Source organism: Bombina bombina, chromosome 9 (assembly GCF_027579735.1).
Source record: "Bombina bombina isolate aBomBom1 chromosome 9, aBomBom1.pri, whole genome shotgun sequence".
NCBI classification, from domain to species: domain Eukaryota; kingdom Metazoa; phylum Chordata; class Amphibia; order Anura; family Bombinatoridae; genus Bombina; species Bombina bombina.
In genome coordinates, this window is record NC_069507.1 from 114055697 (window position 1) to 114127785 (window position 72089).

Here is a 72089-nt window from a genome sequence, read left to right on the forward strand (position 1 = left end):
GTACAGTAGATCAAAACAGATATTTCAGAGACTTTGCAATAAATATATAGTTCAGCTAGATTCTTCCTTCAGAAAGTCACAGTTTAAGTTTATTCATATATTTGGTCTGTCAAACTATTTTGTTTATTTTTAAAGAACTCCCGTTTGATGCATTTGATTTATGGCTTGTTTTAGTTAGAGATAATCTATCTTTGGTTACATTTAATCTTTTATAATACAGTCAACCGAATAATATCAGAACACTGAATACAAAGGGCACACATATGGAGTTTAAGTTTTAAAAGTGAATTTCAAAGCAGACTTGTTTCTTTTGAATGAATATACAGAAGGCACATTAATATTTGAAATATAAATGCTGTTGTAAATCATAATATTATGTAAATAACTGGTTGCCATGGGAAATTTAAATATATACAACTCTCCCTCTAAATTCACTCTGCATTCACTTACTTTTTTTTAAATGTAAAAGGAATTTTAACAAATGTTTAAAGGGACACTGAACCCAAATTTTGTTCTCCCATGATTCAGATAGAGCATGCAATTTTAAGCAACATTCTAATTTACTCCTATTATACATTTTTCGTCATTCTCTTAATATCTTTGTTTGAAAAAGCAGGAATGTAAGCTTATGAGCCGGCCCATCTTTGATTCAGCACCTGGGTACAGCTTGCTGATTAGTGGCTGTATTTATCCACCAATCAGCAAGCGCTACCCAGGTGCCAAAACAAATATGGGCCGGCTCATAAACTTATACATTCCTGCTTTTTCAAATAAAGATACCAAGAGAACAAAGAAAAAATAATAATAGGAGTAAATTAGGGAAAAAAATTGGGTTTAGTATCCCTTTAATGTATAATATTAGAAATACTAATGCATCTAGTGTTTTTTAGAGGCCTTTATAATGGTAGAACATCATGTGATTAAATAGGTTACTTTATTACTTATGCACTAATCTGGTAAACCTGTTTTGACAAAATTTGTCAAATTGATTTATTGCTATAATCCATATAGTCATTTCATGATCTTATGGCTGATTGAGCAATATATTAGACTTATAAAATGAACATGGATGAATAAATATTTCATGAAAACAATGTAAGTTGCTAAATATCAGTCAATGCTACACAGCTCAATTATATGTTTGTCAAATTGTGGGTTGGCTCCGCTGCATCAATGGGGGAAATCAAAAAAATACAGTCATGAAGATAAATTATTGGTCTGATTATACAATGAAACAGTTTAAGCTATTGTTTCTATGTAAATAAAATATGATCACTGTTTTCAAAAAGTTAAAGGAACCTAATAGATCTGATATAGGAGACAAGACTACATGTATCTATGCCTACAACAATAAATACAGTATGTAAGGGCAATTTTATCCTTTGCTTGAATACTCAAAGAGTTAAAATAGTGGTTACAAAACAACTGATGACACCAAGAAGGTCAAATAATATGAAGTACAAGTTGGTCTTTGGCGAGTTTTGTGAAAAATAATACACAGCCTACTTGGCAGAGTATATTAACAAAAAATAGATGGGAACATTCCTTGTGGAAGATGCAATGTAAAGGGATTATATTGCGATAGATACAAGCTGTATTCAGCATAGAGTTAACGGGACAGTCTAGTCAAAATTAAACTTTCAGGATTCAGATAGAGCAATTTTAAACAACTTTCAAATTTGCTTTGTTTTCTTAGTATTCTTTGTTGAAAGCTAAACCCAGATAGGCTCATATGCTAATTTCTAAGCCCTTGAAGGCCGTTTCTTATCTCAGTGCATTTTGACAGTTTTTCACAGCTGTACAGCGCTAGTTCATGTGTGCCATATATATGTTAGCAATCACACTCCTATCAATCTGAGGCAGCCTGTACATGCTGGAATGTGTGACATCTCAGCATGTACTGGTGTCTGGGCATGATTAGAGTGTGATTGTTGTTAGCAATCACACACCTATCACTCTGAGGCAGCCTGTACATGCTGGGATGTGTGACATCTCAGCATGTACTGGTGTCTGGGCATGATTAGAGTGTGATTGTTGTTAGCAATCACACTCCTATCACTCTGAGGCAGCCTGTACATGCTGGGATGTGTGACATCTCAGCATGTACTGGTGTCTGGGCATGATTAGAGTGTGATTGTTGTTAGCAATCACACTCCTATCACTCTGAGGCAGCCTGTACATGCTAGGACGTGTGGCATCTCAGCATGTACTGGTGTCTGGACATGATTAGAGTGTGATTGTTGTTAGCAATCACACTCCTATCACTCTGAGGCAGCCTGTACATGCTGGGATGTGTGACATCTCAGCATGTACTGGTGTCTGGGCATGATTAGAGTGTGATTGTTGTTAGCAATCACACTCCTATCACTCTGAGGCAGCCTGTACATGCTGGGACGTGTGACATCCCAGCATGTGCAGGGCTTTTACTAAAAATGGGAAGGTGGACAGGATGGGGTGGGGTTATGTGGGTTAACTGGTGGCGAGTAACTTTTAAGGCCTGGCCAGAGGCAGACTGACATCTCATGAGGCTCCCTTGTGCCTCATGCATACACTGGCTGCCAGGCATGATAGGCGTGTGATTCTAACAGCAATCACAGCAGGCAGTCTGTGAGACTACTTGCAATGCACTTTAGCCTTAGTAAATAGCAAGCAGTCCCACAGTCTGCCTGCTAGGTGCACATTGGCTGAATAGCCATTAGAAGGGATGCAAATCTCCTCCGAGATGCACTCCCCTTTGTAACTAAATAAGCAGCGCTTGTCTTAGTTAGGAGTTCTGCGGGCCAGGTTCAGCAGCATTGCACAGGCTGACAAACACCCATGGTAACATGGTGCCTGGGATTTGTGGAGCCCTGTTATAGGAAAAGAGAATGTCTCTTTTCTTAGGCCTAGATTTGGAGTTTTGTCGGTAACGACCCGCATAGCTAACGCCGGCTTTTTTCTGGCCGCACCATAAAAATAACTCTGGCATTGAGAGTCCACATAAAGGCTGCGTTAGGCTCCAAAAAAGGAGCGTAGAGCATATTTAACGCAGCTTCAACTCTCGATACCAGAGTTGCTTACGCAAGCGGCCAGCCTCAAAAACGTGCTCGTGCACGATTCTCCCATAGAAAACAATGGGGCTGTTTGAGCTGAAAAAAAACCTAACACCTGGAAAAAAGCCGCGTTCAGCTCCTAACACAGCCCCATTGTTTGCTATGGGGAAACACTTCCTACGTCTGCACCTAACACCCTAACATGTACCCCGAGTCTAAACACCCCTAACCTTACACTTATTAACCCCTAATCTTCCGCCCCCGCTATCGCTGACCCCTGCATATTATTATTAACCCCTAATCTGCCGCTCCGTAAACCGCCGCTACTTACAATATCCCTATGTACCCCTAATCTGCTGCCCCTAACATCGCCAACCCCTATATTATATTTATTAACCCCTAATCTGCCCCCCACAACGTCGCCTCCACCTGCCTACACTTATTAACCCCTAATCTGCCGAGCGGACCTGAGCGCTACTATAATAAAATTATTAACCCCTAATCCGCCTCACTAACCCTATAATAAATAGTATTAACCCCTAATCTGCCCTCCCTAACATCGCCGACACCTAACTTCAATTATTAACCCCTAATCTGCCGACCGGAGCTCACCGCTATTCTAATAAATGTATTAACCCCTAAAGCTAAGTCTAACCCTAACACTAACACCCCCCTAAGTTAAATATAATTTACATCTAACGAAATTAATTAACTCTTATTAAATAAATTATTCCTATTTAAAGCTAAATACTTACCTGTAAAATAAATCCTAATATAGCTGCAATATAAATTATAATTACATTGTAGCTATTTTAGGATTAATATTTATTTTACAGGCAACTTTGTAATTGTTTTAACCAGGTACAATAGCTATTAAATAGTTAAGAACTATTTAATAGTTACCTAGTTAAAATAATTACAAAATTACCTGTCAAATAAATCCTAACCTAAGTTACAATTAAACCTAACACTATACTATCATTAAATTAATTAAATAAAATACCTACAATTACCTACAATTAAACCTAACACTACACTATCAATACATTAATTAAATACAATACCTACAAATAACTACAATGAAATAAACTAACTAAAGTACAAAAAATAAAAAAGAACTAAGTTACAAAAAATAAAAAAATATCTACAAACATAAGAAAAATATTACAACAATTTTAAACTAATTACACCTACTCTAAGCCCCCTAATAAAACAACAAAGCCCCCCAAAATAAAAAATGCCCTACCCTATTCTAAATTACTAAAGTTAAAAGCTCTTTTACCTTACCAGCCCTGAACAGGGCCCTTTGCGGGGCATGCCCCAAGAAGTTCAGCTCTTTTGCCTGTAAAAAAAGCATACAATACCCCCCCCAACATTACAACCCACCACCCACATACCCCTAATCTAACCCAAACCCCCCTTAAATAAACCTAACACTAAGCCCCTGAAGATCTTCCTACCTTGTCATCACCATACCAGGTTCACCGATCGGTCCTGAAGAGCTCCTCCGATGTCCTGATCCAAGCCCAAGCGGGGGGCTGAAGATGTCCATGATCCGGTAGAAGTCTTCATCCAAGCGGGGCAGAAGAAGTCTTCCATCTGATTGAAGTCTTCATCCAGGCGGCATCTTCTATCGACATCCATCTGGAACGGAGCGGCAGCATCCTGAAGACCTCCGACGCGGAACATCCATCCTGGCCGACGACTGAACGACGAATGACAGTTCCTTTAAATGACGTCATCCAAGATGGCGTCCCTCGAATTCCGATTGGCTGATAGGATTCTATCAGCCAATCGGAATTAAGGTAGGAATATTCTGATTGGCTGATGGAATCAGCCAATCAGAATCAAGTTCAATCCGATTGGCTGATCAAATCAGCCAATCAGATTGAGCTTGCATTCTATTTGCTGTTCCGATCAGCCAATAGAATGCGAGCTAAATCTGATTGGCTGATTCCATCAGCCAATCAGAATATTCCTACCTTAATTCCGATTGGCTGATAGAATCCTATCAGCCAATCAGAATTCGAGGGACGCCATCTTGGATGACGTCATTTAAAGGAACCGTCATTCGTCGTTCAGTCGTCGGCCAGGATGGATGTTCCGCGTCGGAGGTCTTCAGGATGCTGCCGCTCCGTTCCAGATGGATGTCGATAGAAGATGCCGCCTGGATGAAGACTTCAATCGGATGGAAGACCTCTTCTGCCCCGCTTGGATGAAGACTTCTACCGGATCATGGACATCTTCAGCCCCCCGCTTTGGGCTTGGATCAGGACATCGGAGGAGCTCTTCAGGACCGATCGGTGAACCTGGTATGGTGAAGACAAGGTAGGAAGATCTTCAGGGGCTTAGTGTTAGGTTTATTTAAGGGGGGTTTGGGTTAGATTAGGGGTATGTGGGTGGTGGGTTGTAATGTTGGGGGGGGGGTATTGTATGTTTTTTTTTCCAGGCAAAAGAGCTGAACTTCTTGGGGCATGCCCCGCAAAGGGCCCTGTTCAGGGCTGGTAAGGTAAAAGAGCTTTTAACTTTAGTAATTTAGAATAGGGTAGGGCATTTTTTATTTTGGGGGGCTTTGTTGTTTTATTAGGGGGCTTAGAGTAGGTGTAATTAGTTTAAAATTGTTGTAATATTTTTCTTATGTTTGTAGATATTTTTTTATTTTTTGTAACTTAGTTCTTTTTTATTTTTTGTACTTTAGTTAGTTTATTTCATTGTAGTTATTTGTAGGTATTGTATTTAATTAATGTATTGATAGTGTAGTGTTAGGTTTAATTGTAGGTAATTGTAGGTATTTTATTTAATTAATTTAATGATAGTATAGTGTTAGGTTTAATTGTAACTTAGGTTAGGATTTATTTGACAGGTAATTTTGTAATTATTTTAACTAGGTAACTATTAAATAGTTCTTAACTATTTAATAGCTATTGTACCTGGTTAAAATAATTACAAAGTTGCCTGTAAAATAAATATTAATCCTAAAATAGCTACAATGTAATTATAATTTATATTGTAGCTATATTAGGATTTATTTTACAGGTAAGTATTTAGCTTTAAATAGGAATAATTTATTTAATAAGAGTTAATTAATTTCGTTAGATGTAAATTATATTTAACTTAGGGGGGTGTTAGTGTTAGTGTTAGACTTAGCTTTAGGGGTTAATACATTTATTAGAATAGCAGTGAGCTCCGGTCGGCAGATTAGGGGTTAATAATTGAAGTTAGGTGTCGGCGATGTTAGGGAGGGCAGATTAGGGGTTAATACTATTTATTATAGGGTTAGTGAGGCGGATTAGGGGTTAATAACTTTATTATAGTAGCGCTCAGGTCCGCTCGGCAGATTAGAGGTTAATAAGTGTAGGCAGGTGGAGGCGACGTTGTGGGGGGCAGATTAGGGGTTAATAAATATAATATAGGGGTCGGCGGTGTTAGGGGCAGCAGATTAGGGGTACATAAGGATAACGTAGGTGGCGGTGCTTTGCGGTCGGCAGATTAGGGGTTAATAAGTGTAGGTAGCTGGCGGCGACGTTGTGGGGGGCAGGTTAGGGGTTACTAAATATAATATAGGGGTCGGCGGTGTTAGGGGCAGCAGATTCGGGGTACATAAGGATAACGTAGGTGGCGGTCGGCAGATTAGGGGTTAAAAAAATGTAATCGAGTGGCGGCGATGTGGGGGGACCTCGGTTTAGGGGTACATAGGTAGTTATGGGTATGGGTGTTAGTGTACTTTAGAGCACAGTAGTTAAGAGCTTTATAAACCGGCGTTAGCCCAGAAAGCTCTTAACTACTGACTTTTTTCCTGCGGCTGGAGTTTTGTCGTTAGATGTCTAACGCTCACTTCAGACACGACTCTAAATACCGGAGTTAGAAAGATCCCATTGAAAAGATAGGATACGCAATTTACGTAAGGGGATCTGCGGTATGGAAAAGTCGCGGCTGAAAAGTGAGCGATAGACCCTATTTTGAGTGACTCCAAATACCGGAGGTAGCCTAAAACCAGCGTTAGGAGCCTCTAACGCTGGTTTTCACGGCTAACGCCAAATTCCAAATCTAGGCCTTAGTTAGGTGATCATAGCGGTAACAATGGTTACAACCGGGGTGTATAGGCAGTTTTAATTTATCTTTATTTATGTGCCTTTAGAGACCCCTTAATAATTGTTTTCATTTTTTTTTTTAAATAAATTATTTTATAACTTTTATGTTTATTCTCTTCACCTTTTTATGCTCTTGGAAATGTTATAAAATTACCTTTTCAATGGTGGGTCTTGGGGGTCCATAGCTGCTTAGATGTCTGAGATACAGGCATGTAAGCAGCGGCCCATATCTTTCTATCACTGACAATTAGACAGTGTTAAATAAAGTTGTGCGTTTGCCTGATTTCACAGCACTGTGCATGAAGTCCTATGACCAAATGACCAAATGTCCTATGACCAAATCTTCTATGACCATATGTCCTTATGACTAAATGTCCTTATGACTATAAGTCATTATGTCCTTATGACCAAAAGTACTTATGACCATATGGCTATGACCATATGTGCTATGACCAAATGTCTTAGGACCAAATGTACTTTGACCAAATGTCCTATGACCAAATGTACTTTGACCAAATGTCCTATGACCATATGTTGTATAATCAAATGTCTTATGACCAAATCTCCTATGACCATATGTCCTTATGACCATATGTCCTTATGACCAAGTGTCCTTATGACCATAAGTCTTTATGACCAAAAGTCCTGATGACCATATGACTATGTTAATTCCATAAAGTACACCCCCTTATAAAAATGTAGCTCTCCTGCCACCTTTGATTTACTTTCTGGCACAATTGAGATCCCGTGCAGTAAATCAATCATTGTTGCAGGACTCTACTGCCCTCCTAGCTCCCCTGCGCATTACCTTTCTGACATAGCCCATCTCCTTAGTGAAACTATAGCTCAAAACCCAAAAAGTGAAATTTTTGGTCTTTGGAGAATTTAATATTGATTGGCTGAATCCTAAAAACAATAGTTCTTGCTCACCATTTAAGACTTTGCAGCTAACACAATTAATCTTCTCCCCAACTCGCATAAACATTAAAAGCCATAACCACACCCTGCTCGATTGGATTCTCTCCACTTTTCCTGACCGAATCCAGGAGGCAGATGTTCTCCCAGTTTCAGTGACCACTGCTTAGTGTCCTGCGTGCGCAAAATAAAGGCTACTAAATTCTCTCCCAAAGTTAAAATCACCAGGTCCTTCAAAAAATGTAATCTTCAATCATTTCTAAATGACATCAAGAACCTCCCCTGGCACAGATTAAACCAAATTCCAGATATATACTCTGCAGCTGAATTCTTTATGTCCGAACTCCTACAAGTTTGGAATTTGCATGCCCCGCTGCGTAAGGTGAGAGTAAAAGGAGCACATATGAATTGGATCACAGGTGACCTCATTCAAATGTACCAGTTTCGGGATTCTTTTTGGTCAAAGTACAAGCATACTGGCTCTATGAACGATCACTGTGTATATAGACAATGGCGAAAAATATGCACTAAACAAACAAAATTGGCCAAGGCCCAATATTTCTGTGAAAATCTGAACAATAACATATCAAACCCTAGAAAGTTTTGGAAAGTCATAAATAACTTACACACTCCCCCAATCCACTCCCAACCCTCCACTGTCAAAGTGGATAACCAAACCCTGCAACTTCCCTTAGAAGTAGCAAATGCCTTTAACAATTATTTTGTCGGATGCTCCACCACCCTGATTGACAAACTAATAAATGACACGCATCCTGAAACTACAAATGTGGATCTGGCCCCGGTAAATCTGCAAAGACCCAATATAGAGAAGTTTATATTAGAGACCTGTACCCATCAATGTTATTAAGAAACACCTTAATAATCTAAAAATGAAAAACCAGTCTGGACCTGATCAAATCCCAGCAATGCTGTTGAAACTCAGTGCACCTGCAATTGCTAAACCTGTCACAACCCTAATTAATGAATCCTTGGTGTCTGGTTACATACCCAAACTTTGGAAGACTGTACAAGTTGTGCCTATCCATAAAAGTGGTGAGTTAACCTTGGTTACTAACTATCACCCAATTTCATTGCTCCCAGTATTTTCAAAAATCTTAGAAAAATGCGTCCATACGCAACTATGTGAGTATTACCAACAATCTAACTATCTGACCCATGTTCAATCAGGTTTTCTCCCAAATCACTCCACTACAACTGCCCTCCTAAAAATTTGCAATGACATCCAAACTGGCATGGAACAAGGAGACCTAACTGGAGCAATTTTCCTTGATTTTGCAAAGGCCTTTGACACAGTAGACCACGACATACTACTGCTCAAACTAAAAAACTCAAGTATTGGTGATCGTCCGCTAACCTGGTTTCGATCATATGTATCGGATCGATCACAGTATGTCTCCATTTCTGACAGCGACTCCCTCCCTCTCCCAGTCACGTGTGGTGTTCCCCAAGGTTCCATTCTCGGCCCCCTACTATTCACATTATTCATAAATGATCTGCCAAATGTCTGCAAATCCTCAACTGTACACATGTACGCAGATGACACGGTAATCTATGCAGTGCTCCAAGACCAGTTCACAGAGGTAGAAAAGTGGATCTCAAAAAACAAACTCTTCCTAAACACTGACAAAACTGTCACAATGATCTTTGGAACAAGACCTAAATTATACAAACTACAAAATTCCCATCTACCCATCAAAACAAAATCAAATTGCAGTCAACTCTTTCAAATACTTGGGTATGTTGTTAGACCCCAATCTATCTTTTGGCCTCCACATAGAAAAAATTGCATCTAAACTCTATCCAAAACTAGGTGCCCTGTACAGAAACAAATCCTGCCTCAGCCCTACAGTAAAGGAAAAGATTGTACAGCAAATGCTGATGCCAATTATGGATTATGGGGATGTAGTATATGCACCTGCACCACAAACTCACCTTTATAAACTTAATACACTGTATAACTCGTTCTGCCGCTTTGTGTTACAATGTAACTACAGGACCCACCATTGTGAGATGCTAAAATAACTAAACTGGCTGTCGCTGGAATCCAGACGCACCCTCCATCTTTCCAGCCTTGTGTTTAAGAGCTTTTCTGGGAAGCTCCCACCCTACCTGAGCAGATTGCACAAAATACATCATTAATACTTTACAAAGTACAGTTACAGTCATATTAACACCATCTAATAATAATTATTTTTTTTAAAAATATTGCACAAAAAAGTTATAAGGACTCAAAGATATGAGGTCTCAGGTGTTAGGAAAAAACATAATTTATGTAAGAATTTACCTGATAAATTCATTTCTTTCATATTGGCAAGAGTCCATGAGCTAGTGACGTATGGGATATACAATCCTACCAGGAGGGGCAAAGTTTCCCAAACCTCAAAATGCCTATAAATACACCCCTCACCACACCCATAATTCAGTTTAACGAATAGCCAAGTAGTGGGGTGATAAAGAAAGGAGTAAAAAGCTTAAACAAAGCTTAAATTTGGAAATAATTGTGCTTTATACAAATATCAGAACCACCATAAAAAGGGTGGGCCTCATGGACTCTTGCCAATATGAAAGAAATTAATTTATCAGGTAAATTCTTACATAAATTATGTTTTCTTTCATGTAATTGACAAGAGTCCATGAGCTAGTGACGTATGGGATATCAATACCCAAGATGTGGAACTCCACTCAAGAGTCACTAGAGAGGGAGGGATCAAAATAAACAACAGCCATTTTCCACTGAAAAAAATAATCCACAACCCATAATATGTTATTCTCATAATGAAAAGAAAAACTTAAAACATCAGCAGAAGAATCAAACTGAAACAGCTTCCTGAAGAACTTTTCTACCAAAAACTGCTTCTGAAGAAGCAAATACATCAAAACGGTAGAATTTAGTAAATGTATGCAAAGAGGACCAAGTTGCCGCTTTGCAAATCTGATCAACTGAAGCTTCATTCTTAAAAGCCCACGAAGTGGAGACTGATCTAGTAGAATGAGCTGTAATTCTCTGAGGCTGACCCAACTCCAAATAAGCTTGAAGAATCAAAAGCTTTCAACGAGAATCCAAGGAAATAGCAGAGGCCTTCTGACCTTTCCTAGGACCAGAAAATATAACAAATAGACTAGAAGTCTTCCTGAAATCTTTAGTAGCTTTAACATAATATTTCAAAGCTCTCACCACATCCAAAGAATGTAAGGATCTTTCCAAAGAATTCTTAGGATTAGGACACAAGGAAGGGACAACAATTTCTCTACTAATGTTGTTAGAATTCACAACCTTAGGTAAAAATTTAAATGAAGTACGCAAAACCGCCTTATCCTGATGAAAGATTCACAAGAAAGAGCAGATAGCTCAGAAACTCTTCTAGCAGAAGAGATGGCCAAAAGGAACAACACTTTCCAAGAAAGTAGTTTAATGTCCAAAGAGTGCATAGGCTCAAATGGAGGAGCCTGTAACACCTTCAAAACCAAATTAAGACTCCAAGGAGGAAAATTAATTTAAAGGGACAGTCTACACCAAAAATGTTCTTATTTAAAAAGATAGATAATCCCTTTATTACCCATTCCCCATTTTTGCATAACCGACACAGTTATATTAATATACTTTTTACCTCTGTGATTACCTTGTATCTAAGCCTTTGCAGACAGCCTCCTTATCTAAGTGCCTTTGACAGACATGCAGTGTAGTCAATCATTGCAGACTCCTAAATAACTTCACGGGAGTGAGCACAATGTTATCTATATGACACATGTGAACTAGCACAGTCTAACTGTGAAAAACTTTCAAAATGCTCTGAGCTAGGAGGCGGTTTTCAACTGTTTAGAAATCAGTTTGAGCCTAGCTAGGTTTAGCTTTTCAAAAATACCACCAAGGGAACAAAGCAAATTTGATGATAAAAGTAAATTGGAAAGTTGTTTAAAATTGCATGCCCTATCTAAATCATGACAGTTTAGTTTTGACTTTACTGTCCCTTTAATGACAGGCTTAATACGAACTAAAGCCGGAACAAAACAGTGAATATCAGGAAGATTAGCAATCTTTCTGTGAAATAAAACAGAAAGAGCAGAGATTTGTAGACTTGTGTCGAAAAATTTGTTTCATTTCAGTTCGGATCGATTCGGATGTTTTCGAATTTCGGTTCCGATCGATTCAAATTCGGAGAAATTTTAATGAATTTGTTTCGGATTCGTTTTGGATTCATTCGGATTCGAATAAATTCGGCTGGATTCGGAAATTCGGTATGTGTTAGGTGGGATGTGCTGTGTATTAGACTAGTATTATGTACTGTATATTAGGTGCAACCCATAGCAGAGTGATATAACCTAATATACTGTACAATACTAGTGTAATCCATGGCCATCCGAATGTAATGAATAAATCCAAACTAATTCGGATTTATTCGATAGATTCGATACTACCGTAATTCGGAAATTCGAATCGATCCGAATCTTCGAATTTAACAAATTTGTCCGAATTTCGATTCGGAACAAATCGAAACGCACATGTCTAGAGATTTGTCCCTTCAAGGAACTTGCAGACAAACCCCTATCCAAACCATCCTGAAGAAACTGTAAAATTCTAGGAATTTTAAAAGAATGCCAAGAGAATTTATGAGAACATCATGAAATGTAAGCCTTCCAAACTCGATAATAAATCTTTCTAGAAACAGATTTACGAGCTTGTAACATAGTATTAATCACTGAGTCAGAGAAACCTCTATGACTTAGCACTAAGCGTTCAATTTCCATACCTTCAAATTTAATGATTTGAGATCCTGATGGAAAAATGGACCTTGAGACAGAAGGTCTGGCCGTAACGGAAGTGGCCAAGGTTGGCAACTGGACATCTGAACAAGATCTGCATTCCAAAATCTGTGGGGCCATGCTGGAGCCACCAGCAACACAAACGATTGTTCTATGATGATTTTGGAGATCACTCTTGGAAGAAGAACTAGAGGCGGGAAAATATAAGCAGGTTGATAACACCAAATAAGTGTCAGCACATCCACTGCTTCCGCCAGAAAATCCCTGGACCTGGACAGGTATCTGGGAAGTTTCTTGTTTAGATGAGAGGCCATCAGATCTATCTCTGGAAGACCCCACATCTGAACAATCTGAGAAAACACATCTGGATGGAGGGACCACTCCCCCGGATGTAAAGTCTGATGGCTGAGATAATTCGCCTCCCAATTGTCTACACCTGGGATATGAACCGCAGAAATTAGACATGAGCTGGATTCCGCCCACGCAAGTATCAGAGATACTTCTTTCATAGCTTGGGGACTGCGAGTCCCACCCTGATGATTGACATATGCCATTGTTGTGATATTATCTGTCTGCAAACAGATGAACGGTTCTCTCTTCAACAGAGGCCAAAACTCGACTAATCTCGCCTCTTGAGATTTCCAAACCCCTTGTGCTGTCAGAGATCCCCAGACAGCTCCCCAACCTCAAAGACTTGCATCTGTTGTGATCACAGTCCAGGTTGGCCGAACAAAAGAGGCCCCTTGAACTAAACGGTGGTGATTTAACCACGTCAGAGAGTGTCGAACATTGGGATTTAAGGATATTAATTGTGATATCTTTGTATAATCCCGGCACCATTGATTCAGCATACAAAGCTAGAGAGGTTGCATGTGAAAACGAGCAAAGGGAATCGCGTCCGATGCTGCAGTCATGAGACCTAAAACTTTCATGCACATAGCCACTGAAGGGAATGACTGAGACTGAAGGTGCCGACAGGCTGCAACCAATTTTAAACGTCTCTTGTCTGTTAGAGTCAGAGTCATGGACACTGAATCTATCTGGAAACCTAAAAAGGTAACCCTTGCCTGAGGAATCAAGGAACTTTTTGGTAAATTGATCCTCCAACCATGTTTTTGAAGAAACAACACTAGTTGATTCGTGTGAGATTCTGCAGAACGTAAAGACTGAGCTAGTACCAATATATCATCCAAATAAGGAAACACTGCAATACCCTGTTCTCTGATTACAGAGAGTAGGGCACCGAGAACCTTTGAAAAGATTCTTGGAGCTGTTGCTAGGCCAAATGGAAGAGCAACAAATTGGTAATGCTTGTCTAGAAAAGAGAATCTCAGGAACTGATAATGTTCTGGATTAATCGGAATGTGAAGGTATGCATCCTGCAAGTCTATTGTGGACATATAATGTCCTTGCTGAACAAAAGGCAGAAAAGTCCTTATAGTCACCATCTTGAAAGTTGGTACTCTTACATAACGATTCACCATTTTCAGATCCAGAACTGGTCTGAATGAATTTACTTTCTTTGGCACAATGAATAGATTTGAATAAAACCCCAGACCTTGTTCCTGAAAAGGAACTGCCATGATTACCCCTGAAACCTCCAGGTCTGAAACATACTTCAGGAAAACCTGAGCTTTTACTGGATTTACTGGGATGCGTGAGAGAAAATATCTTCTCATGGGAGGTCTTACTCTGAATCCTATTCGGTACCCGTGAGAGACATTGCTCTGAATCCATTGATTTTGGACAGAATTTATCCAAACATCCTTGAAAAACCTTAATCTGCCCCCTACCAGCTGTGCTGGAATGAGGGCCGCACCTTCATGCGGACTTAGGGGCTGACTTTGGTTTCTTAAAAGGCTTGGATTTATTCCAATTTGAGGAAGGCTTCCCATTGGAAGCAGATTCCTTGGGGGAAGGATTAGGTTTTTGTTCCTTATTTTGACGAAAGGAACGAAAACGATTAGAAGCCCTAGATTTACCCTTAGGTTTTTTTATCCTGAGGCAAAAAAACTCCCTTTCCCCCAGTAACAGTTGAAAAAAATAGAATCCAACTGAGAACCAAATAAATTATTACCTTGGAAAGAAAGAGATAGTAATCTAGACTTAGATGTCATATCAGCATTCCAAAATTTAAGCCACAAAGCTCTTCTAGCTCAAATAGCTAAAGACATGGATCTAACATCAATTTTGATAATATCAAAAATAGCATCACAAATAAAATGATTAGCATGTTGCAGTAAGCGAACAATGCTAGATAAGTCAGAATCCAATTCTTGTTGCGCTAAATTCTCCAACCAAAATGTTGATGCAGCTGCAACATCAGCCAAGGAAATTGCAGGCCTAAGAAGATGACCTGAATATAAATAGGCTTTCCTTAGATAAGATTCAAGTTTCCTATCTAAAGGATCCTTAAAAGAAGTACTATCTTCCATAGGAATAGTGGTACGTTTAGCAAGAGTAGAAATAGCCCCATCAACTTTGGGGATCTTTTCCCAAAACTCTATTGAAATAGCTGGTAAAGGATACAATTTTTTAAACCTTGAAGAAGGATTAAAAGGAGTACCTGGCTTATTCTATTCCTTAGAAATCATATCAGAAATAGCATCAGGAATAGGGAAAACCTCTGGAGTAACCATAGGAGGTTAAAAACAGAATTTAAACGTTTACTAGTTTTAATATCAAGAGGACTAACTTCCTCAATATCCAAAGTAATTAACACTTCTTTTAACAAAGAATGAATATACTCTATTTTAAATAAATAAGTAGATTTGTCAGTGTCAATATCTGAGGAAGGATCTTCTGAATCAGATAGATCCTCATCAGAGGCGGATAATTTATTAAGATGTTGGTCATTTGAAATTCCATCAACTTTATGAGAAGTTTTAAAAGACATTTTACGTTTATTAGAAGGCGGAAATGCAGACAAAGCCTTCTGAATAGAATCAGTAAAAAATTCTTTAAAATTCATAGGTATATCATGTACATTAGAAGTTGAAGGAACTGCAACTGGCAATGTACTATTACTGATGGACACATTGTCTGCATGTAAAAGTTTATCATGACAACTAATACAAATGACATTTGGAGATATAGGGGGGTAGTTATCAACGTGTCTACTTTCCTGCCTTCGCCGGCCCAATACGCCCGCCTCACATCGCCGCTGCGGACCTGCAAAAATTCGCCTAAGTTATCAAAAAAGCTGTCAAAAAGCTGGGCACCAAGTACGGGGCGATGAGCAGCGGACTGTGAGAGTTATCACTCATCCGATCTCGCTGCTCTTCGGCTTTTTTACAGCTTTCTTGCTAGCCTGTCACTAAGCACCCACACTAAACTACACTGTTCTACCCCCTATACCGGCGCCCCCGGAGCCCCCCGCAACTAAATAAAGTTAGTAACCCCTAAACCACCGCTCCTAGACCCCGCCGCAACTCTTATAAATGTATTAACCCCTAAACCGCCGCTCCCGGACACCGCCGCTACCTACATTATAACTAGTAACCCCTATCCTGCCCCCCTATACCACCGCCCTCTATAATAAAGTTATTAACCCCTATCCTGCCGATCCCGGACCTCGCCGCAACTAAATAAATAATTTAACCCCTAAACCGCTACTCCCAGACCCCGCCGCAACCTATATTAAACTTATTAACCCTAATCTGCCCCCCCTACACCGTCGCCACCTATAATAAATTTATTAACCCCTATCCTGCCCCCCATTACACCGCCGCCACTGTAATAAAATTATTAACCCCTAAACCTAAGTCTAACACTAACCCTAAAACCCCCCTAACTTAAATATTAATTAAATAAATATAAAGAATATTTATCTTATTAACTAAATTAATCCTATTTAAAACTAAATACTTACCTTTAAAATAAAGCCTAATATAGCTACAATATAAATTATAATTATATTGTAGCTATCTTAGGATTTATTTTTATTTTACAGGCAAATTTCAATTTATTTTAACTAGGTACAATAGCTATTAAATAGTTAATAACTATTTAATAGCTACCTAGCTAAAATAAAGAGAAATTTATCTGTAAAATAAAAACTAACCTAAGTTACAATTACACCTAACACTACACTATACTTAAATAAATTATTCCTATTTAAAACTAAATACTTACCTGTAAAATAAACCCTAAGATAGCTACAATATAATTAATAATAACATTGTAGCTATTTTAGGATTTATATTTATTTTACAGGTAACTTTGTATTTATTTTAGCTAGTTAGAATAGTTATTAAATAGTTATTAACTATTTAATAACTACCTAGCTAAAAGAAATACAAAATTACCTGTAAAATAAATCCTAACCTAAGTTACAATTAAACCTAACACTACACTATCATTAAATTAATTAAATAAATTAACTACAAATAACTACAATTAAATACAATTACATAAACTAACTAAAGTACAAAAAATAAAAAAAGCTAAGTTACAAAAAATAAAAAAAATAAGTTACAAACATTTAAAAAATATTACAACAATTTTAAGCTAATTACACCTAATCTAAGCCCCCTAATAAAATAACAAAGCCCCCCAAAATAAAAAATGCCCTACCCTATTCTAAATTAAAAAAGTGCAAAGCTCTTTTACCTTACCAGCCCTTAAAAGGGCCTTTTGCGGGGCATGCCCCAAAGAAAACTGCTCTTTTGCCTGTAAAAGAAAAATACAACCCCCCAACATTAAAACCCACCACCCACATACCCCTAATCTAACCCAAACCCCCCTTAAATAAACCTAACACTACCCCCCTGAAGATCATCCTACCTTGAGTCGTCTTCACTCAGCCGACCCACCGATGGAACCGAAGAGGAGATCCGGAGCGGCAGAAGTGATCCTCCAAGGGGCGCTGAAGAAGTCTTCCATCCGATGAAGTGATCCTCCAAGCGGCGCTGAAGAAGTCTTCCATCCGGGCGATGTCATCTTCCAAGCGGCGCTGAAGAAGTCTTCCATCCGGGCGATGTCATCTTCCAAGCGGGGTCTTCAATCTTCTTTCTTCTGGATCCATCTTGCAGACCTCCGACGCGGAACATCCTGCTGGCCCGACGGACTAACGACGAATGGAGGCTCCTTTAAGGGAGCCTCCATTCAGATTTTTCCTACCTTTAGGGGTTAATATGTATAGAGTAGCTTGCGGTGGGCTCCGGGAGCGGCGGTTTAGGGGGTAATAACTTTATTTAGTTGCGGCGGTGTAGGGGGGGCAGATTAGCGGTGTTTAGACTCGGGGTACATGTTAGGGTGTTAGGTGTAGACAGCGCCCATAGAAATCAATGGGATGTCGGGCAGCAGCGAACTTGTACTTTCGCTATGGTCAGACTCCCATTGATTCCTATGGGATCCGCCACCTCCAGGGCGGCGGATTGAAAACCAGGTATGCTGGGCCGGAAAAGTGCCGAGCGTACCTGCTAGTTTTTTGATAACTAGCAAAAGTAGTTAGATTGTGCCGCAATTGTGTGCGGAACATCTGGAGTGACGTAAGAATCGATCTGTGTCGGATTGAGTCCGGCGGATCGAAGCTTACGTCACTAAATTCTACTTTTGCCGGTCTCTAGCCTTTGATAACTAAGGCGAATCAGCCTCGCCACAAATACGCTGCGGAATTCCAGCGTATTTGAGGTTGACGGCTTGATAACTACCCCCCCATAATCTCCAAAATTTTACAACAAATGCACTAAGCTTTGGTAGAACCGATGTCAGGCAGCAAACTTCCAACAGATACTTCTGAGACAGGATCAGATTGAGACATCTTGCAAAATGTAAAAGAAAAAACAACATATAAAGCAAAATTATCAATTTCCTTATATGACAGTTTCAGGAATGGGAAAAAATGCAAATAGCATAGCCCTCTGACAAAGAAAAAGGCAAGAGGCAAATAGCAATGGGGTAATAAATAATGAAAAAAATTTGTCGGCAAGTATGACGCACAATGTAACTGAAAATTTTTTGCCGACAACCATGTCCGGAAATGACACACTCGCGTCACTAATGACACACCCTGTGTGAAGAACTCGGCGTCAACTATGACGCCGGAAATGATGAACTTGCGTCAACGAACGTGCCTTTCATGCCAAAAAATTCTCGCGCCAAGAATGACGCAATAAAGTGTAGCATTTGGTGCACCCGCGAGCCTAATACAGCTGCAATTTGAAAATGTAGTCAATTTGAAAAAAGACTAAACCCCAGGTAAGAAAAAAATTTCTTAAAATTTACTTTCCCCAAATATGAAACTCACAATCTGCAAAAAGAAATACATGAACCTGACTCATGGCAAATATAAGTACAATACATATATTTAGAACTTTATATTAATGCATAAAGTGCCAAACCATAGCTGAGGTGTCTTAAGTAATAAAAACATACTAGCATATAGCAGATAGCCAAACCAGTACTGAAACAGTTATCAGTAGAGGTAATGGTACATGAGAGTATATCGTCAATCTGAAAAGGGAGGTATGAGATGAATCTCTACGACCGATAACAGAGAACCTATGAAATAGATCTCCCATGAAGAAAAACAATGCATTCAATAGGTGATACTCCTTTCACATCCCTCTGACATTCGTTGTACTCTGAGAGAAACCGGGCTTCAAAATGCTGAGAAGCGCATATCAACGTAGAAATCTTAGCACAAACTTACTTCACCACCTCCATAGGAGGCAAAGTTTGTAAAACTGAATTGTGGGTGTGGTGAGGGGTGTATTTATAGGGATTTTGAGGTTTGGGACACTTTGCCCCTCCTGGTAGGATTGCATATCCCATACGTCACTAGCTCATGGACTCTTGCCAATGACATGAAAGAAAAAGGCAGGCAAAAGGCTTTAACATTGAGATACATACATTTACATGTCTAAATATATATATATATATATATATATATATATATACAGAGAGAGATCCCAACTCTCCCTGAAGGGAGTCTCTCTGATTGTAATAGCGGCTCCCTGATGCCAGCAAATGGAGTGCAATCTCCCTGAAACTCCCAAGTACCATGATCCAATGTGGCCCAAATCCAGAAAAGTGTTTCTTTAACCCCTTAATGACCACAATGTACCCTGTATGTCACTGGTTGTTAAGGGGTTTTTCAGGGTATAATAGCACAAGTCTAACAAGAACACGCTATTAATGCCCTCCCTCTAGCAGGCTTTGTGGAATAAAGCAGTCTCAATGCTGGTGGCAAGACCGCGCTATAAAACAATCAAGTCCCAAAAAAAGGCCAGCGACATACAGGGTACGTCGCTGGTCCTTAAGGGGTTAAAGGGACACTGAACCCAAAAATGTTCTTTTGTGATTCATATAAAGCATGCAATTTTAAGCAACTTTCTAATTTACTCCTATTATCAAACTTTCTTCATTCTCTTGGTATGTTTATTTGAAAAGCAAGAATTTAAGTTTAGATGCCGGCCCATTTTTGGTGAACAACATGGGTTGTCCTTGCTGATTGTACAGCACCAATAAACAAGTGCTGTCCATGGTTCTGAACCAAAAATTTGCTGGCTCCTTAGCTTTGATGCCTTCTTTTTCAAATAAAGATATAAAGAGAACGAAGAAAAAATGATAATAGAATTAAATTTGAAAGTTGCTTAAAATTGCATGCTCTATCTGAATCATGAAAGAAAAAATTTGGGTTCAGTGTCCCTTTAAGGAATGCCTTTAGTTGCTGGGCTGTTATCGAACCCTCAAAGCATGCATCAGTAACCAAAAAGCCCCCACTGATTTTAATAAAATAAAAACACAAATACTAGCTTATTTACTGCACATAATTAAACTATATTTGAGCAGTCAGCAAGCATACGATCACTGGAAAAGAGGTTTGTTGTATGTGGTTGTGCAATAAAGCTACTTTTTTTTAATGTGACTTTAGTGGAAAGCTACTTTAATGATAAGCAGTAGCGGGTGAAGCCACCTCCCTGAAATGAGTTTTTGAAGGTTGGGATGTCTGTATATATATATATATATATATATATATATATATATATATATATATATATATATATATGTATATATATATATATATATATATATATATATGTATATATATATATATATATATATGTCTATTTATGTATACATATGTATTTATGTATTTATATGTGTATATATGTATTTACAGACATATATACATATAAAAAATATGTATATATATTGGAGCCCTTTGCAGTTAAGTAGATGAAAACATGTAAAAGCATATTTATGAAATATTGATTTTTTAATGAAGGTTTTAACTCTGTGCTTACTGTAAATATTTCCCATTCCAATGTTCTGCACAATTCTAAATACTGTATATATATATATATATATATATATATATATATATATATATATATATATATATATATATATATAAAAATATCTATATATAAATATCTGTATATAGCTATACCTATATATAATCAGCTATATATATATTATTATTATCAGGTATTTGTAGAGTGCTAACAGATTCCGCAGCGCTGATATATATATATATATATATATATATACATATATATATATATATATATATAGGTATAGATAAATATTTTACCAAAATACCATCAGAAATATGTAGAAATATTTATTTTTTTATAAATAGAACATATTCTGTTTTATATATATATATATATATATATATATATATATATATATATATATATATATGTGTGTGTGTATAGAAAGAGAAGGTTCAATGTGATAGTAGAGGCGCTCAGCTATATAGTATACACGTATAAATATGAGTACATAAATTGTTGTGTAGCAGTCTTTTTAGTGAAATTCTTCACAGTTGTTGAATCAAGTAAGAATTTTCTGCTTACCAGCTGTTACCTCAATCGTATGAGGTAAGGTATGGGCCCAGTTTTAAAGGTGATCCCCTGTAATAGAATTTTAGCTGTCACATCTTTGCAGTACTGCATTTATAAGCTGTCTACAAACATTGTGTACAAGACATTTAGTGCAAAGCACACACTTCCTAAACAGGAATTGGACACTCTGTTATTATGTTTTAAAAGCCACAGGTCGCAACTTACTACAGCGTTTTTCTAACAGTGTAATCTCTGTATATTTTGCTGTCCAACTTTAACGGCCAAGTCACCCTAATCCTTATGTATTGATTTTGCCATCACACAATACATTAAGTTTAGTATATACTATCTTTTAATATTACTGCATATATGAACCTTTGGCGTTTATAACAGAGTGACTTTCACTAACACCGCCCACCATCCAAGGACGTGTGTCTAACTATCAAGTATCTGGAACCTCATACTATTGCCATTCTCACCACAATCCAGGATACAGCTTTCTGTGCTGTATATATGTCTCTACCTTACCTCATACTGATTGAGGGTTTTTAATGTAAGCGCATATTATTATTGAATTAAAGTCTTTTATTGTGTTAAAACAATATTATGCTATGTGCTTCTTTCTTTCTCCTATGAACAACGCCTCGGCCACATCCTGAGGAGACGAAGATTCTCACCACCTAAGGGCACATCTTCCTAAGGATTGTGCAAAAAGGATAAAGTATTCCTACCATCATTGAAGAGAGATATAACAGACGGATTACAGTCTACATCCTTTTACCTAAGAGAGTCCAAGATCTTCATTCATATAAGATCAAGAATCCTAAAGGAGGGACCTATTTCAACAAAAGTTTTCCAGGAACAACACCAGGACACAGGCGATCTACCACAGGGAATCACCTTTAAAACTGGGCCCATACCTTACCTCATACGATTGAGGTAACAGCTGGTAAGCAGAAAATTCTTACTTGATTCAACAACTGTGAAGAATTTCACTAAAAAGACTGCTACACAACAATTTATGTACTCATATTTATACGTGTATACTATATAGCTGAGCGCCTCTACTATCACATTGAACCTTCTCTTTCTATACACTTTTTTACAGAGTTAGGGGTACTCTGTTTCAATATAGAGGCAGCACGCTAAGCTTATACTAAGTTTTACTAAATTCATATTACTAATAAGCATTACTAATTGGGAAATTTCCACAAATACCAGAATTTCTTTGCCTTTTCTCTATTTTAATATATAAATTTCCATATCCTAGATTTTAGCGCAGGTGACCTCTTTCTTTCTTTTATATATATATATATATATATATATATATATATATATATACACATACATAACAACATTTTAAATTAGGGGAGATAAAAGGCGAGTTTAAAATCCTCCACTACGCACAAAATATAGCAAAAATAACTCATTGTGTAGGTCATTAACAAATCTAGACAGGCCCAGAGGCTTGTTTTCCCACAGAAAACTTCTGAATTGAATTGTTTCCAAAGCAGCAAAGGATTCTGGGTAAGATATGCAAATTAAGTACACAGTGACACACCTTTTTACATCAGTCTGCTTTTCAGCAGGTTCCCTTTATGCCAAAGTATCGCTGTTCACACAGCTTATAAACTTAGCTAGGGTTAGTGCAGTGATTCATAACCATCCCAGGACAGACTGTTTCGTGGTTTTTGCCACTCTTCAGCTGGGAGAAGGTTAGAATCACTGCTGGGTGAAGTTGAATCCAGGCAGAATACAACAACATTTTAAATTAGTGGGAGATAAAAGGCGAGTTTAAAATCCTCCACTACGCACAAAATATAGAAAAAATAACTCATTGTGTAGTTCATTAACAAATCTAGACAGGCCCAGAGGCTTGTTTTCCCACAGAAAACCTCTGAATTGCATTGTTTCCAAAGCAGCAAAGGATTCTGGGTAAGATATGCAAATTAAGTACACAATGACACACCTTTTTACTTCAGTCTGCTTTTCAGCAGGTTCTCTTTACACCAAAGTATCGCTGTTCACACAGCTTATAAACTTAGCTAGGGTTAGTGAGTGCAGTGATTCATAACCATCCCAGGATAGACTGTTTCAAGGTTTTTGCCACTCATCAGCTGGGAGAAGGTTAGAATCACTGCTGGGTGAAGTTGAATCCAGGCAGAATACAACAACATTTTAAATTAGTGGGAGATAAAAGGCGAGTTTAAAATCCTCCACTACGCACAAAATATAGAAAAAATAACTCATTGTGTAGTTCATTAACAAATCTAGACAGGCCCAGAGGCTTGTTTTCCCACAGAAAACCTCTGAATTGCATTGTTTCCAAAGCAGCAAAGGATTCTGGGTAAGATATGCAAATTAAGTACACAATGACACACCTTTTTACTTCAGTCTGCTTTTCAGCAGGTTCCCTTTACGCCAAAGTATCGCTGTTCACACAGCTTATAAACTTAGCTAGGGTTAGTGAGTGCAGTGATTCATAACCATCCCAGGATAGACTGTTTCAAGGTTTTTGCCACTCATCAGCTGGGAGAATGTTAGAATCACTGCTGGGTGAAGTTGAATCCAGGCAGAATACAACAACATTTTAAATTAGGGGGAGATAAAAGGCGAGTTTAAAATCCTCCACTACGCACAAAATATAGAAAAAATAACTCATTGTGTAGTTCATTAACAAATCTAGACAGGCCCAGAGGCTTGTTTTCCCACAGAAAACCTCTGAATTGCATTGTTTCCAAAGCAGCAAAGGATTCTGGGTAAGATATGCAAATTAAGTACACAATGACACACCTTTTTACTTCAGTCTGCTTTTCAGCAGGTTCCCTTTACGCCAAAGTATCACTGTTCACACAGCTTATAAATTTAGCTAGGGTTAGTGCAGTGATTCATAACCATCCCATAACCATTATTTATTTTACCTACTTTTATTTACTTTTGTAATTTACACCTGTGTAAATGACCCCTTTGACCCCTAAGCCTTCCCCTCCAACACACACACTACATGACGCACAGGGATGTGCTGGACCAGTATAGGAGCCCTTCATTGAAAGAATCCCCTGAGGGTACCCCCTGTGAATGTCAGTATAGGAGCCCTTCATTTAAAGAATCCCCTGAGGGTACCCCCTGTGAGAGTCAGTATAGGAACCCTTCATTTAAAGAATCCCCTGAGGGTACCCCCTGTGAGTGTCAGTATAGGAGCCCTTCATTTAAAGAATCCCCTGAGGGTACCCCCTGTGAGTGTCAGTGTTTTTTCCAAATCTGATCTGGTGAGTGTTAGATAACCAGGCTTAATATTTCAAGTAAAATAGGACAAGTGCATTGAGCACCATTTTTGCAGCTGCTGAATACAAAAAAAAATAGATTAAATGATGCAATAACTGTCTCTGGCACATACCCTTCAACTGAAAAAAAGTTATCTTTAAATGTCATGGATAAAATAAACCATAATATATCAAGACTTAAAACAACAAGAAAATGAAGGCTGTGATTCCCCCCCAGCCCCCCAAACAACAGTTCATTTCAGTTTTGTTTGACATCAATTCTCCACATGTGACATTTAGCTAATCCTGCATGACAATTAATTCACTGGTTCTGTGTGAGAACTCTGACTTCCTTCCTATTATTTTAAATATTAAGGTTTCTGGATTTAAAAATCTACTCATTGTCATGGAAATCCATGTTATGATTATGTGGTCCGTGACATTGCTCAAATGCTTGATATTTTCTTTCTTTCATTATAGAAACATTATAGCCCAGACTGCAAAGCGGGCTAAAGGGACACTGAACCCAACATTTTTCTTTCATGATTCAGATAGAGCATGCAATTTTAAGCAACTTTCTAATTTACTCCTTTTATCAATGTTTCTTCATTCTCTTGCTATCTTTATTTGAAAAGCAAGAATGTAAGTTTAGAAGCCGGACCATTGTTGGTTCACAACCTAGGTTGTTCTTGCTGATTGGTTGCTAAATGTCAGCCACCATTAAACAAGTGTTGTCCAGGGTCTGAACCAAAAAGTGCCTGGCTCCTTAGCTTAGATGCCTTCTTTTTCAAATAAAGATAGCAAGAGAATGCAGACAAATTGATCAAAGTTGCTTAAAATGTCATGCTCTATCTGAATCATGAAATAAAAAATTAGGGTTTAGTATCCCTTTAAGGGAAGACTCTTGGCACGTGATATTCAAAATCTCGCCAGCATGGAGAGAAATCACACAGTCTTTGGGAATTGTGTTAGACCTTGTATTGTAATGTAGGAGTCTCTGTTTCACATAAATAACTTCTTAGTATATCTCTCATGAATGGCAATGTTTTGAATATCAGACCCTGTATAAGGATGCAAGAGGTATACAAGATAAAACAGGAATAACTTTTACTATAAAATATACTTATGTATCACAAAATAATTCTAAATAAGCTTAATTAATAATGGCCCATAACCCCTTAAAGGGACATACAACTCAATTTTTTTCTTTCATGACTTGAACAAAGCATACAATTTTAAACCCCTTTCCAATTTCGTTCTATTATATAAATGACATAGTTCCCTTGGTATCCTTTGTTAAAAAGCATAGCTAGGTAGGCTCAGGAGCTAAGAGCTAGATGCTGATTGGTTCCTGCACATACATGCCTTTTGTCATTTACTTACAAATGTGTTCTGCTAGATCCCAGTAGTGCATTGTTGTTCCTTCAATAAATGATACCAAGAGAATGAAGCAAAATTGTTGGAAATTTGTTTACAAATGTATGCTCTATCTGAATCATGAAAGAAAATGTTTGGGTTTCATATCCCTTTAAGGACTGAGGTTTTTTCCAGTTTTCATACTTAAATGACACAAGCAATTTTTTAATTTTTTTTATATATTACTTTTTATTCATAAGGTCGATCCATACAATCATGAATGCTGATAACACAAAACATCTGTAGAAACAAAATTCAGTACATACTAAGAAAAGCACATAAAAGATCACATACAGGATTTACATCCTAAACTGGGAAATAATCAAAATGCTAGATATAACATAGTTAAAAAAAATAAAAAATAAAATGTTGTCATCGCTTTACAAGATAATCTTAACCAGTGTCTAAATCAGCTAGCTTGTAAGTTTATCTGTGTTCTTCCCCAAAATCACAGATTTAACCTAGATCTAATCAATAATCATAATAACAAGACATAAAACATACAAGAGAATTTTACCATGGGAGAGACCAGATACTTTTATACTGTGAATTTTACAGAGTAGAAGCTATAGTAGTATGGAGTGATCTTGACCTTAAATTTATACAAAGGTTTGGAACAACTGCTGAAGACAATTAAACATCTCTTTAAGGGAGAAGGAAAAAATAAAGGAGAAAAAAAAAGGAGAAAAAAAAGGAGAAAAAAAAGGAGAAAAAAAAGGAGAAAAAAAAGGAGAAAAAAGGAGGGGGTAATAATAGTAGATTTTTAGAAGAGGGAAGTAGGAGGGAGTGTGACGAGCCTGAAGATCTATTTGTCTAGACCCAGATTATATAAAGGCATTAGTAACTGTCTCTGTGCGTTATCATTTTTATACAGTTTAATAAAGTCCAGCCATTTTGTAACAAACCTATTTTTCTGCATTTCTGAATTATTTACATTATCAAACTGTTCTATTATAAATTGGGATTGGAGTAGAAATGTAAGGTTATTAATGGTAGGCTCCTTTTTTTCTTCCAGTTTTTGAGAATAAGATATCTTCCCCCTAAAATTGTTGTATTAATAAACTTCCTATTATATGACTTATCTCGAGTATCTACTAGGAAAAATATGTGTTGAAGTTCTATTACATAGTGTGTAGCTATCACCTTACCTAGCCAAAATTGTATGCGTTTCCAAAATTGCTGGATTTTTGGGCAACTCCAAAACATATGGACAAGGTCGGCCTCATAAGAACAGCATCTAGGACATAGATTTTGAGATAGGGGATACCATTTTTTTATTCTAGCCGCTGAGATGTATTTAAAATTTGAACATGTATTTCGCGCCAATTTGCAGAAAATGTGGCTTCCTCTAGAGCAATTATACTGTACTTCACTTTCTCTTCATCCAGATTTAAAATATCTGATCGCCATTTTGAGCATATTTCTATAAAATTAGATTCACCAAATTTAGATAAGATCATTTTATACCAATAATTAATAGAATGTTTACCTATTTTAAATAGGGACAAACCCATTTTAATACCTGAATGTGTCCAATCAGTTTTACTATCTTTAGTTATTTCACGATACCAATGCCTTACTTGTAGGTATGCATAAAAATCTGTATTCTGGAGCTGGTAAGAATCTTTAAGCTTTTCAAACGTGCATACATTATGAGATTCCGTTTCCTTTAGTTGGTTTAAGAAAATTAACCCTGAGGCAGCCCATCTCCTAAATATTTGATTATTCAAACCAGGAATAAACCGTGGGTTCCCTACAATAGGCAATAGGTCAGAGATAAAAGGATCACAATTTAGGATATGTCGTATTTCCTGCCAGGCTAAGATAATATGAAATATAGTATATTTTTTCTTAATTTTCTTTGGAATATGTCTTTTAGAACAGTGCACTAAAGCACTTAGAGAGAAAGAATAAATTAGATTTTGTTCTGCTTCTAGGAAAGCCACATAACTCCCACCAGTAAGCCAATCCATGGCTACTTTTGCGAGACAGATACTAATGTAAATAGAAAAATTAGGTAATGCTAGCCTGCCAAATTGTCTTAATTGTGATAGTTTATGTAAGGCTATTCGCTTTCTACCTGCCCCCCAAATAAAAAGTCTAACACATTTATCCAAAAAAATTAATGTTTGTTTTTGTAATTGAGAGAGGGAGGCTAGCCCATTTCATCAAATCAAATTAAATTTTTGCAAATAAAGGGGGATAATTTAAGGTGTACCAATTCTTGGGGTTAATACTAATTTTGATTCCAAGATAAGTGATAAATTGTTCTCCAATTTTAAAAGGGGGCACATAATGCTTCTGCAGAGGTTCTCTGAGTGAAAGTAGTTCTGATTTAGTTACATTAATTTTATATCCCGAGAACGATCCGAATTCCGCAATTATATCTAAAATCTTAGGTATCTCTTTCTAAGTATTGTTAAGGAACAGTAGCAGATCATCTGCATAGAGTAATAATTTGATAGGTTTACTTCCTACCAAAATTCCCTTTAAATTTTCCCTAATTGAAATAGCAAGTGGTTCAATTGCAAGATTAAAGAGTAAGGGAGATATTGGGCATCCCTGCCGCGTTCCTGTAGTAATCGGAAATGAGCTGGTAGCTGAACCATTAACCATTAATATAGAAGATGCATTTATATATATGGCATGAATAAAGTCCAGCCATTTTGTTTGGTTTTCATATCCCTTTAAGGACTGAGGTTTTTTCCAGTTTTCATACTTAAATGACACAAGCAATTTTTTAATTTTTTTTATATATTACTTTTTATTCATAAGGTCGATCCATACAATCATGAATGCTGATAACACAAAACATCTGTAGAAACAAAATTCAGTACATACTAAGAAAAGCACATAAAAGATCACATACAGGATTTACATCCTAAACTGGGAAATAATCAAAATGCTAGATATAACATAGTTAAAAAAAAATTAAAAAAAAATGTTGTCATCCCTTTACAAGATAATCTTAACCAGTGTCTAAATCAGCTAGCTTGTAAGTTTATCTGTGTTCTCCCCCAAAATCACAAATTTAACCTAGATCTAATCAATAATCATAATAACAACACATATAAAACATACAAGAGAATTTTACCATGGGAGAGACCAGATACTTTTATACTGTGAATTTCACAGAGTAGAAGCTATAGTCGTATGGAGTGATCTCGACCTTAAATTTATACAAAGGTTTGGAACAACTGCTGAAGACAATTAAACATCTCTTTAAGGGAGAAGGAAAAAATAAAGGAGAAAAAAAAAGGAGAAAAAAAAGGAGAAAAAAAGGAGAAAAAAAAGGAGAAAAAAAAGGAGAAAAAAAAGGAGAAAAAAGGAGGGGGTAATAATAGTAGATTTTTAGAAGAGGGAAGTAGGAAGGAGTGTGACGAGCCTGAAGATCTATTTGTCTAGACCCAGATTATATAAAGGCATTAGTAACTGTCTCTGTGCGTTATCATTTTTATACAGTTTAATAAAGTCCAGCCATTTTGTAACAAACCTATTTTTCTGCATTTCTGAATTATTTACATTATCAAACTGTTCTATTATAAATTGGGATTGGAGTAGAAATGTAAGGTTATTAATGGTAGGCTCCTTTTTTTCTTCCAGTTTTTGAGAATAAGATATCTTCCCCCTAAAATTGTTGTATTAATAAACTTCCTATTATATGACTTATCTCGAGTATCTACTAGGAAGAATATGTGTTGAAGTTCTATTACATAGTGTGTAGCTATCACCTTACCTAGCCAAAATTGTATGCGTTTCCAAAATTGCTGGATTTTTGGGCAACTCCAAAACATATGGACAAGGTCGGCCTCATAAGAACAGCATCTAGGACATAGATTTTGAGATGGGGATACCATTTTTTTATTCTAGCCGCTGAGATGTATTTAAAATTTGAACATGTATTTCGCGCCAATTTGCAGAAAATGTGGCTTCCTCTAGAGCAATTATACTGTACTTCACTTTCTCTTCATCCAGATTTAAAATATCTGATCGCCATTTTGAGCATATTTCTATAAAATTAGATTCACCAAATTTAGATAAGATCATTTTATACCAATAATTAATAGAATGTTTACCTATTTTAAATAGGGACAAACCCATTTTAATACCTGAATGTGTCCAATCAGTTTTACTATCTTTAGTTATTTCACGATACCAATGCCTTACTTGTAGGTATGCATAAAAATCTGTATTCTGGAGCTGGTAAGAATCTTTAAGCTTTTCAAACGTGTATACATTATGAGATTCCGTTTCCTTTAGTTGGTTTAAGAAAATTAACCCTGAGGCAGCCCATCTCCTAAATATTTGATTATTCAAACCAGGAATAAACCGTGGGTTCCCTACAATAGGCAATAGGTCAGAGATAAAAGGATCACAATTTAGGATATGTCGTATTTCCTGCCAGGCTAAGATAATATGAAATATAGTATATTTTTTCTTAATTTTCTTTGGAATATGTCTTTTAGAACAGTGCACTAAAGCACTTAGAGGGAAAGAATAAATTAGATTTTGTTCTGCTTCTAGGAAAGCCACATAACTCCCACCAGTAAGCCAATCCATGGCTACTTTTGCGAGACAGATACTAATGTAAATAGAAAAATTAGGTAATGCTAGCCTGCCAAATTGTCTTAATTGTGATAGTTTATGTAAGGCTATTCGCTTTCTACCTGCCCCCCAAATAAAAAGTCTAACACATTTATCCAAAAAAATTAATGTTTGTTTTTGTAATTGAGAGAGGGAGGCTAGCCCATTTCATCAAATCAAATTAAATTTTTGCAAATAAAGGGGGATAATTTAAGGTGTACCAATTCTTGGGGTTAATACTAATTTTGATTCCAAGATAAGTGATAAATTGTTCTCCAATTTTAAAAGGGGGCACATAATGCTTCTGCAGAGGTTCTCTGAGTGAAAGTAGTTCTGATTTAGTTACATTAATTTTATATCCCGAGAACGATCCGAATTCCGCAATTATATCTAAAATCTTAGGTATTTCTTTCTAAGTATTGTTAAGGAACAGTAGCAGATCATCTGCATAGAGTAATAATTTGATAGGTTTACTTCCTACCAAAATTCCCTTTAAATTTTCCCTAATTGAAATAGCAAGTGGTTCAATTGCAAGATTAAAGAGTAAGGGAGATATTGGGCATCCCTGCCGCGTTCCTGTAGTAATCGGAAATGAGCTGGTAGCTGAACCATTAACCATTAATATAGAAGATGCATTTATATATATGGCATGAATAAAGTCCAGCCATTTTGTTTGGTTTTCATATCCCTTTAAGGACTGAGGTTTTTTCCAGTTTTCATACTTAAATGACACAAGCAATTTTTTAATTTTTTTTATATATTACTTTTTATTCATAAGGTCGATCCATACAATCATGAATGCTGATAACACAAAACATCTGTAGAAACAAAATTCAGTACATACTAAGAAAAGCACATAAAAGATCACATACAGGATTTACATCCTAAACTGGGAAATAATCAAAATGCTAGATATAACATAGTTAAAAAAAAATTAAAAAAAAATGTTGTCATCCCTTTACAAGATAATCTTAACCAGTGTCTAAATCAGCTAGCTTGTAAGTTTATCTGTGTTCTCCCCCAAAATCACAAATTTAACCTAGATCTAATCAATAATCATAATAACAACACATATAAAACATACAAGAGAATTTTACCATGGGAGAGACCAGATACTTTTATACTGTGAATTTCACAGAGTAGAAGCTATAGTCGTATGGAGTGATCTCGACCTTAAATTTATACAAAGGTTTGGAACAACCACTGAAGACAATTAAACATTTCTTTAAGGGAGAAGGAAAAAATAAAGGAGAAAAAAAAAAGGAGAAAAAAAAGGGAGGGGGTAATAATAGTAGATTTTTAGAAGAGGGAAGTAGGAGGGAGTGTGACGAGCCTGAAGATCTATTTGTCTATACCCAGATTATATAAAGGCGTTAGTAACTGTCTTTGTGCGTTATCATTTTTATACAGTTTAATAAAGTCCAGCCATTTTGTAACAAACCTACGGCTAGATTTAGAGTTCGGCGGTAGATGGCCTGCTAACGCCACGCGTGTTTTATGTCTAACGCACGGCATTGTTTTACTCCGGTATTTAGAGTTCAAATAAGACCATCTAACGATGCTCTTAACGCGTGTATGTCACACGCGTAATCCTGCCCGCGTTAGACAGTCTCCCATAGAGATCAATGGGAAAGGCAAAAAATAGCTTTTTTCACCTAACACTCGATCTCGCGAGAATACGCACAGCTCAGTCATATGACGCATACCACATCATGCACAACAATAACACGCCGAAAATGTCACAACAACAATCAATCAACAAAGCACACAAGCATTACACATTCACAAGCGGGGGGATTTTAAATAAAATTTAATACGGGGAATACGCATATACTTTAAGATGCGGAAAATCGCAAAATAACAACAAGGATTAAAAAAGATATACATACACTAGAAAAATATTCGCATTCAATATCACTATATATTAGGACAAACATACATATACAACACTTCACTAATACCACACCATCGCAAATTCACATTTAAAAAGAATACTATTGGACAATGTTAGAGAAAACGACCACTATGACATCATCGCAATCTACACATTCCACAAATACCAACTCAAAATGAGCATGAGCAAATTCACACACCTAATACACATTGCAATAAAATTAATTGCTAATAAAGCACACCTGAACACTAATTACAAGGGAAATTGGTACATCATTAAACATTTACACAGGGTATATAAGCACCACACAAGCAGGGCTTCTTTGACTGTGTTGCTGTTGGGTCTTTGGAGATTGGAGGTTTAATATTAGAGAGTTTGAGAATTTTTGAGAGTGAGTTAGTGTTAGCGTGAGAGAGTCAGTTGTTAGTGTTATCGTGAGTGAGTTAGTGGGAGTTAGTGGGAGTGGGAGAGAGTCTGTTAGTGGGAGCGTGAGTGAGTTAGTGGGAGTTATTAGTGAGAGTTGTTAGTGGGAGCGTAAGTTACTGGTAGTTAGTGAGAGTTAGTGGGAGTGTTTGTTAGTGAGAATTAGTAGTAGTGTGAGTTAGCGAGCGAGTGATTTTTCTGTACACTTAACACATTTACACGCAAACACATTCAATACATACATACACTTATCAATAACACTACATACACTCCATACCCCCTACCCCCTCATACTACACTCCATACCCCATTCCTTGTAGTCCCATTCCCTTTCATCCCATTTACTCTTATCCCATACCCCATACCCATCCCATACCCATCCCCTAGTTACATTTAGTTTACATATCCTCCTTTTAGTCTTCTTCTTCTTTTGGTTTATTTAAATACTCCTTACCCTCTTTGTTTTTTTACATCCCTCTCACACTTTAAGCACCTTTTTTGTCTTTTTACTTCTTTATTTTGACCCCCTTTCATTTCATCACACTCACTTTTTGTTTGATTATTTGGGGTTTAGTTTAGGGAACAGATGGAGGCCAGGCAGGGGACAGGTAGAGGGGGGAGGAGAGGGAGGGGGAGAGGAACAGGGCAGGAAGGGGAGCAGGAAGGGGGGCAGGAAGCGGGGGTGGAAGCGGTGGGTGGACCCAGCCACTTGGTTCAAGATGACCAAGTGGCTGGGCCCAGTGGCGGTCAGAGTAGGGCTTCACAGTCCGGGAAACAGAGGGCATCGTCACAGGGGAAGGCCAAGGCGACTAGGGAGGCAAGGTTTTCGATGGAGGAGAAGGAGGCCCTCGTAGAGGCCTATATGGCCAGGCATAGGAGGCTGCAGCACCAAAAGACAACCCCGACTGACAAGAGGAGGCTCTGGAATGAGATCAGAAATGCAGTCAATGCAGTGGGTGGCCGGAACCGAGATATGGATTCGATCAAACATCGCTACCGGGACTGTAAACTGGAACTCAAAAAAAAGTTAAGTCTGGAGGCACGACATGCCGCAGGAACCGGTGGCGGACCTGCCCTTGAAATCGAGTACTGCCGATGGGAGGAAATGTTGCGGCCCAGCAGGAAGTAGTCGTATCGGAGGAATTGATACCGGGAACCTGCCACTCTCATCTGACGGTAAGCTCATTGAACAATAATTTCACATACGAATGTATTTCAAGGGACACTATACGCAAACATTTACTTTCATGATTGAGGTAGCGAATACAATTTGACAAAACATTCAAATGTACTTAAATTACCTAATTTGAATCCTTCTTGAGATATATTTTAATGAAGAAATAGCCATGCACACGGTGAAACAATCACAGGAGGCAGCTATATTCAGCTAACAATCAGCATCTTCTAAGCATATTTAGATATGCTTTTCAGCAAAGAATATCCAGAGAATTAAGCTAATTAGATAAGAAAAGTACATTCGAAAGTTGATAAAAAATGTATGCTTCTAAATCATGAAAGATAAAACATTGGGTTTCATGTGTTAAGGATCCGATTAATGCTATAACGTTGTTTACACGCATTCAATTACTTTGCGGTTACATCAGTATCTAGGCTATAGGTTAGGTGTGCATTTAAACAGAATGAAAACAAACGCAAAAACATTCACATTGACCACAGATATCACAAACACGGTTTATGAAAAAGCTGAAATCGTATTGATTGTTTGTTAGATTTCAAAGTGGATTAATGATTCTGCATTTGTAATTGTATCGTAAGCTAAGTCATTTAAAGCTTGATTTGCAAATATGCTAATATATACATTTTTATTTTTTTTTAAATATACAGAGTCTGGGGAGGAGGCAGCACAGGAAACACAGCCTCATGCATCTCCCCGGGATGAGAGTGGTGGGGAGGAATTTCCACTTCGGAGGGAAGAGGCCCCCCGTGACGAAGAGCGCACGGGAGATGATGAAGAGGCCCCGGAAGCACAGGAGGATCCCGCGGAACCCGAGGACCCTCAAGGACCCGCACCCCGCCATGCACGAGCACCCCGCCATGCACGGGTACACCAACAAGCACAACAAGAGGAAATAGCGGAGGTGCGGGTTCTACTGGACTACATAGACCAGATGCGTACCTCCCGGATAGAAAATATCGAAGGACGCACTAGAATACTTGATGGCCAAAATCAAATTATTCAAGGACAAAACCAAATAATCACCATACTCAATCGAATCGAAGAAGGACAAAACAGAATATTTCAGCTTCACCAAGAAATGTTCAATTTTTTCCGGGAGGCGCATGCTGGTCTACCTCCTGGTCCGCCTCTTGCTGCTGGGCCTCTTGCTGCTGGGCCTCTTGCTGCTGGGCCATCTCCTCCTGCCGGACCATCTCCTCCTGCCGGCCCATCTCCTCCTGCCGGCCCATCTACTCCTGCCGGCCCATCTACTCCTGCCGGGCCATCTCCTCCTCTTCAGCCATCTTCTCCTCCTCAGCCATCTTCTCCTCCTCAGCCATCTTCTCCTCCTCAGCCATCTTCTCCTCCTCACCTTGGTCGTCCCAGTACTCTTCCTTCCACTCTTCCCACAACATCTCCAAGGAGAACTCTTCGGAGTCGGCAGTTGCCTCTCCCAGAGCCTCAGCCCCGTGGGAAGAGGGGAAGGAAGAGGAAGTAAGTATTTGTTTTCATCTTTACTGGTTTTTTTAATTTAATGTGTAATGGATAGGTATGTGATGATGTGGTTTTCATACACTTGTGGACCACACTCTGTATATAATCGACTTCTATGGGACCGGGTCCATGGAGGCAGATTGTTTGCAGAGTGTGGGTTATAAGTGTGTGAAAACCACATCATCACATACCTATCCTTGTTCATGATATTGATTGGTTTCTGTGATGTGATGTCCAAACTGTTTCCCGAATCGCAAACAAAATTACCATTACAATTATCCATGATGGCATATTACTGTTTGAATGCCAATAACACAGCTTAAAGGGACAGTCAGAAAATTATTGATTACAAAGAAAACACTGTATTACGCATTATCAAGTTGGAAACAACAAAACATGGAGAAATACGTGTGACTTATGTGCTTAACCTTGTATCTATGACTATGAAAAATGACCACTTATTTGTTGTTCAGACATAACAACATTTTAGATATCAATGATCAATACATGGTCAATAATATGCTGTATGAGCACAAGGTTTTACATATACAAATGCTATCCAAATGCCCTCTAGTGGTCAAATTGTATAATGATTACATGCACTCTTCAAGCTCGAAGAAATGAGCACACGAACCTCATAGGTTTAGCTAGCAAATTTAAATAAACCCAGACAAATGATCAATTGTTGAGAAACATTTGATATCATTGATATTACATAATTGACTTTTAGAATAATGCAAAACATTATTTGTTTTCTAAACTGTCCAATTAACAAAATTACATATGCTAACACATATTTGAAGCTTGTTGGTATATCTACATGTACTTTGTGAAAAAATAAATATTGAAATCACATTTATATTGACGTGTTAAATAAAGTCTATTTTCTTAAAGAGACATTATTGTGTTAATATTTTATTGGAAAGACATTTGTTTGAACAATGAATATGGTTTAAAGTCCTTTTAGGAGTGGGGGGGGTGAAAATATGCTAACAATAATATATTTGAAGATTAAACAATGTGTAACTCATACATGATACAAAAAAAAACATTTGCATTCAAGGGACAGTATACTATATTTTTAACAGAACTGTATGTAATAGACACTACTACAAACAACAAGATTAACATATACTGATATCAATATTACAAAGCTTCAAACACTTTCAAATAAAATCGGGTTAGCTATATTAAAAATATAGATGAACCCCCATTACAAACGTAAAACAAGACAATACCCCATCATTAACATATGAAAAGACCCTTTACACAAACAGGAGAAAGCTGGAGATGGTACTCACATGAAACTCAGAGGCTTTGCGAGGAGTCTGAAAATTAATTAAATTTTCGTAGAACAGAAGCAAAAATAAACGTATTGGTTAAACAATGGACTATCTAACTAGAGACAAAATAAAAGCTTTTGATTTATAATGTGAGTGTCTAATGAACCTTTAATAATATATACAACGAAATTACATTTAGAAGAAGTCGGCATCATATATTTAGCATATGATAAATATAAATGCATATTGATTACTTTATTCAAACACAATAGCGCATATTTATTAATTAGATATGTTTAACATTAAACACAACAGTCATTTTTCAGAAAAAGGAACATTGTTGACAAACATATTAAACATGGACTATAGAGATTTGCACTTGCCTCCAAATATCATATGCATGAAAACATTTTGCTTTCGTTCGTTTATTCAACCAGACATCCAGCAAAAGAGAATGTGTTGGTCTTTATCAGCTACGGGTCAACAATGTAACATGATGCAAATAATACATATTCGCAAGGTTTTTAAAATTGGCTACAGTCACAAACGTTTTTAACGTGCACAAATATTGCGGGACTACGTAATACAATCAGACGTTTTTTTACCTTTGCATGTGACGTCTTAACATGGCGCTTCCTTGATCACGTAAGAACGCCATCCAATGAAAGGCACATTCTTGATCACGTAAGAACGCCCCAAAAAAAAGGCGCATCCTTGATCGCGTCAAAACGCAATCCAATAAAAGGCACATTCTTGATCACGTAAGAACGTCAGTCAATACAAGGAATCATTGGACAGCCTGGCAGGTGACGTCTTAAGCAACATGGCGCATCCGAGATCGCTGAAAAACCGCAGCCAATACAAGGACTCAGTGACATCTTGGCATATCGCTAAGAAACGTATTTATATTTTAGGAACTAGTATGTGTCTAGATTGCTATCTAGGAATGTCACCAAATCATGAATCATCTTTTCGGACTTGACTGTCCCTTGAACTATAGCTATGGTGTATATCTTTAACATTTAAAAGATACACATGAGAAATACATATGCCATTGATGTTTTAAGATATGTTTGGATTGTTGTGGAATAACAATAGTTATACATGGATTGATTAAACGTGTCATTTATTAAAGTTTAATTATTGTCAGCCTACCTATAGCCATATATGGGAGGAGATGTATTGTTAACAAATATTCATCATCTAAATTATTTGCATTACACACAGAGATTTATTTGGTTACACTTTTACAATAATATAGAATTGAAAATGAAATACATGTGCTGTCAACATTACAATAAGATTGTTTATTAATAAGATTATATGTCCTTGTTCATGTAAAAAGGACAAAAACGCTTTAGAAATGGAAATACATTCATTAACAATTGTGCTCACCATCACTTAAAGGGACATGATTTTGTTTTTAAAAAGAGCATACAAATAGACAATACTATTTCAATAAAATGAACACTTTACAGGGATTATATCATTGTATCAATACTCAGATCATTTGGTAAAGGTGCATCAATTCATGCAGAGTTTCTAAATACACACATGGATATGAACATTGAAATATACATATATACACAAATAACAATCTATATATACATATATAAAACAATTACTATGCTAATCATAATCATGCAATGATAAAGCTAAGAGAAAAATATATAAAGACAAATAATAAGATTACATTGGAGATGTTAATCTTAAAGTCATTTACAATTGTCTTACATATATGATTTTATTATTAAAAATATTTTTGGTAGGTCCCTTTAAGGATCAACAACATAAACTAGAGCTTTCAAAAAATAACATGAAGAATCAGGACAAAGATTCGTGCAATAAAATGTCTTTTATTAGTATGTAAGAAAACATCCACAACGTTTATAAATAATCTTGTAAAAATAAGGAATATATGAGCCATATGACAAGGTAACACAGTGCATCACAGTCCATGAAGAGAGTTGCCAAGGGCCACCATAGCCCCATTGGAGACATATGACAAGGTAAAAGAGTGCATCACAGTCCATGAAGAGAGTTGCCAAGGGCCACCATAGCCCCATTGGAGACATATGACAAGGTAACACAGTGCATCACAGTCCATGAAGAGAGTTGCCAAGGGCCAGCATAGCCCCATTGTAGACATATGACAAGGTAACACAGTGCATCACAGTCCATGAAGAGAGTTGCCAAGGGCCAGCATAGCCCCATTGGAGACATATGACAAGGTAACACAGTGCATCACAGTCCATGAAGAGAGTTGCCAAGGGCCAGCATAGCCCCATTGGAGACATATGACAAGGTAACACAGTGCATCACAGTCCATGAAGAGAGTTGCCAAGGGCCAGCATAGCCCCATTGGAGACATATGACAAGGTAACACAGTGCATCACAGTCCATGAAGAGAGTTGCCAAGGGCCACCATAGCCCCATTGGAGACATATGACAAGGTAACACAGTGCATCACAGTCCATGAAGAGAGTTGCCAAGGGCCACCATAGCCCCATTGGAGACATATGACAAGGTAAAAGAGTGCATCACAGTCCATGAAGAGAGTTGCCAAGGGCCACCATAGCCCCATTGGAGACATATGACAAGGTAACACAGTGCATCACAGTCCATGAAGAGAGTTGCCAAGGGCCAGCATAGCCCCATTGGAGACATATGACAAGGTAACACAGTGCATCACAGTCCATGAAGAGAGTTGCCAAGGGCCAGCATAGCCCCATTGGAGACATATGACAAGGTAACACAGTGCATCACAGTCCATGAAGAGAGTTGCCAAGGGCCACCATAGCCCCATTGGAGACATATGACAAGGTAACACAGTGCATCACAGTCCATGAAGAGAGTTGCCAAGGGCCACCATAGCCCCATTGGAGACATATGACAAGGTAAAAGAGTGCAACAGGCACAACAATAAACTTTTAAAAAGGCCAAATGGCAACAATAAAACAACAAAATCAACATGTGGACGGAGGATTCTTATCTGCCACCATGGAGCATCTCCAGATCCTCCACTTACTGGTCATCCTCTTCATCGTCCTGTGCATGTCCAGCTCCAGATTCAGGCCTTGAACTTAATCTCATAATTGCACGCAGAGTCAAGTCCTGAACCCGGAGCTGGGCCTGCATGGTGTCGTTCATCCCTCTCAGGACAGCTGCGTTCCTCAACACGGCCTGCTCTACTCTTGCTATACCTTCTAGCATGAGCCATGCTGAGTCACAGCCTAAAATAAAGAATACATTAAATATTAAGGATAATTACACAACAGACGAAAAAATTAGAAAACATACATTGTCATCATAAAGACAAATAATTCTTTACATCAATTAGTTTACATTTATTCTTTACACATGAATTAGGTTATTCAGACAGACAGAAATCATTAAAGGGACATTTTACTCAAACATGTTGTCCCCTTTAATTGGTTTTAGATGATCCACTTATACATAGAAACATAGAAACATAGATATTGACGGCAGATAAGAGCCATAGGCCCAGCAAGTCTGCCCCACCTTACCTAACAGTATAAACTTATCTAGTTCGTAGGATAGCCCTATGCTTGTCCCATGCATTTTTAAAGTCCCCCACAGTGTTTGTTGCTACTACCTCTTGAGGAAGTTTATTCCATAAATCAATCACTCTTTCTGTAAAGAAGTGCTTCCTCAAATTACTCCTGAATCTACTACCCTTTAGCTTGAGCTCATGACCCCTTGTTCTTGAATTTTCCATTTTATGTAAAATACCCACAGCCTCAGTTTTACTAAACCCTTTAATGTACTTGAAAGTTGCTATCATATCACCTCTTTCCCTTCTCTCCTCTAAGCTATACATATTTAGGTCATTGAGCCTATCCTGGTAAGTTTTATTTTTTAGACCATGTACCATTTTGGTAGCCCTCCTTTGCACAGATTCAAGTTTGTTAATATCCTTCTGAAGATATGGCCTCCAGAACTGCACACAATACTCAAGATGAGGCCTAACTAATGATCTATAAAGTGGCATAAGAACCTTACTATTTCTGCTGCAAATACCTCTACCAATACATCCAAGCATTCTGCTAGCCTTACTCGCTGCCTTACTACATTGTTTACTAAGTTTTAAATCATCTGAAATAATAATTCCCAAGTCCTGTTCCTCGTCTGTAACAGTCAGTAAAGTGTCATTGAGTCTGTAATTAACATTTGGATTTTTCTTCCCTAAATGCATTATTTTACACTTTGCTGTGTTAAACTTTAGATCCCAGTCGTTTGTCCAATCCTCCAATTGTTGTATATCACTTCTCATTTTGTCTACCCCCCCTGGAACATCCACTCTGTTGCAAATTTTTGTATCATCTGCAAAGAGACATACTTTCCCCTGTAGCCCTTTGCTGATATCGCAGATAAATATGTTAAACAAAACAGGCCCCAGAACTGACCCCTGAGGAACACCACTAGTAACAGCCCCCTCTGCTGAATGAACTCCATTTACTAAGACACTTTGTTTTCTGTCCTTAAGCCAGCATTCCACCCAGTTCACAATTTTTGAATCTAGACCAAGGAGATATAGTTTGTGAATAAGTTTATTGTGTGGGACGGTGTCAAATGCTTTGCTGAAATCTAGATATGCTACATCAACTGCTCCTCCCTTGTCTAATACTTTTGTTACATAATCAAAGAAGTCAATTAGATTAGTCTGACATGATCTCCCTGAAGTAAAACCATGCTGATTTTGGTCCTCTAAATTGTTTGTCTTTATGTAAGTCATAATTCTTTCCTTTAAGAGGCTTTCCATTAATTTCCCTACTACTGAAGTTAAACTAACTGGCCTGTAGTTGCCAGATTCTTCTCTACTGCCCTTTTTATGAAGAGGTATTACATTTGCTATTCTCCAATCATCTGGGACAGCTCCTGTTAATAGTGACTGATTAAACAGATCAGTTAATGGGACAGTTAGCACTGAACGAAGTTCTTTTAAAACCCTTGGATGAATATTATCAGGACCCACTGCCTTTGTAACATTTATTTTTGATAATGCTAACAAAACCTCATCCTCTGTAAAAAGATTACTGTTAAGCTTGTTTCTATTTTGCATAGCATCCCTTAATGTAGACATTGTATCTTCACAATCTTTAGTGAAAACAGAACAGAAGTAATCATTGAGACAGTCTGCAATCTGCTTATCTCCTTCTATTATTCTACCATCAACTGATTTCAATTTTACTATTCCTACCTTATTTTTTCTTCTTTCACTGATATATCTAAAGAAGGTTTTGTCCCCATGTTTTACTGACTGTGCTATCTTCTCTTCTGCATGAGCTTTAACCTTCCTAATTAACTGCTTAGTCTTTTTTTGTTGGAGTCTCCATATTTTCATATCATCATCTGCTTGTGTGTGTCTGTAATTTTTATAAGCTATCTTTTTTGTCTTTACAGCATGTGCTACTTCTTTGGAAAACCAAATTGGTTTCCGCTTTCTTTTACTTTTACAGACATGTCTAATACAGTGTGCGGTTGCATCTAAAATGGCACCTTTCACAAATTCCCACTGTTCTTGAACCCCTGTAATAAGATTTTTCCCCTTTAAATAGTTTTTTAGGTATTCTCCCATTAATGAAAAATCTGCCGTCCTAAAGTCTAAAACTTTTGTTTTAGTCTGGGTGTACAGTTCCTGAACATGAATACTAAACCAAACAGATTGATGATCACTGGATCCTAAGTTCTCACCTACAGACACATCTGAAACTGTATCACTGTTTGTAAGTATTAGATCTAATATAGCTTCCTTACGAGTTGGTTCCTTGACTAATTGTTCAAGTGATTCCCCTAGCAGAGATTCAAGAATATACCTGCTTCTAGCCGATCTAGCAGAAGGAATCTTCCAGTCTATATCTGGCAAATTAAAGTCCCCCAGTACTATAACCTTACCCTTCATGGTCATTTTGGTTATTTCATCTAATAACAGATTGTCCAGTTTTTCATCCTGCAATGGAGGCCTATATACAACCCCTATTCTAAAAACATTTTTATCTCCAATTTCCAAAGTCACCCAAATACTTTCCACCTCATCATTTGTTCCTACAATTTCAGTAACCTTTATATTTTCATTTACATACAAAGCAACTCCTCCACCTTTCTTTCCTACTCTGTTCTTTTTAAATAACCTGTATCCAGGTATGACTATGTCCCAGTCATGCAAATCATTGTACCATGTTTCTGTTATAGCTACTAAATCCAAGTTGTCCCTAGTCATTATTGAAATGAGTTCAGGTAATTTATTTCCTAAGCTGCGAGCATTTGTGCTCATGGCACGAAGAATTTTTCTACTAGAATTTCTAGAATTGTTACTTGGACTAACAGTTTTGGCATGCTGTGGGGGGCAGGTGGATATATTAATGCTACCCCCCTTTATTAGTTTAAATGATTTCTAATAAAGTATTTGAACTCCTCTCCCAGATACTCTGTTCCTTTAGCATCCAAATGCAAGCCATCTCTCCTAAATAACCTAGTATCTTTCCAAGCAGAGCTATAATGGCCAGCTTGAGCTTGAGTGTATCAAATCTTGTTAAAGGATTTACATTGTACTTACATTAGCAATTTAAATATTTCAATTATACTGTGGTAGGCACACATATCCTTAAACATTTTGGCATTGAGGACAAGCTGTGTAAACATAGCAACCTGAAGAAATTACATTCCCACTGGGTTAGACAAGAGATAATGTATCAACATTTGTACATTAATTGTTGGATCCAAGTAGTGGTGATTGGTATATGTAGTGATATCCAATTAAAGGGACACTGAACCTAAATATTTAATGGACTGATTCAGATAGAGCATGACATTACAAATCTTTAAAACTTACACATATTCATTAAATGTTTGAATTCTCTAGCTAGATTTTGAATGCAAGAATGTTGCTTTTTAGGGAAGCCAATATTTGTTTATCAACTTTGTTTGTCCCTGCTGGTTGATGGATACATTCATCCAACAATAAAGAAATGATGGCCAGAATTTTTTTATTGTTTAAACTAATTATAGGCATTTCTTTGTTTCAATAAAGATATCAAGAGAATGAAGAATAATTCATAAGAGTAGTAAATTATAAATTTGATTAACATTGCATGCTGGATTTGAATCACAATTGAAAATATTTACCTTCACTGTACCTTTAAGTATCTTATAACGTGTATTTTGAATGATACTTACAGCTGTGCCTGGGAAGGACAATCCGACACCCAGGACAATGAAGGTTGAGACAGGGGGGAGGGATGAGATTGGCTTGGGGAGGGATGGGAGTGGCTTGGGGAGGGGTGAGCTGCCGCTCCAGGGTAGGCCGTACAGCTGGGGAGTGGGGAGTTTGGGTCTGGGCAGCTGTACGTGCCATAATATGGGGAGAGCGGCGAAGGGGGGTGTAGGGGCGTTTTTTGGGAGGGACAGGAAATGATAAATGGGAAGGGCCGGCAGGGGTCTGGGAATGGGCAGGAGTCTGGTCATGGGCAGAGGTCTGGGTCTGTGCAGGGGTCTGGGCATGGTCAGGGGTCTGTGTATGGGGAGGGGTCTGGGTCTGTGCAGGGGTCTGGGCATGGTCAGGGGTCTGTGCATGGGGAGGGGTCTGTGACTGTGCAGGGGACTGGGCAGGGGCGGAAACCAGATGACCAGAAGTGGTGGATCCATCTGAAAATTTAAAAAAAATATATTAACATCTCATACATCCTGACATCAAATCAACGCATTTCAAATTGATTATGTTTTCAATATACTTCGAAGTGTGTTTGAATTTGTAAACAATTCTGAAATGAGGATATGGTATGTATATAGGCACTCAGATGAATATCAATGACTGTCTGTACAATTATAACATTATTATTGTGTTTTGGCCTGGAATATGCATGTGACATAATGATGGCATGAATTTTAAATATTTTCTATTCAAAATTTTTCATGCTGCCTGATATAGAAAGGGGGCAGTAGTGTATTTTAACAGACAAATAATATTCCTTTTTAAAGTGCAAAAGCTGTAGACTTTGAATGTCTTCAATGAAATTATTTCAAATAAACAAACATGTTGGAAACATGATAGATATATTTCACATACCATTAGACTCCAAGGCAGCCTCTTCCTCCTCCGTCACATATGTTAAATCAATCTCTGTAAAACATAACATGTTGTGTACACGTTAACAACAGATATTATAACATATGTTACTGTTGTTCAAGGCCACACATCAATGTTGCATTAAAGATATACACACCCAAAGTTATGATTTACATCATTTTGATGGAGCATACAAATTACATTATATTTGTTATTCTCAATGATTAATATTTTCGATGTATTGTTTGGATTAATGTAAAAATCATAAAAGCATAGTACATAGAACATTTAAGATTTCTCATGTGTGTATCACTTGATGACTGTTGTCAAAAAAGAACATGGAAACAAACATATGTTATACATCTTCTGAATAACAAATGTGTAGACTAATAAAGTTTAAATTATTAATCGTTCAATATTAAAAGAAAATTAATATATAATCAGAAGAGAAAATGATATGTTTGTTTCAAATGTTATGCTTCATCAGAATCATGCTCATAATATTGATTACCAATACACCTTCAATTACATATAAATGAGTCAATGGACTTACCAGGAGACCGCAAAGGTGGCTCTATGTCACTGCTGGATTCCTGTGGGCTCACCACACCAACTCTCTCTATGAATGATATAGATATATATTATGAAACACATTTGGGATATCACTAAATCACATCTGTCTCGAATTTTACCATTAATCAACTTGAAAATGTGAAGAATAGAGCAGTCATTACACCAGAAAATGCTTGATTGAATCAAGGGGATTCTGTTAAAAATTCTGTATTGAACATATGTTTAATTTCAGACTATATTAGACATCAAAATCATCTCATACGATGCTATTGCATATCTAAATATACCCATTGATCAATGTTCTTAACCCTTTAAGGACACAGCTTTCAGTTTGCTCAATTGTTTTATGACGGAATAATTCCGTCATATGTCCTTAAGAGGTTAAAAGAATACACACAAACCACATTTTGAAGAGCATCTGTTGACAAATCTAAACAAACACATGTGGCACATTGAGCCATTTGTGCAATGTACAGTAATCTTGTTTAGGACACAACACATATTTATCACAATACAAAACAAAATTGATTATTACAAATATGTAATCATGGTGCTGTTAGAGTATGCAGATATCTATAAAGTAACTCCAACAGTGAATATGTGAATTATATATCAATATTGTTTAATCCAAAGAATGTAAAGATGAATGAATCTATTTTGTCTTAAAGGGACACTGACATGATTAATTTAAATCATTGATTTCTATGTTCAAACTGTTCAAAATGATTTAACATTGACTCCTATTATAATTAGAATGTTGCTAAATTTTAATCTTAAAGGCAGATAAGCAATATTGGATTCAATAAATATTGTTTGTTGAAGGTATCCACCAATCATCAATAAAAACCCAGGTTGTTCAACCAAAATTGAGATGCAGATAAACGTACATTCTTGATGTTAAAATACATTTAGCAATAGAATATGTCACATATGATGATAGTATTATATTTTAATGTTTATTAATATTGCATACTCTATCTGAATGACAACATTAATAATTGTAGTTCAGTATCCCTTTAATCTAAAATTAAATTGATTTGACAATGTTGTTGTTAATGAATTCTCTACTCCATATGTTGATGTAATGAATGGTATTGAGCATGCAATTTAAATCTAATATGTTATTTAAGTATATCCGAAGAATTATTTAAATTTACATCTATTAAAGGGACATTACATATAAATATTGAACAATGTGGATTTAGTATGTAATGTTCTGTCCATGTTTCTAAGACAAATGTCAATTAAAATGAGACATACCATACTGTGACAAGCCCTGGCTTGAGGATCCAGCAGCAACATCCATATCTGTAATATATTAAATGAGGATTGCATATCATTAATACAAATCATGCCATGTTTAAAAACTTTACATTATTAACAAATCAATTTAAAAATATTAATCCTTTGGTAGTCCCATGAGTTAATTGTTTCCTCAATTAAATTCATGATAAATATATCCTGGACTCTTATTTTCAATCAGTTGTGTTGTTTACTGTATCTTTAATAATTTGTCGTTGTTATTTCATAATCATCAATTGATGGCCATATGTTATAATTTATTTGTATTCTTCGTTTTTTATTAGCTATAATATTGAAAATAAGAATACTGTATTCTTCACTAATATAATAATTCACATTTAATTTTGACCAACATGTGTAAAGCAATGCCACTTACAGCAAAGTCATGTTAACGTGGATGAGAAATTCCATTTTCGCGATCATTGCGCAATGATTCCAAGCGGAATTACGCATCCGTCATTTGAACAACATGTATAAAGCAATGACACTTACAGCAAAGCCATGTTAACGTGGATGAGAAATTCCATTTTCGCGATCATTGCGCAATGATTCCAAGCGGAATTACGCATCCGTCATTTGAACAACATGTATAAAGCAATGCCACTTACAGCAAAGCCATGTTAACGTGGATGAGAAATTCCATTTTCGCGATCATTGCGCAATGATTCCAAGCGGAATTACGCATCCGTCATTTGACCAACATGTATAAAGCAATGCCACTTACAGCAAAGCCATGTTAACGTGGATGAGAAATTACATTTCCGCTCTGTGACGCATATTCTGTAGAGCGCAAGAAACATCATTCCTATTTCATGTGTCACTAATCTAAAATCAGATATCTAAACATCATATGTAGTGTATGTTGTGAGATCTGTATAGGTTTAGTATCTGACTATATACACATATTTGGATAAAAATAACAAATATTAAGATATTATATGAAGTTGGATAATTACCTTGTTCAGATTCTCTATCTCCTCCCAGGCCACCGGAGAAGCATCTGCCCTGGCCCCCGCGTCAGGACTTTCAGATCCCGCAGCTGGGAGGGAAGAAGAGAAGGCCGAGGATGGCGAGGATCGAAATCTTTTGGGGACCCGGAGATTGAGGAGCTCGCATAAAGTCACCTCATAAGGGAGTAGGTACAGTTTCCGCAGGGCCTCTCTTTTGCCACCTCTTTTACGGGCTTGTACCCAGTCCCTTATGAGGTTGACTTTTTTGGATAAACGCAACCTCATATCTCCGAATCTCCTCATGATCTGATCCTGGGTCCTCTGGACGTCACACACCAATCTAACCGCATTGGTGATAGACTCCCAGAGGGCCTTCTTAACAGGCGCATCTGTCAACCTCCTCTTGTTCCCAAACAGCTGGGGATAAAAGTCCTTGACGGCGTGGACCAGTGCAGCGCTCTCCTCCTTGGTGAACCTGGGAACTGACATGCCTGCTGGGTTGTAGAATATATGTAGGGATATAATATATACTGCCTGCAGGCATTAGAGAACTGACAAAGATGGCAACGTGTAATGGACTTTTATATGGTGAAGTAAACATGAGATGCACCATGGGACAAGTTATCTGTACATCTGATTGGATAAAAGTTTGAAATATTGTTAGAATGTCTGTGAGACCATCCTGACTCAAGTTGTGTTTGTGTGATGAACTCGGATTGGCCGTTCCTTAATGTTTCATATCTTAGTAACTTCCTTACACATACCGCTTGGTGGTGCTGTTACTTCATTTTTCATGTAGACTTATTTGTAACTCATGGGCCTGTCATGCGGATATGTGTGACGCAGATTTAATATCCGTGATCCGTTAAATATTAATGATTAAATCCTCTTTAAAATCTAATACTGTCACATTATTAAATGTTGTAGACATTTCTCGGTTTAATAAAGGTCTGTTTCTTTAATACAAATACACATTTAATATTGTATGTCTTTATTGTTCTTAAAATAAATTTGTTGACTTATTGAGAATTATTGACATTGCTCTATTAAATGTCTTTATAATGCACATTGATTGTGTGCTATTGCGTGACATTAGACTAATGTTTAAAGATGCTAATCTGGTGTTTCAAGATGCGTTTCCCACGCAATATTTCTTAATGTTCAAATTCAGGTTAGAATGTCAGTAACTTTGATAATCTGTTTATAAATGTTAAACTACATGTTTGTTTGTTATTAGCAAATAAACCTCGAGCTTGTATTTCTCTGAAGTGCTCATATATGTTATTGTGCAATGGCGTCTTTAGTTTTAAAAAGACATTACAAACAAACAATTGTATCAAATTATCTGTAGAGATAGAAGATTGTTTAGACTTTAAAATGTAAATCAATTTCTCTTAGTATTTATATATCCTCAACAGAAGAAATTTCAATGCACATGGTTGAGCCAATCACATAAGGCATCTCTGTGCATCCACCAATCTTCATCTACTGAGCCGATCTCGATATGCTTTTCCAGCAAAGTATGTCAAGATAGGAAGATAAGTAAATACACTATTTAAAGCTCTTAAAGGGACACTGTCCAAACAAATTTAGCAGTGGTGATTCAGATTGAGCATGAAATGTTAATCAACTTTATAATTTAATCAGATTATCAAATGTTAACAGTTATCTTGTTATCTTTCTTTGCAAATCAATAATGATATTTTATATTACGGACAATTGTTTCCAAAAAACCTGGGTTGTCCTTGACGATTGTTGGATCAATTATTCCAAACAAAACAAGCAAGTTCTGTCCAGAGTACTGAAGCAAATAAATTATCTTTTTAATGCCTTTATTTTAAAGTAATGATAGCAACATCACAAGGAGCATTCATAATACAAGACAATTTTTAAAGTTGCTTAAAATAGAATACTCATTCAGAATGTATAAATCATTAATTTTTTAACTGTCTACCTTTAAGTATATTTTTAGTTCATGTCCCTTTAAAGAAACATTTCACAATAATGCTTAAAATATCCGAAACCTAGGCACCTTCCTTTTGCTAAATTAGTCTAACATATGAGTAAAGCTAATTTAGATTAACTTCTAGATTGTTTTACACACTGACTGAAATATATTTATTAAAGGAGGTATTTTTGAGCCTTCAGCTTAGAGGGACATTAAGCTATATGTTATGTATGCATTTTGTATAATATTCTAATATTTGACCAACTTAATATGTTTTGTTATTCAATCATTATATTGTAATTATATATATTCTTGGATTAAATACATCTCTACATAGGCTATTTTGATGCTGATTGTTGGTTGCATATAGATGCCTTATGTAATTGACTAAGATATGTGCATTGATGTATTTTTTGAAAAGTATATTTAAAGACTGAATGTAATTCTATATTACTTTATAAATATGTTTAAATTCTTGTATGATATTTTTAAAAATCTATACACAATATACTTTGTGAATGTCCCTTTAAGGACCCAAACATTTGGAATGTTGATTTAACATTGACAAAATAAACTAAAGGGGACTTAAAATTCTATATAGATATTTGATGTCTAACCCAAGAGGTAAGATTTTTAAAAATACATAATATTACTAAGTATAGTTAAATGACTCCACTAGAAAATTACATAGATTAACCTGGCATCCAATAACTAGCTTGTGAAAAATATCAAGTTAAATGACCTACCATTTATACAAGTAAAGTTTTAAATAATTTTTTTAAAAAATGTTTAGAGATACCTAAGGAAGATACAAGATCTTATAAAATTAATTTTACATTCAACAACACTGTCACTTTAATGTAATTGAACCACTTCCCCTTCTTAAAAGTTAAAATAAAAAATTTTTGAATACATATCCAAAATTAATTTAATATCTACATTTTCAAAAGAAAAGCATCGAAGGATCTCACTCCCCAATTAATGTTATAAAAGATAGTTTAATGTAATATTCTCGGAATCAGTTGATTTTCTAATATTAATGCATTATTTGATTTTATGCATGTGCTTGTCAAATAGCCAACTACCAGTCATGGGAGTCAAACTTTTTTTTATTGACAGATTATATTGATATTTAGTATAATCTGTTCAAAAGAATGTATTTAATAATAAAATGTTTATTATTAACATGTAAAAATTAAAAAATAAAAAAGTTTATTGAAAAAATAAAAATATTCCTGGAAGTCATCAGATGCCAATCTGAAATGACAAATAAAAAAATGGAGCAAAGTTAATACACACGTTGTCAAATATTCATAAAATACATTTACAATCATCTTGTGTCTATGCTCTAACTTTGTTCAACATTTTTGAAAGATATTTATTAAATTGATTTAAAAAAAATACAAAACATACACCATTATATTGTTGAATCAAAATTCTATTTAAATATCCAAATTTCTAATTATACATAATAATGTATATCACATTTCAACAATATATGTATGCTGAACATAAATGTAATATTTCATGTCCATTCAAATACCTCTATATCAACTATAATATGTATTCCTTTTTCGGATTGTGATCCCTAAATATCTAATGATGAAATAAGTATGACTAATGTATGTAAGCTAACAATAATCAACATTCTTCATGTGATTCTTAACTAGCATGCACCAACCTGGATAATGCATGGTCTTTGAAAGTCAATTCAGGGGTAAACAGTTGATCTTCAATAGGTGTCTTATTCATCAGTTCATTAAATAGAGGACTGAGAAATACCATCTAAAAAAGTAAAATCATCTAAGTGTCTGATTGTGATCCCTAAATATCTACTTTAGAACTAAATATGACTAATGTATGTAAGCTACTAATATTCAACAGTCTTCACTAGCATGCATTGGTACACCAACCTGGACAATGCATGGTCTTTGAAAGTCAATTCAGGGGTAAACAGTTGATCTTCAATAGGTGTCTTATTCATCAGTTCATTAAATAGAGGACTGGGAAATACCATCTAAAAAAGTAAAATCATCTAAGTGTCTGATTGTGATCCCTAAATATCTACTTTAGAACTAAATATGACTAATGTATGTAAGCTACTAATATTCAACAGTCTTCACTAGCATGCATTGGTACACCAACCTGGACAATGCATGGTCTTTGAAAGTCAATTCAGGGGTAAACAATTGATCTTCAATAGGTGTCTTATTCATCAGTTCATTAAATAGAGGACTGGGAAATACCATCTAAAAATTAGAAAATCATCTAAGTGTCTCCAATAGGATGTCTACACAGCCTTATTCTATCAAATAGTTTTCACTTACCATGTGAACATGTCTTTGTATGGTTTTCAAGGTCAGCAGAATTGAAAGATAATGCCAGACATGATCCCATTGGTATACTTCAATTTCAATCTTGGCTTTTTCCCACTGTCAGTCTGGGCAATCTTCACTGTCAGGCTTCTAATTGTTCCCTTTCAGTCTTTAGATTAAGTCATCTCCCTAATGGAAGAAATATTTTCAATAAAATTCATACAAGTGTGTGAATCAGTTCTGTACCCCTCTCCCACCCCCCATTTCATAATAAATTTCTGTCACTAGCTTACTAAGCGTGTGTAGCAACTTGTGTTATTTTCTATCAAGTGTGAAGATGAGTCATATTGAGCAGAACAAACCTCTAATGTGTGACATTGAACCATAGTCATTCTAGAGGATCCCTTTCTGAGTATGTACATTTTAAGTAATGTGTAAACTAAATACTATTTTTGAAAATGTATGCCATATGATGTATTTGTGTACAATTCATGCCAGCAACAGTCCATACATTTCTACTTACCATCTGATGTCCTCTTTAAAAACCAGGTGGCAAAGACTTGCTACAGGACCCAATGCCCAGAGCATCACCTATATTAATAAATGAAAAAAATTTGTAACAGTTGATCAATACTAACATGTTTGCACAATTCTCTACTTGTCATTTCCCTAGAGTTCACATCTATTGAAAATACTACAGTCTAACTTATATTCTTTACCGTCTAAAGTGGCGGTTGATGACGTCTGCTCTGACATTGAGTCCCTCGTCCTGGAATTCCCCCTCTAGAACAGGATCATCCTCCTCATCTCTGAGGAGGTCTCTGTCCACCGGGACGGCCTGCAGCATCCCAGCCCGCTGTGCAATATTATGCAGGACGCTACAGGCTACAACAATCTTAGCCACCTTCTTTGGGTTGTACTGGAGGGCTCCTCCAGAACGGTCCAGGCACCTGAATCTCATCTTCAGGAGCCCGAACATCCTTTCAACCACCGCCCTGGTTCTCTTATGAGCCCTATTGTAGCGCTCCTCAGACACATCAGTCGGGCTACGCAAGGGGGTAATGAGCCAAGGCCGGCTCATGTACCCAGAATCACCTATAAATTATGAACAGAACATAATTCAAACAGAATCCTTAAAATAGTATATTGTTTTATAAATAAATTTGTGTACACGATAATCCATATTAAAAGTTTTTTAAGAAAAATCAAAAAATAAAGTTCTATATTATTCTGTATCTTGCCATTTCAGCTAAGACATGCTACATATGCGTATTTCTCCTAAACCAAACCTTGTGTAAAATGCTAACTACATGGTTACATTGCATTCTCTATCTGAGCATATAAGGTAAGACATGCTACATATCTGCATTGAACTAAAAGTAGACATTAGCGGAAAGAGACAATGACATGGTTAAATTGCATGAGCTAATATCTTCCCATTTCAGCTAAGACATGCTACATATGCGTATTTCTCCTAAACCAAACCTTGTGTAAAATGCTAAATACATGGTTACATTGCATTCTCTATCAGAGCATTTAAGGTAAGACATGCTACATATCTGTATTGAACTAAAAGTACACATTAGCAGAAAGAGACAATGACATGGTTAAATTGCATGAGCTAATATCTTCCCATTTCAGCTAAGACATGCTACATATGCGTATTTCTCAAAAATAATAACTTGTGTAAAATGCTAAATACATGGTTACATTGCATTCTCTATCTGAGCATTTAAGGTAAGACATGCTACATATCTGCATTGAACTAAAAGTAGACATTAGCGGAAAGAGACAATGACATGGTTAAATTGCATGAGCTAATATCTTCCCATTTCAGCTAAGACATGCTACATATGCGTATTTCTCCTAAACCAAACCTTGTGTAAAATGCTAACTACATGGTTACATTGCATTCTCTATCTGAGCATATAAGGTAAGACATGCTACATATCTGCATTGAACTAAAAGTAGACATTAGCGGAAAGAGACAATGACATGGTTAAATTGCATGAGCTAATATCTTCCCATTTCAGCTAAGACATGCTACATATGCGTATTTCTCCTAAACCAAACCTTGTGTAAAATGCTAAATACATGGTTACATTGCATTCTCTATCTGAGCATTTAAGGTAAGACATGCTACATATCTGCATTGAACTAAAAGTAGACATTAGCGGAAAGAGACAATGACATGGTTAAATTGCATGAGCTAATATCTTCCCATTTCAGCTAAGACATGCTACATATGCGTATTTCTCCTAAACCAAACCTTGTGTAAAATGCTAACTACATGGTTACATTGCATTCTCTATCTGAGCATATAAGGTAAGACATGCTACATATCTGCATTGAACTAAAAGTAGACATTAGCGGAAAGAAACAATGACATGGTTAAATTGCATGAGCTAATATCTTCCCATTTCAGCTAAGACATGCTACATATGCGTATTTCTCCTAAACCAAACCTTGTGTAAAATGCTAAATACATGGTTACATTGCATTCTCTATCAGAGCATTTAAGGTAAGACATGCTACATATCTGTATTGAACTAAAAGTACACATTAGCGGAAAGAGACAATGACATGGTTAAATTGCATGAGCTAATATCTTCCCATTTCAGCTAAGACATGCTACATATGCGTATTTCTCAAAAATAATAACTTGTGTAAAATTCTAAATACATGGTTACATTGCATTCTCTATCTGAGCATTTAAGGTAAGACATGCTACATATCTGCATTGAACTAAAAGTAGACATTAGCGGAAAGAGACAATGACATGGTTAAATTGCATGAGCTAATATCTTCCCATTTCAGCTAAGACATGCTACATATGCGTATTTCTCCTAAACCAAACCTTGTGTAAAATGCTAACTACATGGTTACATTGCATTCTCTATCTGAGCATATAAGGTAAGACATGCTACATATCTGCATTGAACTAAAAGTAGACATTAGCGGAAAGAGACAATGACATGGTTAAATTGCATGAGCTAATATCTTCCCATTTCAGCTAAGACATGCTACATATGCGTATTTCTCCTAAACCAAACCTTGTGTAAAATGCTAAATACATGGTTACATTGCATTCTCTATCTGAGCATTTAAGGTAAGACATGCTACATATCTGCATTGAACTAAAAGTAGACATTAGCGGAAAGAGACAATGACATGGTTAAATTGCATGAGCTAATATCTTCCCATTTCAGCTAAGACATGCTACATATGCGTATTTCTCCAAAAAAAAACCTTGTGTAAAATGCTAAATACATGGTTACATTGCATTCTCTGAGCATTTAAGGTATGACATGCTACATATCTGCATTTAAATAAAAGTAGACATTAGCGTCGGTAAATAACAAATGGTTAAATTGCATCCTATAGCTGAACATGACGCTAACATTTTAAAACTACAGTGGCAATTGTCAAACTAATTAACCATGTTGTGCACAAATACTCACCAACGAGATAACCAGGGGGCATTTGTCTTTCCTCAAACTGTCTCCACAGGGACGACAGAGAGAGGATGCGGGCATCATGACAAGCACCTGCAAAATTCGCACACACATGCATAATCCTCATCCGTGCGTCACAAACATACTGCACGTTGAGGCTATAAAAAAGTTTGCGATTTCTGAAGGGCAAGTCATCAATTGGAGCACGCAGCGCAATGTGGGTACAATCTATGGCTCCCAAGACATTGGGCAATTGAGCAATATCAAAGAATTCCCGCTTCAGGCGCCTCCAATCACCATCATTTTGTGGGAATCCTATGTATTGCTTACTGATACGTACCATGGCGTCCAGAAAGTTATCAAACACCACAGAGAATGTACCTTGAGCCAGGCCATGCATGTACAGTTCTCCGGATTGAAAACTCCCGGAGGCCAGGACGTAAAGACAACTTAGCATCTTACTCATGCCGGGAACAGCAGTCCTTATTTGTATACGTGGCTCCAAATGAGGTTTAAGAAGCTCGTAAAGGCCAATGAGCTGTTCGCGATCGATCTCAAAGTCACTCATGTTTTCCAAGGTGGGTCTCACCCTGTAGACACGAGGACCTCGAACCAGACGACCCCTTCGTCTCGGTCTGAGCCGCCAAGGCTGCCTGATTCGACCAACAGCTAGTTCGCCAATAGCAGCACCAGCAGCGTCTACCATGTCATCGTCATCCATCTTTCAAAACAGCGTAACAAGGTAAGCACTTTATCTGATGTGGATCACAAGTGATGCATTGGCCATGTTGTTTGTGGGATTTATAGTACAATTAGTCCAATGGTAGTGAGTTTGTAATGATTGCTGATTGTATTCACCTGTTTGTATGTGAGCGGCGCGAATGCTTTCACAGTGGCCTTTTTTTTTTTTGGGAGGAAATGTTGTTTTCACCCAATGAATCTCAATGTGAAAGTGTCAAATATCACACATACAGTGCATGTTTGTTCATATGCGTAATAAATATTTATTAAACGCGATCTTATAGTAACAAGCACACGTCCAGGCTAGCATGAATGAAAGTGCATATTTGTGTATTATGTGCATCGAATGTGATCGATCAATGTTGCTGCAACATTGTTTGTAAACGATAAAGTAACATCTGCCATCTGTAGTATTGTATATATAAGTGATTGCCGAGCTGTCAATATTGTATGCGTCCCTTTAAAATCGCAATAATAATTCAGAAATTCCTGTCTGCCATCTGTAGTATTATATATATAAGTGATTGCCGAGCTGTCAATATTGTATGCGTCCCTTTAAAATTGCAATAATAATTCTGAACTTCCCGTCTGCCATCTGTAGTATTGTATATATAAGTGATTGTCGAGATGTCAATATTGTATGCGTCCCTTTCAAATCGCAATAATAATTCCGAACTTCCCGTCTGCCATCTATAGTATTGTATATATAAGTGATTGCCGAGCAGTCAATATTGTATGCGTCCCTTTCAAATCTCAATAATACTGAATAACTTCCGGCTGTCATCTGTAGTATTGTATATATAAGTGATTGCCGAGCTGTCAATATTGTATGCGTCCCTTTCAAATCGCACTAATACTGAATAACTTCCGGCTGCCATCTGTAGTATTATATATATAAGTGATTGCCGAGATGTCAATATTGTATGCGTCCCTTTCAAATCACACTAATACTGAATAACTTCCGGCTGCCATCTGTAGTATTGTATATATAAGTGATTGCCGAGATGTCAATATTGTATGCGTCCCTTTAAAATCTCAATAATACTGAATAACTTCCGGCTGTCATCTGTAGTATTGTATATATAAGTGATTGCCGAGATGTCAATATTGTATGCGTCCCATTCAAATCTCAATAATACTGAATAACTTCCGGCTGTCATCTGTAGTATTGTGTATATAAGTGATTTCCGAGCTGTCAATATTGTATGCGTCCCTTTCAAATCGCCATAAAAAATCTGAACTTCCGGCTGTCATCTGTAGTATTGTATATATAAGTGATTGCCGAGATGTCAATATTGTATGCGTCCCTTTCAAATCGCAATAAGAATTCCGAACTTCCCGTCTGCCATCTGTAGTATTGTATATATAAGTGATTGCCGAGCTGTCAATATTGTATGCGTCCCATAAAAATGGCACTAATACTGAATAACTTCCGGCTGTCATCTGTAGTATTATATATATAAGTGATTTGCGATCTGACAATATTTCTTAATTGTCCCATTGAAATTTCAATAATAATGCTGTTCCAAACTGTTGTTTACGTATATGTTGTATTGTAGTATTGAGTGTTAAAGTTCCTAAAGGGGCGGTACAGTGGTGAATCTGTGATGTGTATGGTTGAATCTTCTAATGACGTCATGATATTATTAACCTGCCTATGTAGTTCATAAATCCTCATTGTGTTGTTGTATTGTGCTACATTGTTATTGTGTGCTGAATAAAATCTAAATGTGTGCTTTGTGGTTGTTTGAAGGGTGATGCGTGTTATGTACATGTACGTATATATTGTGATTGTGTCCCACATATGCTGACTTCTATATAGCGGTCTGGCATTGTTGTTCCTTCCCATAAAGTGACATCTGTAATCTGGTGTAATGATGTTTTTCTTGTACGTAATTCCTAATGGTTTATTGTGATGGAATCATGATGTTAAAAGTACAGTAAAATCCATATGTTGTGTTTTATGATTCCTAGAGAGAATGTAATGTGTTTTTCCCCCATCATTTGAATGCACATGTATGAGTGAATGTTAAAAGTAATATATGCATCCATGAGTGATCATGTGTTAAGCCTATGTAGATATGCAGTTGCTGAAAGCATATGAGTTGAATAACTGAAATGCAATAATAAAGGTAAATGAGAGGTGTTTCCCATTGTGTACTGTTTGTGAATCCAGAAATGTTTAATGAATTTTTTTTAAAGTTTAAATGTAATTTTATTTAAATAATAATGTGTTACTAGTGATGTTGATTTGTAGTTGATGTAATCTAAAAGTGTGAAACAATTTAATGGTGTTGTGAATATTCAATAATTAAAATCCATAAATCCACCATAGGGAAATAGTCATTTCTTAATCTATTTATCATAGCTGGGTCTAACGCATGAAATCATGTCTTTTCTAGCGCTGGTATTTGGAGTTTTTCGGTCTACGCTATTTGCGTGCGTTAGGGAAATGAGGGTTTCGCGTGCACGAGCATGTCTTCCCAATAGAAGTCAATGGAGGCTCTAAAAAATTTTTTTTTTTTTCTAAGACTGGTTTTCCTCGTAAAGTGAGTGACGTCATGAGCTTGTATGAAAAAGTAACTAAATCGTGTTATTTTTGTAATAAATAAATAATTGTTGTATGTCATGTGGTGTATATTGTTTGTATGCATCGATGAGTGTATTTTGTGATAATGTTATTAGTTAGATGTAGGTATATGAGGGTCTTTTCCCGTGTGTCAATGTAAGTCAATGGGAAAATGGATTTGTGTTGTTTTTTTTCAAACACCCGAGATCTCGCAACTTTAATCCTTTGTATTTTGATGAAAAATTATTAAATATGAAAAATAAACATAGTGTAGTGTTTGTATGAGTGTAAGTGTACTTTGTGTAATATTTTTAATTTGATTCGTGGAATTTTTTTTTGTCGGTATATGTTTACTACTGGGTCTGAGGTGTCGGTAGAAATTTCAGCGTTAGGTGATTTTTGAGTGTCGGTAAATAAACTCTAAATACCGGAGTCCGTAAGAAACCCGCGTTAGGGGCCTCTAACGCTGGTTTTCACGGCTAACGCCGAACTCTAAATCTAGGCCCTATTTTGCTGCATTTCCGAATTATTTACATTATCAAACTGTTCTATTATAAATTGGGATTGGAGTAGAAATGTAAGGTTATTAATGGTAGGCTCCTTTTTTCTTCCAGTTTTTGAGAATAAGATATCTCCCCCCTAAAATTGTTGTATTAATAAACTTCCTATTATATGACTTATCTCGAGTATCTACTAGGAAGAATATGTGTTGAAGTTCTATTACATAGTGTGTAGCTATCACCTTACCTAGCCAAAATTGTATGCGTTTCCAAAATTGCTGGATTTTTGGGCAACTCCAAAACATATGGACCAGGTCCGCCTCATAAGAACAGCATCTAGGACATAGATTTTGAGAAAGGGGATACCATTTGTTTATTCTAGCTGCTGAGATGTATATTCTATTTAAAATTTTAACATGTATTTCGCGCCAATTTGCAGAAAATGTGGCTTCCTCTAGAGCAATTATAACCCCTTAAGGACCAGTGACGTACCCTGTATGTCACTGGCCTTTTTTTGGGACTTGATTGTTGTAAAGCGCGTTCTTTCCACCAGCGTTGAAACTGCTCTATTCCACAAAGCCTGCTGTTGGGAGGTCATTAATAGTGTGTTCTTGCTAGACTTGTGCTATTATGTCCTGAAAAAAACCTTAATGACCAGTGACATACAGGGTACATTGTGGTCATTAAGGGGTTAATGTATTTCACTTTCTCTTCATCCAGATTTAAAATATCTGATCGCCATTTTGAGCATATTTCTATAAAATTAGATTCACCAAATTTAGATAAGATCATTTTATACCAATAATTAATAGAACGTTTACCTATTTTAAATAGGGACAAACCCATTTTAATACCTAAATGTGTCCAATCAGTTTTACTATCTTTAGTTATTTCACGATACCAATGCCTTACTTGTAGGTATGCATAAAAATCTGTATTCTGGAGCTGGTAAGAATCTTTAAGCTTTTCAAACGTGTATACATTATGAGATTCCGTTCCTTTAGTTGGGTTAAGAAAATTAACCCCGAGGCAGCCCATCTCCTAAATATTTGATTATTCAAACCAGGAATAAACCGTGGGTTCCCTACAATAGGCAATAGGTCAGAGATAAAAGGATCACAATTTAGGATATGTCGTATTTCCTGCCAGGCTAAGATAATATGAAATATAGTATATTTTTTCTTAATTTTCTTTGGAATATGTCTTTTAGAACAGTGCACTAAAGCACTTAGAGAGAAAGAATAAATTAGATTTTGTTCTGCTTCTAGGAAAGCCACATAACTCCCACCAGTAAGCCAATCCATGACTACTTTTGCGAGACAGATACTAATGTAAATAGAAAAATTAGGTAATGCTAGCCCGCCAAATTGTCTTAATTGTGATAGTTTATGTAAGGCTATTCGCTTTCTAACTGCCCCCCAAATAAAAGTCTAACACATTTATCCAAAAAAATTAATGTTTGTTTTTGTAATTGAGAGAGGGAGGCTAGCCCATTTCATCAAATCAAATTAAATTTTTGCAAATAAAGGGGGATAATTTAAGGTGTACCAATTCCTGGGGTTAATACTAATTTTGATTCCAAGATAAGTGATAAATTGTTCTCCAATTTTAAAAGGGGGCACATAATGCTTCTGCAGAGGTTCTCTGAGTCAAAGTAGTTCTGATTTAGTTACATTAATTTTATATCCCGAGAACGATCCGAATTCCGCAATTATATCTAAAATCTTAGGTATCTCTTTCTAAGTATTGTTAAGGAACAGTAGCAGATCATCTGCATAGAGTAATAATTTGATAGGTTTACTTCCTACCAAAATTCCATTTAAATTTTCCCTAATTGAAATAGCAAGTGGTTCAATTGCAAGATTAAAGAGGAAGGGAGATATTTTGCATCCCTGTCGCGTTCCTGTAGTAATCGGAAATGAGCTGGTAGCTGAACCATTAACCATTAATATAGAAAATGCATTTATATATATGGCATGAATACAATCCAGAAATTGATCTTTAAACCCAAACACCCTCATGGCCTGAAACAAATGGTCCCAGATAATTGAGTTGAATGCTTTTTGGGCGTCGACAGATAAGATAGCAGAGTCTTGGCTTGGCTTATTTTTAGGAGTTCAGAAAAAGTCTATCAACAAAAAGTGATAAATTGTTCTGCAATTTTAAAAGGGGGCACATAATGCTTCTGCAGAGGTTCTCTGAGCCAAAGTAGTTCTGATTTAGTTACATTAATTTTATATCCCGAGAACGATCCGAATTCCGCAATTATATCTAAAATCTTAGGTATCTCTTTCTGAGTATTGTTAAGGAACAGTAGCAGATCATCGGCATAGAGTAATAATTTGATAGGTTTACTTCCTACCAAAATTCCCTTTAAATATTCCCTAAGTGAAATAGCAAGTGGTTCAATTGCAAGGTTAAAGAGTAAGGGAGATATTGGGCATCCCTGCTGCGTTCCTGTAGTAATCGGAAATGAGCTGGTAGCTGAACCATTAACCATTAATATAGAAGATGCATTTATATATATGGCACGAATACAATCTAGAAATTGATCTTTAAACCCAAACGCCCTCATGGCCTGAAACAAATGGTCCCAGATAATTGAGTCGAACGCTTTTTGGGCATCGACAGATAAGATAGCAGCGTCTTGGCTTGGCTTATTTTTAGAAGTTCAGAAAAAGTCTATCAACAAAAATATTTTACGTATATTTGCCGAGAGGCTTCTTTGTGACATAAAGCCGACCTGGTCCACATGAATCAGAGAGCCCAAAATTACTTTCAATCTACGTGCTAAAATGGTTGCAAAAATTTTGTAATCCGACGGAAGGAATCAATTGCTTCAGGATCTTTACCCTTTTTAAGAATCAGAATTATTTTTGAGACAGAAAAAAAAAGGATATTGGACGGAAGGAATCAATTGCTTCAGGATCTTTACCCTTTTTAGGAATCAGAATTATTTTTGAGACAGAAGAGTTAGATGAAGGAATTTTACCGTTACATAAATAGCCGTTAAATAAATTCAATAGGGGGGGATTAATCTAATTTTTTAGAATTTTGTAAAATTCCGCTGGTAGTAGGTCTGGACCAGCAGCTTTGTCTACTTTAAGATTATCTATTGCTTGGGATACTTCTAACTCCGTAATAGGCTCGTTCAGCATATCTATCTCAACTGAGGAGAGTTTGGGGAGTGAGATTTTTTCCCAGAAATTCTTTTTATTTTGCTCATTTACTACTGGAGCCGAATATACTGCTAGATTACGAGTTTGGCGTTAGTCGTAAAAAGCGGTCCCAACGCTGCTTTTTACCTAACGCTGGTATTACGAGTCTGACAGGTAGAGGCTCACCGCTCACTTTTCTTCCGTGACTCGAGGCTACCGCAAATCCCCTTACGTCAATTGCGTATCCTATCTTTTTTTTTTTTTAATTTTTATGTTATTGAGGAGCAGGTTCAAATATATATATCCATATCCAAAGCCAGTCACAAAACTTGTACAGCGTTCAGTAACACTAGCAGTACTTTACAGTAATGTGGTTATTGTTAGCTGAGACTAGACTCTGCACCTCAAGGTTTTTCAAGAAAGCTATATTAATAGGAAAAAAAAGTGTTTTATGCAGCTAAGTCAATAAAAAAAACAAAAAAAACAGAAGAGAACATTTAAAAAAAAATGGTATGCGACCCAGCTGCATAACTGAAAAATGTGACAATTGGGGAAGGATACAGCAGACAGTAGCTGCTTAAGATTAGGGATAGGAAAAACAGGAGGCGGAGTTTAGTAAATGTTACCTCAACCGGGTATAATAAAATAATAAGAGTGCGAGGTGGCAGCTGCAGAGCGAAGTTGGGGGGAGTGGAAACTTAGAGGTGTATGGATTATACAGGAGGGGGATTGATAGATAGACGTATGAGGATAGGTATGCGTGTAGAGGAGCCGGGTGAAGAGGTAGGGAAGAGTTCCCCAGACATAAGATGGACGAGGGGGTGAGCAAGGAGGAGTGATGAAAGGGCAAGGGGTTTAGCATGAAGAAAAGTGAGTAGGTCAGGAACATAATGTCTTAGTCTGAAAGTTTAGGAGAGGAGGTTTATGACAGTAGTTTTGACTCAACAAGCAATGAATAAACAGTAAAGTATCATAAATCTGTATGAGATATGGTAACATTGTAGTAATAAGAGCAAACCTCTAACAAAAAAGAGCTAAGGGAACTAAAATCTAAACCAATCTTTATGTGTCATAAATACCCATAACATAGTGAAAGAGACAACAGTCTACTGAATGGGGTAAAATACAGTGACAAGTGTTCAGATAAATATAAGACAAATCTAACTCTGACAGGCTTAAATCCTAAGACTCTAGTTTGGGTCTATATTGTAAGTAGTAGGGTTATTAAAATTTGGTAATATAAGTGTATAAACAAAGGTTCAGTGCCTCTCTGGCACTATATAGATTAACTTAGAATGAGGGGCGTGATGGGTCCAAGTTATTATGGGGAAGGTGGGGAGGGAGAGCTATCTAACTATGCTTACGTTAATCGTGAACCTGTCTGTTAAGATCTGAGGTTCCAAAGAGTATAAACATAGGATTCCCTTAGTGAAGAGAAGCCATGGGGGTAAACGCCTGGTAAAGGGCAGAACTCAAATGACAAGTATATTGGCAGTCCATATAAGTGAAAAATCTTCCACAGGCTTAGTGAGCAAAAAAGAGCAAGAAAAAGAAAGCAGGGTAAAATAAGTACCCGTATGTGTGCTCAGTTAGAATGTCTAAGTAGGTCACTCGGCCTGGAGGCAGAATATCTAGTGCAATGTTAAGGGAGGCTCTTGGGATCAGGAGTGTCTTTCCTGTTGGTTTGCAATGAAGGTCTCTTGGGAAGAGGTTGCCATTCTGGAGCCGAAACATCAAGGTTCCCCCCTTGTTCGGGAGGTTTAAGGATCTGGTCTTGAGCCTGAGTAAGTCCCAGAGATTGGAGAATTTTCATCCCCTGGTCTGGTGAGGAGATTACATAGGTGCGGTCTTCATGTTGGAAAAAGATTTTGACTGGGAAGCCCCACCTGTATTTTAGGTTAAGGCGACGTAAGTTCTGAATGAAAAGTCGGAATGTCCGTCTCTTTGAAAGTATATATGGGGATAGGTCAGGGAAGATTTGGACTGAATCATATGGTGCATTGAGATTTTTCTTTGCAAATGAGGCCCTAAGAATCCTCTCCTTGAAGGTAAAATAGTGTATTCTGAGAATAACGTCTCTTGGTGCATCAGAGGGTGAATTCCTTGGACAGAGAGCTCTATGGGCCCTGTCTATAGTAGATTCCTGTTCTGTGATGGGTCCAAGTAACTCTCTAAAGAGACCAAAGAGATATATGAGTAGATATCAGAATTATATCAGAGACCTGATGTTACCAGATTTACTGAGAGTCTGTGCATATAATGAGAGGATTTTTTGTTAGCAGGAATATATAACCCTGGAAATGAGGGGTGTGTGACAGTGAAGTTAACAGAATCTTACAGACTACTAATTTAACTGCTCTGTATTAATATAGCCAAACAACAAGGAAGCTTGTTCACAGACAGACAAGCTCAATTGATCATTAGGCAGAGGAGGAGCTGCTTTAGCTGTTTAAGTAACACAAACACTGTGGAACTGCTTTAAGCAGAGAAAGTAACAAGCAAAAGTAAAGTCAATAATGCTTTGTATAACAAGTTTGGCAATTAGTATCAAGATAAATATACAACCTGAACCCTTTGTAGATGAGAGGTAAAGTTCAGAGCAAGAGTACTGCTTCTGTTGGAGGAAAGCTGGCTCCGGTATTAGAGAAACACTCTTGCTGTTTGCACAGTGAGACACTGCTGCTGAATGATGTAGGCCCAAAGGAGGAGCAGTCAGATGACTGAGGCAGAGATCAGGTGCTGCTGGGATGCAGCTGCAGCCGTGGAAGCAAGCAGGAGGAGCTGAAGATTTGGTAGAGCCGGATAGGCTGGTGAGTAAACTAGTCTCAGATAGAGAGATTCAATAATCCAGCAATGACAGCTAGGATTAGGAAGCTTTTATGGAGGATGAAGAGACAAATTTAAAGGGCCAGAAGGGCAGTAAAAAGGAAGGGAAGAGGAGACTCTGACAGTAGATCAGCTGGGCTAACAGCCTCAGAAATGCCTCTAATCCGTAAGTTGTTTCTACGTGACCTATCTTCCATATCAGCTAATTTAGCTTCCAGGTCTGAAATCTGTTCGGCATGGTTCTGGGAGTAAGAGAGAAGATTGGTGTGATCTATGGTCAGATCTTCGTGCTTTCGTTCGAGAGTTTCCGTGCGCTTTCCAAGAGAGGCTATATCCCTTTTCAGCTCACCTACAGATTGCCTCAGGTCTTGTTTGAGAGATGAGTAGCAGGTATCCATCTTCTCTGACAGAGCTTTGATAGAGTCTAGTACAGCAGACTGTGCTAAATTTTGTAATTCTTTAGTGTGGTTAGGAGATTTAGAGGGTGCATTATAAGTTGTGGTGTCATCTCTGGAATCATCTTCTGAACCCTCTGGGTCCGAAGTGATTTTACTATGAAAATTATCGTTCAGGGTTCTTTTAGGGTTAACCTGATGATTCATTTTTTTCCTCATGTTATGAGCCATAGTAGCTAACTGATGCAGGGTCTTAGTGCCTTGATGAATGAGAGTGATGGAAGAATCACAAGGGAGGAGTTCGCCTTGACTGTGAGTGAGTCTGGGGGGGGGGGTAAATCACCCGGCTCCCCTATATAGGCTGCTCTAGCACTGCAAAATTACCGGGACAGCTTCCAGAGTTAGATACGTCAGCAGAATGGTAAACGTACTAGCCCCTAGGTTAGGTGAATACGGTTATCCCTCCTCCTAAATATCTTGGGTGGATAGTCTCCCCCCTGGGAATATACCTCCTATTGGCGACGCCGGGAAAAGGAGTGGTGATATGACCCGCAGGTACTGAGACCCTGCGGGAAAGGGAGGGGGGGGCCACCTGTGGTTACTGAGAGAGAGGGCTTTATGAAGGAGCTAGTATCACAAGTTGGTTCATGCAAAAGTCAGCAAAAGTAACCCTAGGTTCGTCACACCTTGGTGGTGTAAGAGGGGAGACAAGTGCTTCTTTACGTGAGCGGAGTACAATCGCCAAGTGTGACTTTTACTTATTTAGTGTCTAGATACCAAAGTGTTATGGCCCTGCTGCTGAAGCGAGGCTGAACAGACACTAACATAACATAAGGCTCAGTGTAAAATTAGTACTGTCCAGACACATGTTGAAACAATTCCCATCAGGAAGGGTCTAAGTGCCTCTGGCACTGTTTAAGGTTAATAGAGGAATTAGGGCACCATAGTGAAATAGGTGGGTGGAAAGGGTTCCACGTGTGGAAGGGAGGCCAAAACTACTTCAAAGTGCAGCCTACAAAATGGTAATTATCACAGAAATCCAGAGTCCTCAGAGCTCAGCCATGTTGAGAATTAAAGCATCCGTGGCATAGCTAAGTATAGGTAACTGTGGGTGGATGATGGAGTCACAAATGCTTCTCTGGGAGTATTTCAATATGGGCAATGTGTGCAAACAGTAGCTGTTAGGAGCCTCTTACTCACATACTCTGTGGAATTGCCAGGAAGCGCCGACTCTTTGGTCAGAGGACAGTCACTGTGAAATCTGTAGAGCTGCAGCGCACATGCCAGAGAGCCTATGACAGCTGGTGAGATGAAATTAATCTCGGCTCCGTAAGCAAGATTGAATGCTCAGCAGTGAGTATAGTGAGATTGCTGCCGATCAGTGAGTCCCTCTTCTCTCTTTCGGGTGACAGCTGAGCTCCACCTAAAATGGCGGCTGTTCGCGGGCTTTCTTCACGGATCGGGACGAACTATCCAACTGCGGCTGGTACGTAGGGAGGCAACTCCACTGTGTCTCTAGAGTAAGGTCCGGCTGTTGATAGACCGTTAGGGGAGAGTGACCCACCGGATCGGCAGCTCGCGGCTTCACTTGTAATGCGGCAGTGATAAGTGATCAGTGGGGAAAATCTAAACCGCAAAAATAGCGGATTGAGCTCCAGGGGACAATTCAGTAAGATGGGCTTAGGTATAAAAGTATTGAAGAGCACAAAAAAAAAAAATAATAAAAAATTATGGGCATATAGTATAAATTTAAAGTTATGGATATGGGAGCTCCGTTTCTCTGCTGCCACCTCGCACTGTAGCAGGCTCTGCCTCCACACTATGCGTATCCTATCTTTTTAATGGGATTTGCCTAAAGCTGGTATTATGAGTCTTGGAAGAAGTGAGCAGTAGACCCTCTCCTGGCAAGACTTCTACCGCATTTAAAAGTCAGTAGTTAAGAGTTTTATGGGCTAACGCCGGAACATAAAACTCTTAACTAAAGTGCTACAAAGTACACTAACACCCATAAACTACCTATTAACCCCTAAACCGAGGCCCCCCCACATTGCAAACAATATAATAAAGAATTTTAAACCCCTAATCTGCCGACCGGACATCGTCGCCACCTACATTATACCTATGAGCCCATAATATACTGCCCTTAACATCGCCGCCACTTACATTATACTTATAAACCCCTAATCTGCCCCCCCCCACGTCGCCGCCACCTACCTACAATTATTAACCCCTAATCTGCCGACTGGACATCGCCGCCACTTTAATAAATGTATTAACCCCTAAACCGCTGCACTCCCGCCTTGCAAACACTAGTTAAATTTTATTAACCCCTAATCTGCCCCCCAACGTCGCTGACACCTACTTACATTTATTAACCCCTAAACCTAAGTCTAACCCTAAATCTAACCCCCCCCCCTAACTTAAATATAATTTAAATTAAACGAAATTAATTTAACATAAATTAAAAAATTATTCCTATTTAAAACTAAATACTTACCTATAAAATAAACCCTAACGGCTAGAGTTCTGCGGCCAAAGGGGTGCGTTAGCTACGAGTGCATTTTTCCCTATCTTTTCAATGGGATCTTTCTAACTCCGGTATTTAGAGTCGTGTCTGAAGTGAGCATTAGAAATCTAACGACAAAACTCCAGCCGCAGAAAAAAGTCAGGAGTTAAGAGCTTTTTGGGCTAACGCCTGTTCATAAAGCTCTTAACTACTGTACTCTAAAGTACACTAACACCCATAAACTACCTATGTACCCCTAAACCGATGTCCCCCCACATCGCCGCCACTCGATTAAATTTTTTTAACCCCTAATCTGCCGACCGCCACCTACGTTATACTTATGTACCCCTAATCTGCTGCCCCTAACACCGCCGACCCCTGTATTATATTTATTAACCCCTAATCTGCCCCCACAACGTCGCCGCCAACTACCTACAATAATTAACCCCTAATCTGCCGACCGCAAAGCGCCGCTACTTAAGTTATCCTTATGTACCCCTAATCTGTTGCCCCTAACACCGCCGACCCCTATATTATATTTATTAACCCCTAATCTGCCCCCCTCAACGTCGCCTCCACCTGCCTACACTTATTAACCCCTAATCTGCCGAGCAGACCGCACCGCTACTATAATAAAGTTATTAACCCCTAATCCGCCTCACTAACCCTATAATAAATAGTATTAACCCCTAATCTGCCCTCCCTAACATCGCCGACACCTAACTTCAATTATTAACCCCTAATCTGCCGACCGGAGCTCACCGCTATTCTAATAAATGTATTAACCCCTAAAGCTAAGTCTAACCCTAACACTAACACCCCTCTAAATTAAATATAATTTTAATCTAACGAAATTAATTAACTCTTATTAAATAAATTATTCCTATTTAAAGCTAAATACTTACCTGTAAAATAAATCCTAATATAGCTACAATATAAATTATAATTACATTGTAGCTATTTTAGGATTAATATTTATTTTACAGGCAACTTTGTAATTATTTTACCCAGGTACAATAGCTATTAAATAGTTAAGAACTATTTAATAGTTACCTAGTTAAAATAATTACAAAATTACCTGTAAAATAAATCCTAACCTAAGTTACAATTAAACCTAACACTTAGAGTAGGTGTAATTAGTTTAAAATTGTTGTAATATTTTTCTTATGTTTGTAAATATTTTTTTATTTTTTTGTAACTTAGTTCTTTTTTATTTTTTGTACTTTAGTTAGTTTATTTCATTGTAGTTATTTGTACATATTGTATTTAATTAATTTATTGATAGTGTAGTGTTAGGTTTAATTGTAGGTAATTGTAGGTATTTTATTTAATTAATTTAATGATAGTATAGTGTTAGGTTTAATTGTAACTTAGGTTAGGATTTATTTTACAGGTAATTTTGTAATTATTTTAACTAGGTAACTATTAAATAGTTCTTAACAATTTAATAGCTATTGTACCTGGTTAAAATAATTACAAAGTTGCCTGTAAAATAAATATTAATCCTAAAATAGCTACAATGTAATTATAATTTATATTGTAGCTATATTAGGATTTATTTTACAGGTAAGTATTTAGCTTTAAATAGAAATAATTTATTTAATAAGAGTTAATTAATTTCGCTAGATTAAAATTATATTTAAGTTAGGGGGTGTTAGTGTTAGGGTTAGACTTAGCTTTAGGGGTTAATACATTTATTAGAATAGCGGTGAGCTCCGGTCGGCAGATTAGGGGTTAATAATTGAAGTTAGGTGTCGGCGATGTTAGGGAGGGCAGATTAGGGGTTAATACTATTTATTATAGGGTTAGTGAGGCGGATTAGGGGTTAATAACTTTATTATAGTAGCGGTGCGGTCCGCTCGGCAGATTAGGGGTTAATAAGTGTAGGCAGGTGGAGGCGACGTTGTGGGGGGCAGATTAGGGGGTTAATAAATATAATATAGGGGTCGGCGGTGTTAGGGGCAGCAGATTAGGGGTACATAAGGATAATGTAAGTAGCGGCGGTTTACGGAGCGGCAGATTAGGGGTTAAAAATAATATGCAGGGGTCAGCGATAGCGGGGGCGGAAGAATAGGGGTTAATAAGTGTAAGGTTACGGGTGTTTAGACTCGGGGTACATGTTAGGGTGTTAGGTGCAGACGTAGGAAGTGTTTCCCCATAGCAAACAATGGGGCTGCGTTAGGAGCTGAACGCGGCTTTTTTGCAGGTGTTAGTTTTTTTTTCAGCTCAAACAGCCCCATTGTTTTCTATGGAGGAATCGTGCACGAGCACGTTTTTGAGGCTGGCCGCGTCCGTAAGCAACTCTGGTATCGAGAGTTGCAGTTCCGTTAAAAATGCTCTACGCTCCTTTTTTGGAGCCTAACGCAGCCATTCTGTGGACTCTCAATACCAGAGTTATTTTAAAGGTGCGGCCAGAAAAAAGCCAGCGTTAGCTACGCGGGTCGTTACCGACAAAACTCTAAATCTAGCCGTAAATTATTCCTATTTAAAGCTAAATACTTACCTGTAAAATAAACCCTAATATAGCTACAATATAAATAATAATTATATTGTAGCTATTTTAGGGTTAATATTTATTTTACAGGCAACTTTGTATTTATTTTAACCAGGTACAATAGCTATTAAATAGTTATTTACTATTTAATAGGTACCTAGTTAAAATAATTACAAAATTACCTGTAAAATAAATCCTAACCTAAATTACAATTAAACCTAACACTACACTATCATTAAATAAATTAAATACAATTACCTACAAATAAATACAAATAAATACACTAACTAAAGTACAAAAAATAAAAAAAGAACTAAGTTACAAAAAATAAAAAAATAATTTACAAACATTATAAAAATATTACAACAATTTTAAGCTAATTACACCTACTCTAAGCCCCCTAATAAAATAACAAAGCCCCCCAAAATAAAAAAATGCCCTACCCTATTCTAAAATAAAAATTGAAAAGCTCTTTTACCTTACCAGCCCTTAAAAGGGCCTTTTGCGGGGCATGCAATACCCCCCCCCAACATTACAACCCACCACCCACATACCCCTAATCTAACCCAAACCCCCCTTAAATAAACCTAACACTACCCCCCTGAAGATCTTTCTACCTTATCTTCACCACGCCGGGTATCACGATCCGTCCAGAAGAGGGTCCGAAGTCTTCATCCTATCCGGGCGATGTCTTCATCCAAGCGGGGGCTGAAGAGGTCCATCATCCGGCTGAAGTCTTCATCCAAGCGGGGGGCTGAAAAGGTCCATCATCCGGCTGAAGTCTTCATCCAAGCGGGGGCTGAAGAGGTCCATCATCCGGCTGAAGTCTTCTATCAAGCGGCATCTTCAATCTTCTTTCTTCCGGCTCCATCTTCATCCCGCCGATGCGGAACATCCTTCTTCCACGACGAACTCCCGACGAATGAAGGTTCCTTTAAGGGACATCATCCAAGATGGCGTCCCTCGAATTCCGATTGGCTGATAGGATTCTATCAGCCAATCGGAATTAAGGTAGGAAAATTCTGATTGGCTGATGGAATCAGCCAATCAGATTCAAGTTCAATCCGATTGGCTGATCCAATCAGCCAATCAGATTGAGCTCAAAATTCTATTGGCTGA